General features: G+C 46.2%; 3 protein-coding genes across 11 annotated transcripts in view; 2 read left to right on the top strand and 1 right to left on the bottom strand.

The window, feature by feature from the left end:
* The first annotated feature begins 13,582 nt into the window (after positions 1-13,582).
* Positions 13,583-20,148, top strand: LOC108933545 (galectin-related protein-like). Of its 2 annotated transcripts, none has more exons than XM_018750699.2 (5): positions 13,583-13,670; positions 14,332-14,412; positions 14,517-14,605; positions 15,598-15,781; positions 17,096-20,148. In XM_018750699.2, exons 1-5 carry the CDS (start codon positions 13,635-13,637, stop codon positions 17,237-17,239), a joined length of 534 nt encoding a protein of 177 aa, XP_018606215.1. In that variant the 5' UTR covers positions 13,583-13,634; the 3' UTR covers positions 17,240-20,148. The 2 variants fall into 2 exon arrangements, with proteins under 2 accessions (XP_018606215.1, XP_018606214.1); XM_018750698.2 differs by lacking the exon at positions 13,583-13,670 and adding an exon at positions 13,923-14,153.
* A 5,717-nt stretch (positions 20,149-25,865) lies between these two features.
* On the top strand, positions 25,866-45,052 carry aftpha (aftiphilin a). Of its 2 annotated transcripts, XM_018751138.2 has the most exons (10): positions 25,866-26,150; positions 29,959-31,612; positions 38,851-39,008; positions 39,580-39,706; positions 39,878-39,934; positions 40,067-40,189; positions 40,702-40,762; positions 41,707-41,790; positions 42,398-42,521; positions 43,736-45,052. In XM_018751138.2, exons 2-10 carry the CDS (start codon positions 29,996-29,998, stop codon positions 43,899-43,901), a joined length of 2,517 nt encoding a protein of 838 aa, XP_018606654.2. In that variant the 5' UTR covers positions 25,866-26,150; positions 29,959-29,995; the 3' UTR covers positions 43,902-45,052. The 2 variants fall into 2 exon arrangements, with proteins under 2 accessions (XP_018606654.2, XP_018606655.2); XM_018751139.2 differs by lacking the exon at positions 41,707-41,790 and having other exon boundaries at positions 25,868-26,150; positions 43,736-43,987.
* Positions 45,053-52,849: 7,797 nt separating this feature from the next.
* The window catches only part of LOC108933609 (SERTA domain-containing protein 2-like), a 14,828-nt gene continuing 6,729 nt past the window's right edge, over positions 52,850-60,948 (bottom strand). For 6 of the 7 annotated variants that reach the window (XM_029259202.1, XM_029259203.1, XM_029259205.1 and 3 more), the window contains one exon: positions 52,850-55,026. In XM_029259202.1, the coding sequence (XP_029115035.1) occupies positions 54,057-55,022 (966 nt within the window). In that variant the 5' untranslated portion in view covers positions 55,023-55,026 and the 3' untranslated portion in view covers positions 52,850-54,056. Of the gene's footprint in view, positions 55,027-58,162; positions 58,397-60,948 lie in introns of those variants that run through there. The other variant, XM_029259204.1, reaches the window with a different exon arrangement.

Below are 60,948 nucleotides of genomic sequence, written 5' to 3'. Positions count from 1 at the left end.
TTCTGTGTGCTGCGGATCCTGCCGTTCCTACCCTTCCTCCAGCTGATGAATTCCAGCTGTGGGGTCTCACTGCAGGGTCTGCCGTTACCCATCTCCCCCAAGAGGCTTCAGTCAGGGACAGGCACCCACAGGAGTCAGACACCCGCAGCTGTGCGTGCAGGTCTGCTGGCTCAGAGCCTTGTTTTAGTGTGTTGGGGCAACCAGGGAGGTGAGGTATGAAGCAGTGCAGTTGATCTGGTTGACAACAGTGACGATGGACCGCTGCTGTCCATGCCCGATGGACATGATGGGTTTTGCTAGTTCTCAACAATTGTTTCAACTGCCATTTGATCTCCCTCCCTGCGTGGTGATGCATAATGAAAGCACTTGACCTGTTGGCATGTGACGTCCATGAGCAGACGCTGCCATCTAATAATGTTGGAAATTCCAAAACTGGGGTGAAGATAAGCGTGATGGTGACAAAGATATTCTCAAAAGAGACAATAAACGTACATGAACAGATCAACATGTAGTGTGGCTGTCGAGTCTGCACCACACTTTTTACCCTTGACCAGTATGCTTACCCCAAATAAGCTCAGCAGCAAATTATGAATATTCTTTAAATCAACAAATTTGCAAATGAACTCACTCAATGTCATTAACCACTTGTCCAGATCAGGGTCTTGGTGGTCCAGACCCTATCCCAGAAACCAGGGCACAAAGCCAAGTGGGGCAACCCCCCATATACACACTAGCAATTTGCCCGATCTACATGCTTTCGGATTGTGGGAGGAAAGCGGAGCACGGAGGGGGGACCCATGCAGCCACAGGGAGAACATGCAAACTCCAAATAGATTCTAACCCGCACCCAAAGCACGCAGGTGCTGTGCGGCACCAGTGCTACCCGCTGCACCACCATGCCTCAGTATGCAAATGAAGACTACGCAGCTCCATGACACCACCGTGTGAGGAATCGTTTCATGCGTTTCAGACGTCTGAAGACGTGCGCAGTGGACATGGGAGCAGATGAACTCCAGATGTTGCGCTTCCATTCTTGCGATACCTCCTGATTATTTTTGTCAGGGAACCAGAGCAGAGCCACGGCGGCTGGGTGGGAAGATCATTTGGATCAAGTGCACGCGGGCTTGGGCCCAACTTCTCATATGAACGGCATCCTGTCAGCGCCGTGGGCCCGGTGTCAGGGATTTAGCTGACCGGGAAGGCCGGGTAAAAATAGCCCTGATAACGGAGCTCTCCTCGTTGCTGGTTACTACAGCAATGCTCCGCTGCCATGGTGATCGCGTTCACTGTTTTGCAAGCTGTTAGGTAAAATGCTATCCAAATAATCTGCACACTAACAGTTCCTTAAAAAACCCTTTTATAGCTGCCGAGTTTTTTTCTCGTCAAGGAACTTTTATTTTAAGTGCAGTTATTTCCTATTTGCCAAAGTCATGCGCTTATTAATGTTTCTGCGGGATCTTGCGTATTCCCAAAATACTCGGAAGCCGTTCCTCTTCGATGCATTTCACAAGTGGAAAAGCAGCGTCCCGACGGCGACTGTTTTTCTTTCCATCGCACATTTGAAAGTACGCTTACCCACCTTATTTTCTGGAAAGGATACGGGGGCAATGTAAGACCGGCCAGCCCAGTTAGCCCAGCCAGCTGCTGTGTTCTCTGCTTTCCTCCATCCCCTTTACCCCCCCCCCAACCCCATGGACAGGTAGCAGTGTAGGCAGACAGGTAAAAAAAAAAAAAAACTGCCATTGTCTTCTCATCATGTGAAACAGACATCATGTCCCCACTCTGTCCACAACCCTGGTCCTTCGTGCCCGAGGCAGAAAAACTAAATAATGGATAAGCAATGGATCCCCAGGCTATGGAGAGTAAAGGAACAAATGGAAATATTATTTCCTCCCTGTCTGCTCAAAAGGGGGATGTTTGTGAGAGGAGGGGCTGCTGGGAAATTATGTGGGTTGGAAAGACGCTATCCTGGGGCAATAGACTCCTCTGTCCTCCTCCTTTTATTTTGTCTAATCCCAAATTTATTAGCTTTATGAGCACGTTTTACATTCTCTCCAGTGGCGAGACGAGCGTGACAAATTTTCTCGTTCATAATAGATTAAATATTCCTATTTGATTTGTTCTCTTCTCTCTCTGCCTTAACAGACCTCTTGTCAGGCAGGTGCTGGTGTAAGATGAGATCCTGCACCCCCCTCAGCCAACGTTGTCCTCTTTGCCCATATTTTGGCCATGGCTCAGCTGAATACCAACACTATATCAACATTACATCAACGCTCTTTTTCGGACACTTTTACTAGGTGCTTCGATGAATGACACAGAGAATTTCAAGCTTAGCTGGGTGCAGTTGAGTTCAGCTCAATGCAACTGAGTTCAGCTCGGTTCAGCTGAGTTCAGCTTGGTTCAGTTGAGTTCAGCTCGATTCACCTGAGTTCAGTTTGGGTCAGTTGAGTTCAGCTTGGCTCAGTGGCGTTCAGCTTGGTGCAATTGAGTTCAGCTCGGTTCAGTTGAGATCAGCTTGGTTCAGCTGAGTTCAGCTCGGTTCAGTTAAGCTCAGCTCAGCTCAATTAAGCTCAGCTCAGCACAACTGAGTTCAGCTCAGCGCAGTTGCGTTCAGCACGGTTCAGTTGAGTTCAGCTCGGCTCAGTTAAGCTCAACTCAGCGCAACTGAGTTCAGCTCAGTTCAGTTGAGTTCAGCTCAGGTTTAGTTGAGTTCAGCTCGGTTCAGTTAAACTCAGCTCAATTCAGCTGAGTTCAGCTTGGCTCAGTTAAGCTCATCTCGGCTCAGTTAAACTCAGCTCAGCACAACTGAGTTCAGCTCAGCGCAGTTGCGTTCAGCACGGTTCAGTTGAGTTCAGCTTGGCTCAGTTGAGTTCAGCTCGGCTCAGTTGCGTTCAGCTTGGTGCAATTGAGTTCAGCTCGATTCAGTTGAGTTCAGCTTGGTTCAGTTGAGTTCAGCTTGGTGCAACTGAGTTCAGCTCAGTTCAGCTCGGTTCAGTTAAGCTCAACTCAATTCAGCTGAGTTCAGCTCGGTTCAGCTGAGTTGAGCTCAGCGCAGTTGGGTTCAGCTCAGTTCAGTTAAGCTCAGCTGAATTCAACTGACTTCAGCTTGGCTCAGTTAAGCTCAGCTCAGTTAAGCTCAGCTCAGCGCAACTGAGTTCAGCTTGGTTCAGTTGAGGTCAGCTCGGTTCAGTTAAGCTCAGCTCAATTCAGCTGAGTTCAGCTCGGCTCAGTTAAGCTCATCTCAGCTCAGTTAAACTCAGCTCACCGCAACTGAGTTCAGCTCAGTTCAGTTGAGTTCATCTCGGCGCAGTTAAGTTCAGCTCGGCTCAGCTGAATTCAGCTTGGTGCAATTGAGTTCAGCTCAGCTCAGTTGAGATAAGCTCAGTTCAATTAAGCTCAGCTCAATACAGCTGAGTTCAGCTTGGCTCAGTTAAGCTCATCTCGGTTCAGTTAAACTCAACTCAGCGCAACTGAGTTCAGTTTGGTTCAGTTGAGTTCAGCTCAGTTCAGTTAAGCTCAGCTCAATTCCGCTGAGTTCAGCTCGGCTCAGTTAAGCTCAGTTCAGTTCAGCTCGGCGCAGTTGAGTTCCGCTCAGAGTAGTTGATTTCAGCTCGGCTCAGTTGCTTTCATCTTGGTGCAATTGAGTTCAGCTCGGTTCAGCTGAGTTCAGCTTGGCTCAGTTGAGGTCAGCTCGGTTCAATTAAGCTCAGCTCAATTCCGCTGAGTTCAGCTTGGCTCAGTTAAGCTCAGCTCGGTTAAGTTGAGTTCAGCTCAGCGCAGTTGAGTTCACCTCAGCACAATTGAGTTCAGCACGGTCCCGTTGACTTCAGCTCGGTTCAGCCGAGTTCAGCTTGGCTCAGTTGAGGTCAGCTCGGTTCAATTAAGCTCAGCTCAATTCCGCTGAGTTAAGCTTGGCTCAGTTAAGCTCAGCTCAGTGCAGTTAAGCTCAGCTCAGTGCAATGGAGTTCAGCTCGGCTCAGTTGAGTTCAGCTCGGCTCAGTTAAGCTCAGCTCGGTTAAGTTGAGGTCAGCTCAGCGCAACTGAGTTCAGCTCAGTTCAGTTGAGTTCAGCTTGGTGCATTTGAGTTCAGCTCAGCACAATTGAGTTCAGCACGGTTCAGTTGAGTTCAGCTCGGCTCAGTTGCATTCAGCTTGGTGCAATTGATTTCAGTTCGGTTCAGTTGAGTTCAGCTTGGCTCAGTTGAGTTCAGCACGGTTCAGTTGAGTTCAGCTAGGCTCAGTTGAGTTCAGCTAGGCTCAGTTGCATTCAGCTTGGTGCAATTGATTTCAGTTCGGTTCAGTTGAGTTCAGCTTGGCTCAGTTGAGGTCAGCTCGGTTCAATTAAGCTCAGCTCAATTCCGCTGAGTTCAGCTTGGCTCAGTTAAGCTCAGCTCGGTGCAGTTAAGCTCAGCTCAATGCAACTGAGTTCAGCTCGGTTCAGTTGAGTTCAGCTCAGCTCAGCTGAGTTCAGCTCGGCATAGTTGAGTTCAGCTCGGTTCAGTTGAGTTCAGCTTGAGTTCAGCTGGGTTCAGCTGAGTTCAGCTCGGCTCAGTTAAGCTCAGCTCAATTCAGCTGAGTTCAATTTGTCTCAGTTAAGCTCAGCTCGGTTAAGTTGAGTTCAGCTCAGCGCAACTGAGTTCAGCTCAGTTCAGTTGAGTTCAGCTTGCTGCATATGAGTTCAGCTCAGCACAATTGAGTTCAGCACGGTTCAATTGAGTTCAGCTCGGCTCAGTTGAGTTCAGCTTGGTGCAGTTGAGTTCAGCTCGGTTCACCTGAGTTCAGCTCGGTTCAGTTGAGTTCAGCTTGGCTCAGTTGAGGTCAGCTCGGTTCAATTAAGCTCAGCTCAATTCCACTGAGTTCAACTTGGCTCAGTTAAGCTCAGCTTGGTGCAGTTAAGCTCAGCTCAGCGCAACTGAGTTAAGGTCAGTTCAGTTGAGTTCAGCTTGGCGCAGTTGAGTTCAGCTTGGTGCATTTGAGTTCAGCTCAGCACAACTGAGTTCAGCTCGGTTCAGTTAAGCTCGGCTCAATTCAGCTGAGTTCAGTTTGGCTCAGTTAAGCTCAGCTCAGCACAACTGAGTTCAGCTCGGTTCAGTTGAGCTCAGCTCGGTTCAATTAAGCTCAGCTCAATTCCGCTGAGTTCAGCTTGGCTCAGTTAAGCTCAGCTCAGCACAACTGAGTTCAGTTCGGTTCAGTTGAGGTCAGCTCGGTTCAGTTAAGCTCAGCTCAATTCAGCTGAGCTCAGCTTGGCTCAGTTAAGCTCATCTCGGCTCAGTTAAGCTCAGCTCAGTGCAACTGAGTTCAGCTCAGTTCAGTTCAGCTCGGCGCAGTTGAGTTCCGCTCAGCGCAGTTGATTTCAGCTCAGCTCAGTTGCGTTCAGCTTGGTGCAACTGAGTTCAGCTCGGTTCAGTTGAGTTCAGCTCGGTTCAGTTGAGTTCAGCTTGGCTCAGTTGAGGTCAGCTCGGTTCAATTAAGCTCAGCTCAATTCCGCTGAGTTCAGCTTGGCTCAGTTAAGCTCAACTCTGTGCAGTAAAGCTCAGCTCAGCGCAACTGAGTTCAGCTCGGCTCAGTTAAGCTCAGCTCATTTCAGCTGAGTTCAGCTTGTCTCAGTTAAGCTCAGCTCGGTTAAGTTGAGTTCAGCTCAACGCAGTTGAGTTCACCTCAGCACAGTTGAGTTCAGCACGGTCCCGTTGACTTCAGCTCGGTTCAGCCGAGTTCAGCTCGGCTCAGTTAAGCTCAGCTCATTTCAGCTGAGTTCAGCTTGTCTCAATTAAGCTCAGCTCGGTTAAGTTGAGTTCAGCTCAGCGCAGTTGAGTTCACCTCAGCACAATTGAGTTCAGCACGGTCCCGTTGACTTCAGCTCGGTTCAGCCGAGTTCAGCTCGGTTCAGTTGAGTTCAGCTCGGCTCAGTTCAACCCTGTTCCACTGAATCTTTTGGCATTAGTTAAAATTCCTCACAGCATCTGTAAAGACACCAGCTACAGATTAGCAATGTGAATATGGTGCATTCAAAAATATTTCTGTACACGTCCTTCTCAAGCTTTTGGTAACAGCTGTGAGCAGTTGCAAGCATATTTTCCTACAACTGCGTCCCAGCCATGTGGGTCACGCGAAGTCAGATAACCTTGATACAAGCTCTTGTCCATAGCTGACTTACAGTGCTTGCGTTCTTCTCATAAGGGTTAAATCACATTGCACATGAGACGCTCGAGTCAGGGAGCAGTAGTGCGAAGATCAGCAATAAGAAGGAGGGGGAAAAACACGTGGGGCATTGTTTTGTCACTATTTCCGACATCCTGTTGCTCATTTGCCCTCAAGTGTTTGCTCCTCTGCGCCTTTGCAGATTTAGTTGGACCAGCTCTCAGCACCCATACAACCATACACGCACACACGTGCTCACATCATCAAGCATGTAATTAGCGTTCATGCGATAATTGCAGCATCCACCACAGCGATCGCTGTTATCTCAACCTGTGCAACTACCTGCATTTGTGCATCTGCGTGTCAGCAACACAGAGGAGCAAGAGCAAGCAAAGCGAGGGCCCATAGATCTAAATGGTAATAGAGAGGGATTTGTACAACAGCTTTTTCAGCCTGATCTCCCCAGAGCCAGAACACACACAAGTAAAGAACCTGAGCCAAACAGCACAGCAGAAGTACGTACTCACCAATGTGTTGTGCCCTCTGTCATCCGTAGCAGGGTTTTCTCTACTTGTAATTGCTTCTATACATATTTGTGTTTCTTTACCCATATAAAGTATATATATATGTGTGTGTGTGTGAGCACAAGCTATAAAAAAGTATTTAAAATTTGATGAGTCACTTTTTTCCAAAATATCCTAATATGTTTTTGAAATAAGAACAATTTTGGTGTACATTATATTGTAATGTACCCTGCACTGGCTTGGTATTCCATCCAGGGTATAACCCCATTCATACCTTATCCTTCCTGGGATAGACTCCAGACCACCGCGACCCTGCGCTGGACAAGTGGTTATTGATAATGAATGAATAAATGTATTTCATTCTGATGTTTGAAATTTAACAAGCTTAGTTGTGCATACAGCAGGATTCCTACTCTGACATTTACACACACACACACACACACACGCACAGATTTGCTGCAGCCGCTTGTCCCAAGTGGGGATGAGGCGAGCCAGAGCCTAACCCGGCAACACCGGCTGCAAGGCCGGAGGGGGAGGGGACACATCCAGGATGGGACGCCAGTCTGTCACATGGCACCCCAAGTGGGACTCGAACCCCAGACCTACCAGAGAGCAGGACCCAGCCAAACCCGCTGCGCCACCACACCCCCCTCTGGCATTTAGCCAAATATAATTAATTTGATGTAGTGCAGTACTTAATTCCACCCAGTTTTCTTTGTCCAAGTACATAAATGGATGTGACATGTACATACACTACGTCTTTCTGCGTGTGTACAATTGCACAGCACAGTCTGTACTGCTGGTTTGTCTTTCACAGTGAATTATCTGACCTGACCTCATGTGACTGTGGGTATAAACACATACTTGTCTCTTCTGCGAGAACATCGCGTCGCCATTTGATCCTGTGCTCCAGACTAATCTGCTCACGCCCGAGCACATTAATATCACCTGTAACGGTCACCACGTTTCCCACACCAGCCACAACATCACGGCTCCAGTGAATTTACTTTTCATCGAGGTCTCACGAATTCCAAGAAGTGCAGGGAAATTAAATCCAAAATGTCAAGGGCTAAGAGTAAATCAGAGCTTTCTTTTTTACCTTCAAGGAAGAGCATGGATAGAGAGTTCATGCTCTCCCATTTATTGTTGATCACTACTGTTTGGGTGGTCAGCAGGCATGCTGCGGACAGGTAAGTCCTTTTTTTACCTGCTACAGGTATATTTTTACAGGGTTTACATTTGTTCATTTTGCTGACACTTTTCTCCAAAGCAACTTAGAGTGATTACAGTTACAAGCTCATAGTTATTCACCTATTTATACAGTGGGGTCATTTTACTGGAGCAATTTAGGGTAAATACTTTGCTCAATGGTACTACACCTAGAGGTGGGGATCAAACCTACAGCCTTCAGGTCCAAAGGCAGGAGCTCTAACCATCTATGCTACCAGCTGTTCCCAGGTGGGTTGTGGTGTGATGGAAAGAAGCAGCTCACCTGAGACACTTAGTCATATGTCCAGCCTTGCAAAGGAGCGGTGTATAAAACGTACGGTTTATGTGTGGCCCTAGTCAAGTGTATAATGTTAAATAACCTCCTTCAAGGCTGTTGATCATGGTTATTGGTGTGAACAATCGAAGGATGAGCCACAGGCTCCCCCTGGTGGGAAACCTGCCGTTGTACCCTGAAAGAGCCGTGAACCGCAGAAGTTCCTCACATGAGCACATTAATAGCTCCTGGATGTCCACCGAAATCCCGCTGATTCGCTTAGAATACCAGATACGAACAAGAGGGACGGTGCTCTATTGCGTAATAGCCAGTGATGGGGTCATTTGTTGTACTGTTACCTTGGAACTGTCAGCAGCTTCCATCGCAGGGTGGCATCATGTTCTGTAGCCAAAGTACAAGAAAAAAGACCACAAGAATCTGCAGCGCTGCTTCACAAGGCAGACAGACCGCAAGTGAGGCGTAGAGAGGAGACCCTGTCTCTCCCCATGTGGGGCCCTTGGAGCTGAGGAAGGCATGTCATGCTTCTGGGTGGCTCATGGCGTCATAAAGGTTGGGGAGGTTACGAGCGCGTGACACTCGGAAGGAAAAGGAACGCGATACAGAAGTCGATCACAGATGACCTGTAGGGAGCAGGTATGTGGAGAGGAACGGAGCTCTTCTGTACATCTATAGTAGGTTCATTTAGATTCATCTGACACTTTTCTCCTAAACAACTTACAATCATTTACCCATTTATACAGTTGGGTCATTTTTACTCAATTGAGGGAAAGAACCTTGCTCAGGGGTACAACAGCCAAAGGTGGGAATCAAACCTGAGATCTTTGAACCCAAAGGCAGTAACACACACACAGACAGGCTGAAACTGCTCATCCCAAGCAGGGTCGTGGTGGACCGGAGCCTAACCCGGCAACACAGGGCACAGGGCTGGAGGGGGGACACACACCCAGGACGGGATGCCAGTCCGTCACAAGGCACCCAAAGCAGGACTCGAACCCCAGACCCACTCGAGAGTAGGACCCAGCCAAGCCCGTTGTGCCACCGTGCCACCACGCCCCCTAAAGGTGGTGGCTCTAACCACTATGTTACCAACTGTTTGGCTTCCTACACACTTTAATAACACTACAAACGATGTTTCACCCATGAATATCTATAATTAAATGGCAAATTTGTTCTGGACATATGCACGGTGGATTGGTGACTCTAAATTTCCCTTAGTGTGTGAATGAGTGAGTGTGTGTGGGTGTGTGGTTACAAAGAAAAGCCTTCCAAGCGCCACAGTGTTCTTCAGTGACACCTCGGCCGCTTTTTCAGCTGCAATAACTGAAACAGCGACCTTCTTCTCTCTCCTTCACCACGCCACCCAGTGCCATTTCACCGCTTACCTTCAGCGTCAGCCGTGCCTCTTTACTGCTCAGTCACATCATGTGTTCGCTCTTTTAAATAGACACATAATCTGGCTGACAGGTGTACTTGATTTAAAATGAGCCCAAACGGGAAATATTGAAAGCTTTTCTTCCGCGTGAGCAGTGATATCTGGAGAGCAGTATGAGATTCAGCAATTATGAATTTTGCTTGTTCAAATCTGTTTGAATATAAAACTGTCCAAATACTGAGACGGTTCTCTGCACTCTCGGAACATTCTAGACCGACTATGTGAACCCTCGGCGCCACCTGCAACTATGTGAACCCTCGTGTCCCTTAGATTTACTAGGGAATTGTTGTTTAATTTAAATGTCCAATTCCATATGTTGCTTCATAAGAAATCGTGTGTAGTAGAAACACACAAGTAGTGCAGGTGTAAAAATAAGCAAAGGCCAAGTTTTATTGGCTAAAACAAGTGAATAAATAGAATCAGGTTTAAATCACAAGCATTTATATATAAGCTTATTTTAACATTTAATACAAGAATAATGGCCATCCCTATAGGGTTCACATACTTTCAAGCAGTACTGGTTATAACCATATGATTAAAATAAAAGTATAATTCTGTTCTTGTTCAGTACACTTGTTCAGTAAATTTAGAATATAGTTAAGAGTAAATTCCCACTGTAGACATCTATTGTTTTGAAGGCAGACAGCGCTGTGATTTATACACTTCCTATCTGAGCCTTTGATTTTTCTGGTGAGCAAATCAGAGAAGAAAGAAAGTGAGGATGGGAGTTCTTATGTGACCCCAAAAATCTGGTAGCCTAGCAACAGCTCTGCATCTTACTCAGCATGGTGTCCTGCAGTTGGCAGACATCAGCTAGTACACCGTGGTATCTAGGTCATTTGTACCATAGCTTTTCATCCCTGCTTTCTGATTCTTTCCCTTTGAAATTCATTCCGTCAACCTGGAAACACAGACAATCCGTTGAATTAATCAGAATTAATAGAGCCGTTTTAATTTTCCACATGCAGTGAATGAACACTGGTAGTTGATGCTAAGACATATCACTGTATGAACACTGAGTATAAGTTTGTGACGGTGAAGTACTGCAATGGAGAGCAAGCGTCCCCACAGTGTCCTTCTGTGATTTTGGCCTATAATGAAACTCTCTTTCTCACCCAGAAACTCCTGAGAATCAATTACCAACATCAGATTCAGAGATATCAGGTTATTTTTCGTTCTGAATATGGAGGGATGCTCAAGATCATAATTACATTTACATTTATTTACTTAGCAGACACTTTTCTCCAACGCAGCTTCCAATGAACTCTATGTAGTGTTATCAGCCCACACACCTTATTCACCAAGGTGACTTACACTGCTAGATACACTACTTACACTGGGTCACTCATCCATACATCAGTGGAACACGCTCTCTCTCTCTGTCACTCACACATTATGGGGGAACCTGAACACCATGTCTTTGGAGTGTGGGAGGAAACCAGAGCACCCAAAGACTTACACTGCTAGATTCACTACTTACAATGGGTTACTCATTCATACATCAGTGGAACACACTCACTCTGTGTCACTCACACACAAAATAATTTATGCACATAATCATTTGATCCAAGTAACATTGCTGTACATGTGAACTAAATCAGGCTGGTTATGTAGGGGCAGGAGGTTTTGAAGAGTTCGTGGATACAGAGGCGCAAAGGTGACAGGTTCCCAAAAAAGGGCCTACCGGGAGCGCCAGCTACGTAACTCAGATTGTTCCGGAAAAAAAGAGCAAAGTTCACTAGGATTAATCCGTTTCAAGAGACGGTCAGATAAGGACTTCGAGTGCAAACTTTTAGTAGGAATAGAAAGCGCAGCTCTTTCCCTGCCTGCTGCACTGCTGCTTGAAAGGATGTGAGCCCTGTAGGGATGGTCATTATTCGTGGGTTAAATATCAAAATAAATGTATAAAATCTAAGGCTTAAAATAAGCATATAAAATGAATAAATGACTATGATTTACACACCTGATTCTATGTATCTACTTGGTTTAACCAATGAAACTTGGGCTTCACTTATTTTCACACCTGCACTACTTGTGTGTTTCTACTACATACATGATTTCCACTAAAGCAACATATGGAATTGGACATTACACACCTGTTATGCCACATGATTGACATCAAATAACCATTTTGTGGTAAACTATGGGACTCAAGGGTTCCACATACTTTCCAGCAGCGCTGTATGCGCACTGTGAGATCCTGCACCGTTCGGGCACATTTTGGACACAAGAGGGCAGCACTGAGCAGGGAGCCACAGGCAGAGCTAAGGTGGGAGTCTGGGGCCACAGCAAAGATGCAGGTGCAGATCAGGACACGTGTCCCCAAAGATCTGATGATGAGGAAATGTCCTTCGAGAGATCTGAAGACACGGTGCTGCAAAGGTCATCGTCGTGGCCCCCTTCTGGGTCTGGATCCAGCAACCTGTGGGTCACAATCTACTCTTCATGATCATGCAAGTGATAATAGTTTATATGGTACTTAAAAGCTTTAAAATGTATTATAGATGGGACGATTCCCGGCACAAAAAGGTGAATTCCTTCTTTTTAAATTACCTGTTTTACAAGTTTCCATGATTCCCACCGTGTGACGTTCATCCCGGGTTTGAGCCTCTCAGCTGGATGGTGCTGGACACCTAAGGGGATGAAAAGAGAAGGTACAGCTGTGTGAGAACCGCTCCCATTAGTGTGTGTGCTCTGAAAGGGAGCGGGTGCCTGTGATCAAGACCAGACTGGGTATCAGGAAGGGCACTGGGAGGGTACTAGGACTGTACTGGGCCCAAGGAGGAGGAGGGAACTGTGACTGAAGGGGCCACTGGGACTATACTAGGATTAAAGAGAGCACTGGGAGGGCACTTTGAGCATACTCAGGCTAAACTGGGTACTGAGAGGGCACTGGAACTATATTGGGCACTGGAGCTATGCACTGGGAGGGTATTGGGCACTGGAATTAAATTGGGTACTGGGAGGTTACTGGGAATGCACTTGGACTGTATTGGGCACTGGGAGGGCACTGGAGCTATTTTGGGTGCTGGTAGTGTATTGGGAATGCACTCAGACTGTATTGGGCACCGGAACTATACTGGGCACTGGAAATATCTTGGGAGATGGAGCTATATTAGGCACTGGGAGGGTATTCAGCACTGGAACTATATTGGGCACTGGGAGGGCACTGGAAATATTGGGCTGGGAGGGCACTGGAAATATTGGGCTGGGAGGGCACTGGAGCTATATTGGGAATTGGAGCTATATTGGACACTACAAGGTATTGGGCACTGGAATTATATTGGGTACTGGGAGGGCACTGGGACTGTATTGGGTACTAGAATTATATTGGGTACTGGGAGGGCATTGGGACTGTATTGGGCACTGGAATTATATTGGGTACCGGGACTGTATTGGGTACCGGGAGGGCACCGGGACTGTATTGGGCACCGGAATTATATTGGGTACTGGGACTGTATTGGGTACTGGGAGGGCATTGGGACTGTATTGGGCACTGGAATTATATTGGGTACTGGGACTGTATTGGGTACTGGGAGGGCATTGGGACTGTATTGGGCACTGGAATTATATTGGGTACTGGGACTGTATTGGGCACTGGGACTGTACTGGGCATTGGAATTATATTGGGTACTGGGAATGTATTGGGTACTGGGAGGGCACTGGGACTGTATTGGGTACTAGAATTATATTGGGTACTGGGAGGGCACTGGGACGGTACTAGAATTATATTGGGTACTGGGAGGGCATTGGGACTGTATTGGGCACTGGAATTATATTGGGTACCGGGACTGTATTGGGTACCGGGAGGGCACCGGGACTGTATTGGGCACCGGAATTATATTGGGTACTGGGACTGTATTGGGTACTGGGAGGGCACCGGGACTGTACTGGGTATTGGAATTATATTGGGTACTGGGACTGTATTGGGCACCGGAATTATATTGGGTACTGGGACTGTATTGGGTACCGGGAACGGACCGCCTCTGCTCTGCGCTCCGCTGACGGCGCTGCTCCGCACTACTGCCGTGCACAAGATGGCGGAGTCGGGCTCGGAGAGCGACGCGCCTGCTGTGAGTATAAACCCTACCAGCAGTGCGGGCCGTCTAATAAGAGGCAGAAAGGGGCGCGGGATTCCACGTTAGACGCGGGCATCGCGGCCTCCGGGAGCGTCTCCTCTTTCCATACTATATACATCACGCGGTCTTTCTCACGCGCTTTGTTCCCGGCCGCTCGAGCGTCACAATATTATATGTGTGTATGTGAGAGAGAGAGAGAGAGAGAGAGAGAGCGAGAGAGAGAGAGAGAGAGAGAGAATAGCCGAATAGGATAATAGTGTTGTGCGTGAGCCTTGTGCGTGAGTTCGGGCTTCGGTTGCAGACACGTTCGGGACCGCGCTTCGGTCCGGTTAACGTGACGCGCTCGCGCACCTCGGATGCTGCGATGCCGTGACGGTGACACGCGTGTAGAGCCGCGCAGCTCCGCGTGACACACGTTTGACAGCTCCCGTCATGCTCTCGCCCCGGGCCGTATCGAGGTACGGAGTCAGTCAGTCAGTCAGTCAGTAAGTGCGGCGCCGAAAAAGCATGTTTTTCCTGCACGTCGAGGACGTGAGAAAGGATGTATTAAATATGAATTGTGTGCACGAGACGAGTGCGAAGCGCGTGCGTCCACTTTCAGTTTGAGAACCCGTCTCCCTTTTTTGTGTGCATCTCCCTGCCTGCGTGCTGCAAGAAAACGGAAGATGGACCTTCGAGCAGTTCTTCAGTAACACCAGGACTGGCGTCCCCGGACAAGGAGGATGTGAAATTACTGGTAATACCCCAGTTTGTACCTCGGTTCCGGCGGCTGCGCCCGTCCCTTGCGCCGCGTTACCCTCCTTTGCCCCAAAAAAAGCCTTCTCGTGCTCTGCCCAACAGGCCGTCCCCTTCAGCGGTCGCATCAAAGGGGGGATGAGGCCGGGGAAGAAGATCGTCGTCATGGGCATCGTGGATCCCGAGCCGGAGAGGTGAACCTACAGCCATCCCCGAGGGCTGCCGTTCGAGTGTCGATCACGTTGTAAGGAAGATAGGGCTTAGCGAGGTATCCTCCCGCCGTAAAGATCCCGCCGGCTTCGAAGGGCAGGAAGGGAAAACGAAGTGCGCCCGTGCGACCGACCGGAGAGGCCGATCTCCCCTTCGGAAGCGTTCGCGGTCGCAGCGTCGCGAGTATCGTTCCCCAGGTGAAATATTTTGGCTTGGTGGTCCTGCGGTTAGATCCGCTGCCTTCGGAACCAGAGATCGCAGGTTCGACTCACACTTCCAGCTGTAGCACCCTTGAGCAAGGTGCTTACCCTAAATTGCTCCGGTAAAATTACCCAGCTGTATACACGGGTAAATAACTCTAACTAGAGTAACGCTACCGCAGCTGAATGCACACACACATTGACTGGGGTCGCGGCGAACCGGAGCCTAACCCGCCAACACAGGGCGCGAGGCTGGAGGGGGAGGAGACACACCCAGGGCGGGACGCCAGTCCACTGCAAGGCACCCCAAGCAGGGCTCAAACCCGAGACCCGCCGCGCCCCCCGCGTTTTTACGTGATGCCTGTTAAATAAGAGCTTGCATTCCTTAATAAAGTGGGTAAAAGCGGTAAATGGGTGGGCTTTCTAGTCGAGTTTACAGTAAGTCTCGGTTAAGCTCCCAATATCCTCTGCTGCCGTGGTCCGCTATGTCCCCACCGTCGCTAACGCTTCGGAACCAAGCGCAAAATACAGCGCACGTTCGAACTGATACCTTCCTGGAGCTGTCGTTTGTGCTCCTTACCGTTCTGTGAAACCGAGAAACCGGTCTAGTGGTGTCATGGCTGCTTTAACGTGCGACGATGTGTGATGTTCTGTGTTTCTTTGCTATTTCGAGCGTCGCGAAGCTGAACGCCACACGTGGGCGTCCTCTCGTATGTGAAGCCGCCCCCTCCGCTCTGCTTCTCCGGTGCTAACGGTGGCCTTTTGCCGTCAGCCAGCTTCGACATCAGCCTGACGTGCGGCTGTGGCACCGAGGAGGAGCCGCCCGGCGACGTGGCGCTCGAGCTGTGCGCCCGCTTCGTGGACCGCCAGTTCCTCCGCAAGGCGTGCGTCTCGGGCACGTGGGGCGAGCCGGAGAAGCCCATCCCCTACTTCCCCTTCATCGAAGACCAGCCCTTTAGGGTACCTGCCTGCGTGCTGTGCTTAGTGGCCCATTCAAACAGCCTTTTCCCATAATACCTTGCTGTTCTGAGGGCGGTGGTTTAGTTCTAGCTCATAACCCCCCGTACGAAAGGATGTGGCACGACATTATTTAAGATTTGCTTAACGTTATTATGTAGTCCTGTCGTGCAGTGGAAACGGATCACCAGAATCTCGCATCCTTTTTCAATCCGAATCGCTACCTTGTGGCTGCTCACGTTTTGATTATGGGAAGTAGGTTATCATAAATCAGGTCTGATATGATAATATATAAAGGACACAGAACTAAGATGGCGCACGCAAAGCTTCCTAAAGCAGGCTCTTCGACGCAGGCTAGACCGACTGACGCCACTTTAAATTGTGCGATTGACGACTGCGGTGTGAAGAATCAGAAATTGTTCTCTGACCATTTCTTACAGCAGACTACTCATTAACACACACACACACACACACACACAGTCTGAACCGCTTGCCCCATTCGGGGTCATATGGGGAGTCAAGAGTCTAACCCAGCAACACAGGGCGTAAGGCCGGAGGGGGAGGGGACACACCCAGGACGGGACGCCAGTCCATTGCAAGGCATCCCAAGCGGGACTCGAACCCCAGACCCGCTGGAGAGCAGGACGCGGCCAAACCCGCCACGCCGCTACACCCCCGCCTTTCGTTAACACTTTACTGGCCAAATACATTTGCACATGCGAGGACTTTGACATGATGGACACTCGTTCACACACACTTAATATAACAGAACAACATTAAAGTAACACAGTAAGTATAAAGTGACAAATTTGGAAGAAAACGCACCGGTAAATACTATACAAATAACAATGCTACACTGGAATACTGCGAACGTGTACGAAAGTAGACAAATAGCACTAATACTGTCGGCACAGTTGAAAGTGAAATTTTCAGGGAAAAGGAAGGGGGGGAGAAAAAATTGTGAGATAGAAATTTAATGCAACTACAGCTTTGAAATTACATTTGAGGGGGGAAAAAAAAAAAAAAACTCCAGAATTTCTGGGCGTTTCCTAAGAAAGTTTCTTCCCTGAGCTTCTCCGTCAGCGATGTGTATCGTGGGAGTCGGCATAATTCAGTCGGGGGTAGACGCATATTTTTGCACATTTCCGAGCGCCTGGGGACCTGCAAACACCCAAATCTGGAATATAAATAGCGCACCTTCATATAGTAATGTCACATAGTTGTGAGCACTGTCTTTGTGTTGATGATTCCCTCCATCCACCTCCTTTCTCTCTTTCTCTTTTTTTCTTTTATTTTTTTTTTAAATCCTTATTTCAGATTGAGATTCATTGCGAGCACCAGCGGTTCCGAATATTCGTAGATGGGCACCAGCTGTTTGACTTTTACCACCGAGTGGTGTCCCTGCCGGCCATCGACACGATTAGGATCAACGGGAGTCTACAGATCACCAAACTGGGGTAGCCGCTGCAATACCCGCGGTCCTGATGTGTATTTGTAAGATTTGGTCACTCGGAGCCTCTCTGTGCCCTTTCTAGATACAAACCTGTTGACATTTAGCGTAGTAAAATACAGTAAACCACACGGCAAAGCACCCTCCCAGTTCGCATGCAGATGACTGGTCACGGTGTGGCGTTTTTATCTTCCTCTTAGAAGGAGGAATCTTTTGTATAGTCTTTTTTTTTTTTTTTTTTCCGGTCAGGGATGTCACAATATAATGTACGAATGTTGGTAAAGCGCGCGCCGCGAGTGCGGCTGCGCAACCTTCGCTTGCGTAAGAACATCTAGCGGCGCGAAACCGTTCGGAAATAATCTCAAGCGGTTAATTTTTGTAAATCGATTTATGAAAATATCTGAATCCTCAGGAAAAAAAAAAAAAATATCGAAGGCATATTTATGTGAAATGTATTTAATAATTGACCGGAAAGATAACGGTGGTTATCGTAGGCGTGAGGTAACTTACGGGCTACGAATACGGGTTTCGCGTTTTGGGAATCGGTTGGGAAATTATTTTTCCTGGGCGAGTAACGCGGTGTTTCGCTCGATACGTTCGACGGGAAATCAACATTAAGATTATATTGTGAAGTCTCCTTTCAAAGTGTAGCGGCGTTCCGAGCGTTTTTAGATACGTCGCGAGCGTTCGTTAATCGTACAGCTTGACGTCCCATCGTGAATTTTCCCTAGTTTACTTCTTGCACTAATAGAGCTGTGCGTTACGAGTAGGATGGACTAACATACATGTGGGCTCAAGAAACACAACTGAGAGGACCTGGTTTATTTTGATCGTTTACTTCGCCATCTCACCGTGGTTCTTGGTTCGCACACCAGTTCTTAACTGGCATTTGCACTTTTTTTTTTTTCTCTCTTGTCTTATTTGGAGTAGGATGATAGCGAGAAAATGACTACAGAAAGCAGCCACCTGTGGCTGTTCGCAGCGCCTCGTGCGGCCCGGAAATGTCCAAGGGCTCCTCAAATCCACCGCTGTCCTTTCTCCAAGTACCCGCTCTTCCGCCATTTCTTGAACGTACCCCGATTGGTTCGCGGCAGAGTTGACAAGGTACTCCTTTGTAACTGCGCGGAATCCTACTTTTAAGCATTAGGTGGCGTGGCGGTTAGAGCCGCAGCCTTCGGACCTCGAGGTCGCAGGTTTGACTTCTCTCTCCTGCTGTAGTATCTTCAGTGAAGGTACCACCCCCGAATTGCCACACTAAAAATACCCAGCGGTATAAATGGGTAAATCACAGTAAGTAGCTTAACATTGATACGTCTCTTAGGAGAAAAGCGTCAGCTAAATGAATTAGGACAGAAGGGGGGGAAAAAAAGATTCCACGCACCTAGTTCCTCGGTGCCATATCTAGGCAGCGTTCGTCTTTAGGGCTGGTTGGAACCGCAGCGATGGTTCGTATTTGCATAAGGAGAACCGTAATATGTAAAATGTCAGAGATCACACCGCTCGCCTCATTCTGGCGGCACGAATGGTGAGACCGATGAAAATTTACATAAAAACCTTTCTCTCGTGCTTTACTCGCAACCTTTTTAACCCAAACCGGGAATGACGAGTCTTCCTTAAACGATGGGAAATGAGTTGCATCCCAACTTTGGCCGTTATACGTAGCTAAGTGAAATACCTCCGTTAAAAAAGCACTTAGAATAAGATGCGGTTTTGGTGCTCTTGGTGTGTGTGACAGGTGTGGGAGCTGCTGACTGGCTGCTGTCCTGGCACGGTGGCTCTTGAGATGCCCGTCTGCTCACGCGCCGAGCGGTAGCAGCTGCTCCTCGGAACACAGATGCTGCAGATGCCAGTCTCCCCAAATTGGATGTAGAGCTCTTCCTATTTCTCACATATAAGCTGTAAGCCTGCAGTACGGAGGCTTTATTTGCCTGCCCCATATCCTGGGTTGGTTTTGGTCCCAGGATCGGAGATCCCACACAGCGCTTTGCTCTGTTGACAGAACCGGGCAGAACAAAACGTTGCAAAGGAGAGTACGAAAGTCAAACGTGCTGCATTGTCTTGTCGTTCCCCCTCGAGCTTTTTTGGCAGGTCGCGCTGTGCCGACGCTCCGGCCTTCGAAGTTTCCTCTGCTCCGACGGGAAGGCCGTCAAAGGAAAAAACACGCCGAGGTGTTCCCGGGAAGTTTCGGGATCTGTGCCAATAAACGTTTCAGTCGCTGACGGCATTCCACGGTAGGAAGGATCGCTGTTCGCCGAGTGCTGGAGGACTCGTTCCATCCTCATGTCCGCAGTTTTTACCAGTGGCTTTCACTTGTTTTTCAAAATATAATTTCAGTGTGAAAAATCTGTTCAACCTGGGACCAAATGCTTATACTGATAGCGACGTAAACGCAACTGTGTTTAATAAGACTGATCATCACGTCTTTGGAAGCAAACTAAAGTCTTCATTATTAGCTACCATTCGCACACCATTCCGCTGAGAAGAGTATGGAAGTCATTTGCTCATGTTTAGGCTACTCGCATTTCCAACAGCTCTCACTTTAAAACGTATTATTATCATTATTATCTTAAATCACGAAAAAAATTTTCAGAAAAATCCACAAAACAATGCAGATGCATAAAGGCAATGATCGCGGTGCAAAATGGTACATAAGGTAACGCATAGATATAGTTACGCTTTAGAGGTGCAATAATATTAAAAACATTCAATGAGAAATAAAACCTAATAAGATGTTTTGGGAAAAAAAAAAAAAAAAACCATGTAAAATGTCTTAAACATTCTTCCTGCACTGTTTTTATGTAGTAGTGAGGAACAAATGAGTTTTCCTGCCCTATACATTGTCCAAACCGCTTGGCCCATGTGGGGTCACGGAGAGCCAGAGCCTAACCTGGCAACACAGGGCGTAAGGCTGGAGGGGGAGGGGACACACCCAGGACGGGATGCCACTCTATCACAAGGCACCCCAAGCAGGACTCGAACCCCAGACCCACGGGAGAGCAGGACCTGGGCCAACCCACTGCGCCACCACACCCCTTCTAGTTTTCCTGCCCTACATTCTAACTGATTTTTTTTTTTTTTTTGCCATGGTACATGACTGTAAAAATGTACTGGATAAGTGTAGTAATATCCATGATAGCAGGCACATGTTGGATTAATGCCGTGTAGTGACGTATACTGTATGTCTAGCTTTGTTAAAAATGACATGAGCGTATTGAAATAATGTAGCTGGCAAATAGGAGTTTTGTGTCGGATGTTAAATGAACGTTTAGGGTAAGGACTGAGCAAGTCCGCGCGCCTCCCTGCGTTTAGTGGTCTTGCTCTTCGGAAGCGCTGTGGAGAGTAAGCGAAAGCAATCACGAAGAACTCTAAGTCACCGTGCAATAAAACTAACGCGTTCGAATCGGGAGTCGTTCTTAAATTGTACGTTTGCACATGCCGTACGTGGTAAATGCATGTTTCGGTCACATTAATGATTTTGTGTATTTTAGAACGGTTTACAAATGCATTTTAATTTTACGGGGCATTATTCCGTCAACTTTAACAGCAAGGGAATGAATCGATTCACTTGCAAGTTGCAGTTAATTTGCTGTCTTTGCTTATTCCTTGGCGGCAGCTGCTAAGCAATAAGCCTTGAGGGGGACTAATGTCCTTTTTTTTAGTAAATGATGGAAGGGTCCTCCTAATTAAAAGGATGATTGATTTTGTGGCGGTGGTGGCAAGTGGCCTGCAGATGTTTCCGTGACATTCGAGGAGTTTATCTCAAGGGAAACTGCGAGGACAGACAGGCTGGTACGTCGGCGTCAGCGCGCCGTTTTGTGTTTCACGGAGGGGCACCGTGCGAGATGTAGAATTAGAACATGTTGTCGTCTTTGTGGTGATGTTTCGTGCTGGACTCGTGGAACCGTTTGTGCGTTTGGACGGGTGGGGCGGCTCAACTGGGCGAACGTTTAATCGTAAACGAAAATGCGCTTAAAGTGGATCTACTGGATTTGGCCCTGACACTTAGTCGTTATGCGTTACCGCCTGAGCCTAGTATTAGTATGGCAGGCGCTCGGCGTTTTGTGACATTTTAAACTGGAAAAGTTCTGGATTACCACATGCCTTCGAAAAACCAATATTGAATTTTTAAAGAAGATACCAAAAATGCATAATCAATATTCAACATTGCTCCTGATTTAAAGTCTTCTTTAGATATAAAGTGTCCTTGTCTTTATTTCGTATCTCCAGGCTGTGATTTCTCATGTTTTTGCTGTCCTGTAACGGGCTGCCTTGTGTCACTTATGTCACAAATAGGCTTAACTGTCACAACATTTGGTTATTTTTTCTAACGCTGTAAAACCTCTCATGCTTGTCCACTAAAAATGGAAAAATCTCAGAACTTTACTACTAATGTTACGTATGGATTTCACTTGGTTGTTTGCTGTAATAAACCATATTTCTTGCATAGTGGCCTACATTTTAAAAACACAATTCATAGAAAAAATACACGTTTTTTTTTAACCTCGCTAAAGTAACTAGCGTTCTTGATTCTTCCTCTGTATTATCTGGATATGAACATGTTATTTATGGCATTTTCCTGAAAGAAAACACTGCATTGATGTTAAAATTGCACTGAAAAGGGCTTTTAACGGCTGGATTCGTTCAATATGAATGTCACTGCTCCTGATTGTAACCTTTTGTGGACTTCTTCGGAACTGGATGTACATGTCGTTGACACAAGGTCCGTTTTTTCACAAGTTTAAGCAGCAGTCTTGAGTCAAGGATGAATGACGGCAATGATTCGAATAGTTCGACTCTTATTATACCTAGTTGTATCAGTATGCACTGCACTTCGAAAGGCTAATGAAGTGACGCAATTAAAAACCATTTGCAAAATGCAGAAATGGCTTCTTCCAATGAAACTGTATTTATTGTAGTATTTTGTACTGCTGAACAAACTTTTTAAAAAAAACAAAGCCTTAGTGTTGAACTTAGTTAATGATGTTTCTGAAAAAGAATGCCCCTTTATAGAAAGCATTCTTTAGATGAGTTGCATTGTGCAGTGTTAGTGTTTGTATGTAGAGTCATGATTTTCCCTATATTTTGGGGGTGCATTGTTATTTCAAAGGCTCTTACTGAGGATTTTCCTTCCTCCGGTTCATAATACGTGAGCAAGGACTGCGTAGGATTTCTGATGCATGACTGGCTGGAAGCCAATTAATTTATTGGAAATTAATCTCTTTCTAACAGGAAATGTTTAAACAACTTAATTTCAAGAGCAAAGAGTTAAAGCACCGCATAAGATAAAAATTTAAATGTTATTATTGTGTAAATTATATGACCAAACAGTAGAGCATAATTGTTTAAACAAGGAGTTCCTGAGCAGAATTTTTCATTTAATCGAATGTTTGTCAAATTTCTTGTGTTAAATGTAGTCCTAGTAATCTATTAACTTTTCAGATGATGTAATTAAAATAAAACAGCCATCTTTTCCTTACAGCAGGCTGGACGTCAGTAGGACATTTCCATTTGTATTCTGGAAGAGAAAACATACTACAGGTGCTATTTCCTTTTGTTCACTTAGTTTTTTTTGTTGTTGCTTTGTTTTAATCTCTCATATCTTAATAAAGTGCAAATTTGTATCCCCTTCCATTTGTGAGTGTTTGTTCAGATTTAATCCACTGTACAAGCCATAATATTTCACCCGAGTTCAGCCCTAATATTTTCCAGGTCAGAAAAATAGTTCCGATGTAAGCTTCCTGTGATAAGTGTTCTGATTTGTACTAGCAAGTATACATTATTCTTAGCCATTGTGATGTACACAAATATAATTTCCGTGTTTGTGCAAAACTGGCCTATTATTTTAAATGCATTAAGCAAGAGGAACATAATTAATGCAGAATTCAGCATAGATTAATTATGAGCATACAGAGCAAAATCTAAGATGGTATTTTATTTTCAAATTCCTTAATTCGTGAAGAAATTGTATAAATATTAAAGTATGTACTTTTGTGCTTTATTATCTACTACAGTTACCAGTTTGAAATGTATAACACCGAAAGTATAATAAATTATACCATATATTTTATCTGCCTCAGGTTTCAACTTCTATTGTTTCATTCTTGCAGATTTTGTTCCAAACCCACATTTTATACTGAAATTAGTACCAACACAAGCAAAAGTGATTCAGATCTATTCTCAATAAATAATACCGCGATCCATTGTTTGTATGTTTTTTTTTTTCTTTTTTGCTCGCTATACCTGCATACTTTTGCCTCCCTACAAATGAAGCAGATTTTTTATTGTTTCTTTCCCAGCTGCAAGCAGCATCTCTTCAACACACAAAACATTAAAGTGTTTAAAGCACGTAAGAGTTTCCAGTTTGAAGGCACCCAAACTAAATATTATTGAAGCTCTTCGACGTTTGTCCCAGTCCACAGGCTACGGTGTGTGTTATTGTGCTCTTGGTCAATAATGTAACAAGCGCGGTCCTGTCCGCTCTCGGATTCTGCATTGCGGCAGCACCCTGGGTTCACTGGGGTAAACAATGGCTCAAGGGTAGCTGGTGAGGAAACGCAATAAATGATCCCTTGACGCTGGGCTCCTCTATGTCGTGCGATCAGTTAAGAGCATCGCCCACCTAGCATACACTGCAGCACGCAGCACTTATGGCATTACTTCACTAGCGTGTTTTCAAAATGAGAATTTTGCAGGCTACCTTGGATATGGTTCCTGTGATTGTCCTTAAAATGACAGTTTATCTTGTTTAGAGTCTGTAATATTTAAATTGCTATATATGAATATAGGGTGTGCGGTGGCACGGTGGGTTTGGCCAGGGCCTGCTCTCCGGTGGGTCTGGGGTTCCAGTCCTGCTTGGGGTGCCTTGTGATGGACTGGCGTCCCATCCTGGGTGTGTCCCCTTGTGCCCTGTATTGCTGGGTTAGGCTCCGGCTTGCCGTGGCTTCAGACAGTGTGTGTGTGTGTGATTATAAACATAACTTTTCACAGGCATCATCTAACGAAGCTGCCAGTGAGACTGTACTTAAGCTGAAAGATGTTTTTTTGCATCTTTTATTATTGCTTCTTTTTTTTTTTTTTTTAACTGAAACACAGGATGGTTTTCCTGATTGCTTTTGGGTAACATGCTGCATTGTAACTGAAGAGCAGAGGGGAAGTCTGGGAAGCGTAACAAGCAAGTCCAGAAGTTGGAGCATAATGGATGGAAATGGCCCTACTAAGGAGAACTTTTAACCAAGCAGGATCAGCAGGTTTGTATGAGATGCAAGCATGAACAGATTGTCACATGGTTAGTGGCTAGCAAGTGTTTACTATGGAGCAACATTTCAGCCCCCTAAGGGAAAACTTTGCCTAAAACTGTGGCTATGACGAAAGGTCCGTGTTAAGAAATGGAACCGCCGTCCCCACTGAGACGAACAAATTCATTTTAAGATGGAAATGTTTATGTTGCAAGTGCACAGGTAGAAAGGCAAAAGGGTGCTGTTGGGCAACTCATTTGGGTTGATTTACAAAAAGCTAATAACATTATCTGAAACCACCCGTGGTAGCTGAGGATTGCATTTTGTGACTTCTAATGCCAACCAGCTTGAAGAAAGGGGAGGAGGGAATGAAATACCTTATGCTTTTGACTGAAACATCAAATGCAAAAATGCATAAGCTCATGGCGTTGCACTCAAAAGGAAATATACAGAATAAATTGCAAACGAACGTCATTAAGCGTTTACACAGGATACCGGTGAACACCATCTTTGAACATTATTTTACAAATGTCAGAATGAGCACCGCCAGCATTCACAAGCAAGCAAAGAGACTTTTGCTCTTGTTAGAAAAAAAAAAAAAAAAAAAAACCCATTCTCCACATTTTATTAATGCTGCTACAAGTGGGGGAACTTGCTGACGGGAATTTCTGGGCTTGTTTGTTTTGCAGCGGCCACCATTCTCCGCCACCTCTCAGGCCTGAATTAATTAGTCTACAGTTGGGCACTTCAGGCACTTCAGGCACTTCAGGTTCCAGCCCCAGGAACTGTGTGCCGTTGCATCAAAACTAGCCACATTCTGTCTCGGGACAAGTACGCTAATTGTGTATTTGTGTTTACTATGTAGTGTGTGAGTGACAGAGAGAGAGAGTGTGTTCCACTGATGTATGGATGAGTTACCCATTGTAAGTAGTAGCAGTGTAAGTCTTTGGCTGCTCTGGTTTCCTCCCACAGTCCAAAGACATGCCTGTTCAGATTGCCCCATAGTGTGTGAGTGACAGAGTGAGTGTGTTCCACTGATGTATGGATGAGTGACCCAGTGTATCTAGCAGTGTAAGTCACCGCGGTGAATAAGGTGTGTGGGCTCATAACACCACATACATAGAGCTGACCGGAAGTCGCTTTGGGGAAAAGTGTCTGCTATATGTAAATGTAAATGTAATGTTACTATAAATAAACCAATGCCATAATGTTGCTACTTAGTACATTACTTAGGTCTATCATAATGAAGGCATTTTTAAGACATTCCACACCGTGTTTATAAGTACTTTTAATAAGATACAACTGCAGTGCAGCGCCGAGCGACATGCTGAATACATGGCTCACATCAGTGACATAATTAGGCACGGCCCATTTGCTCTGTTGTCCTGGAGAAACGCATAAACAAGAAGCTCAAAGAGGCGGAAGTGGAGCCGGAAGTGATGACGAACGTGATGGCAAAAAGGGGCTTTCGTAGCGTCCCCGTGCATGCTGGGAAAAGTTGACTGCTGAGCTTCCCAGAGCGCTGAGGAGGAGCGCTGTGGCACCGCGAGCCGGCTGTTTTAACCTTCGTCTCCGCTGACCAGAAGTCCGGGAATTGTTTGTCCCACTTTCGTTTCTTCGCATCGACCTTCGGGGATGTGCCCGCCGCCTGCGAACCATGAGAATTAACCAGAAAAGAGACTTAAAGGTACGAGAAATGATGTCTTTGTGCACTCTCTTCTGTCTCAGTCAGTACAGGCAGGCAGGCGGCTGCCCGCCTAAGCTAGCGCGGCTAGCTAGCGCACAGCTAGCGCGAGCGGCAGACTGAGCCGCGCGCGAGCTCGTCGCACGGAGGGGAGTCACCGTCCCCGCCGCGTCGTCGTCCTCGGCGAAATGTGAGCCGGAGCCTCATAAAAAATGAACGCCGCGGCGCGCATCTTCGGGTTCCGTTCGGGTCAGGGTGTCAGTCGCGTAGAAGAGAATTTCAGCAGCCGTTCCGTTCGTTCTCATATGGAGAAGCAGGTGTAGGACGTCGCTGCTGCCGGGCGCCCGGGGCGGGAGGTCCGCCGGGTTCGGGCCTGTCCGGGGTCCCTGACGACGCGACGGAGCTGCTCATGCGATGGCGGGCTCGGCCGGAAAAACACGGCAGGCAGCAGGCACGGCTCGCTGTGCTCGTCCTCCGCTCGGCATATCTCTGTAGGCTCGCCTCGGAGTTCCGCCTCGACCGACGCGACACTTAGACTGTGTGGTTTGAGCGGAACTGAGGTGACTTGTCTGACAGCTGTCACCAGCAGGTACAGCCCAGCGCAGCGCGCCTAGCTAACTAGCTAGCTAACTAAACTAGCTCCTCCCGAAACTCTCCAACTTTTTCTTCTTCCCCAAACAAAACCGCATTTTTCGTGTCTTAACTGTCCAGCTCAGCTGCATCGCGAATGTAAATTAGTGGAACATGAGCCGGGTCCGTGCCGGGCTTCCTCTTCAGACATCGTTTTGTTTTCAATCAGTGTTTTTAAACTTGCAGCAGTGCATGATGGTGGTGGTGGTGTTGGAAGCGAAAGCGAACATCAGTTTGTTTCATTCATTGCTACGGGTAAATAGGAATGAATTTCTGCTGCTTTCTTCTCACATTTTCTGATATGTGGCTCCTTCTCAAACGACAGCGTTGTTGTTGTTGTTAACCCCTTATTTATATAATACTTTCATCCAGTGGCTTAGACTAGTGTGTGATTTACAACTTTACAGTAATTTACCCATTTATACAGTGTCATCTCACTGTTTTGGTTCAGTTAAGTACCTCAGTCGGTGTACTACAGTGTGTGAGCAGGATTTGAAGCAACACTTCGATTATGAGGTGACAGATCTAACCTCTTCAAAATATGCCATCTAACAAATTTATTTTTATCTCTGTAGGCCTTTTCCAAGTATGTTTAATAAGTGTTAAAATGATTCACTTTGTATTTTTTTTTTTTTTCTTTAAGGTTTGTTGCCCTTCTGAAACTGTTGGAACCTTGTTTGAGGTCAGCGCCCCGCTTTGTCCCTCAGATCAAATCTGTTTGTAGCCGAAAATAAGTTCAGCGCTTCAGTCTTGGTTGGAAGTTTTGTAGGCACTATGATCAAAAAGATGCAGTCGTGTGAAATGTATTTTTGCACGCTGGTGTCGTGCACGAGTCTGTGCCATTTAATGCAGTATGTTACATCAGTGCCCGATTTTTAATTTTTTTTTTTTTTTTGTTCTGTGTTTTCTGTCTCACCTGTTGCCTTCAGGGTGTAACTGAAGAGTCTAGCGAGAAAAGAAGTGTGGTACTGCTGCTCTGCCACTTCTAATTGTGGAATATGAAGTAATTGATGGTCTCTGCTTTGTTGTACAATTTAGAAGTGGTTATTTTTATTATAGATTGTAGAAGTTGTTGCTGTCGTGCACTTTAAAGTTACTGTTTATGTCTATCATTTTTCTATAATGTGCTACGCTAAACTTAAAATACGTGTTCCTTGACTTATGTCTGTCAGTGGTACGATTTTTACAGATCTGTGTAAATATTGCCTTACTGATGTGGTTGTTCTTGGTTTTGGGAATCTGTTTCGACATCAGAAAGCGTATAAGATTTATTTTTTGGCGATTAGGTCTATAGATTTTTGTGTACTTTCGTGAAATAAAGGTGTGAAGGCAAAGCTGTGCCAGTATGTGCAATTAACAAACAGTATCTTAATGTATTTTGGTTTTGTTGCCTCTCTCAGTATGCATGGTGCATCCTGTTAAACAGCTACTGTGCCGAGTACCCACGGCAAGCATTACTTGTCTTGAAAATGAGGAAAAACTTCAGTTCCTCCTATTCAAGATGTTTCATTCTGATATTGTGGATTTCGCAGATTGATGTCTCTTTACGCAGAACAAACATGTTTTACTGATTCTCCTCAGACCTTGTTCAGTGCTGACACCCTCTTTTCTGTTCCCAGAGCAGCCTCCACCACCACCGCTCCAGCACCTTTGTGCTTGTCTGCATCAGCGCATGACTACTCCATTATCACCTAATTGCTGTCTAAGAGTTCATCTCCTCTGTCTGGCTCTGGAAAAGCCACGCTGATTTAATTTGAGCACACAAAACGTGCTAGGACCCAGGACAAAATGCTATTTAGGACGCCTCTTGTCTTCAGCTTGATTCAAGTGGGCCACCGTGGTGAACTCATTGTCACTTGGTTCCACAGACTCTGTTTTCCCCATTCAGATGGACTATTTCCCAGAAGTTTTTGTGTAGAAATAAGAGCTGAACCGCAGTGTTTGGAGACATTCTGTCTTTACTACGATGAACAGTACCATAAGTGTGAAAGTACTTGGTGGCTGTCAAGTTCATCTGTTCTCTGCTTCTCAACAGAAACTCTATGAACTGGATTTAAAAAAAAAAAAAAAAGGGGGGGGGGTGGGATTCTAATGCAGCTAATCAGACAGCATTTCCGGTTATGTAATGTAATAATGATCGTAAGAATAATTCTTTATTTTCTTATGGCTACAGACATTTTGTCCCTTTCAGTTCTATTTTGTCCGACTTGCCTTATTCGCTTTGAAGGAGCGTTACGCTGCAGTGTATATTGCACATCGTAAGCATAAATCCACCTTGGTCGGGTTTTAACCAGCCCCCTGTGGACATTGTGTCCCTGACAACGCATCAGTTGGGCTGACCCAGCTTGACGGGCTGACTTTTCAGGGCACCCTTGCCATGGACACTATTAAGGGATTTGGAGAAAACTTTGCTCAAACTTTCAGACCTGTCTGAGTTTGACCTCTGAGTTGTTTCCAAGGCAGGGGTCATTCAGAACAGGAACTTTTTGTCTGATGGTTGCATATCCTTTTTTTTTTTTTTTTTTTTTGGAGTCTCCCTGATTACCTGCCTTAAAAGGCAGATTGTCACAGTGTTGTGTACTTCACCATAAGGGTCATTTGGGTCTTCACATTGTTTACTTCCCCACAAGCCTTCTTGTGTGGAATCGAAGATTCAGACTCTGTGTAATTGCTTGAGCGTTGAACAAAGGAAGTGAAATTCCTAATATAGTAGAAATGTGAATTACCTTTTTTTTCCTCAAAACCCACCAAATCTTAGTCTCATGCAACTTCCTGTATGTTTCACATCTAACATGAAAATAGAATTGAACCATTACATTGAAGACAACCAGTTATTAGATTTTTTTTAATTTTGTTTATGTAAATAAGATTTCTCCCTTTTAAGTCATAAAAATATTTCTTCCTGAAAATGTTTCCATCTTCAGATATCTTTCATAAAAATGGAATTTGCCTGAAAGAATAGCTGTAAATGAAAGTGATTTTAAAGTGATTTAAAATATAAAACAAGATGTTTAATATACCATTTCAAATTACGTGATGCGATGTTAGACCATGTAAACTTGATATCTAGTATATATATTATGTTACTGTATTTGTCTGGTCTTTTGACAACAGTTCTTTTGATATGAAAAATTAAGGTATTAAAACAGATGTTCTAAGTCTTTTTTTGTGTGTTCCACAGGTGTGAGTGAGAGGACTTAGAAGATCACTGTGGGACCATGGAGCCAGAAGTCGCCCGCATGTACTCTTCTTCTCCGCCCCCACTGGATGATGGGGCTGAGGATGACGATGATGAGTTTGGTGACTTTGGGGGCTTTTCTGGAGTGCCACCAAGTGTCAGCTTCACTGAGTTTGACACCCCTGCCACCTTTGGTCAACCTCAGTCTGCAGTTGACACCTCACCCCCCAGCTTGTTCAACAACATTAGTGGGGGCCCTGGACCCTTCGGTGGGCCCTCTGTGGAGGAGGATTCTGCATCATCTGATACTGACATCCCTGGTGCAGACTCCTGCAGCAGCCGGGATGGCACTGATGACTGGAAAAAGCTAGCAGACCAGACTAGACCGAGCCCTTTTTTGAACTCTGCTGACACTAAGATGGGTAGCAGTCGGACAGAGTTTGAGGTAGGCAGTTGCAATGGGGGCAGTCCAGTCACTGTGGTCCTCACAAATGGGTTTAGTGCATTTGATATGCAGGAAACTCCCTTCTGCTTGGATGTCACCCATCCACAAAAGAAAGGGTTTGCCTCAGGTCCAACACTGGAAGATCACCCTGCCAGCCCTGTGGACAAATTTGCAGACTTCTCTGCATTTTCTAACACTGTCACACCAATGGACATTTGCCAGGCCACAGACATAAGAGAACGCAGAGGCGATTCCAGCGACGGGAAACCACTATCAGACGTGCAGGATGATGAACTCTCCAGAGTAGGCCTGGCAGAAGCCAACTCTGAGAAGAGGGTCACAGGCATAGGATCTGACACCAACTCCTCCACTGAGGCAGTGCAATGGCTAAGCAATGGGGAGGGTAGTTTGCACATAGGGGACAACTTTGACCAAAGTGACACAGAACCGATTGTGACACACCAGGGCTGTGAGGAACCTGCTGTCCACAGTGACAGTGAGTTGACAGAGATGGACACTACTGAAGGCAGGGTGTCTCCTGAGCATGCTCAGGAAAGATCAGTAGACCAAGAAGAAGAGTCCTGTGATTCTCCCAGCAATGGTTTCTCAGAAGGTTGTTCCATGTCCCCAGCTGGATTGGATCACTGTGGGGACTTAAGCCAGACTAGTTTTGCTCCCTTACAGATGCAGTTCAAAGAGGATGCCACGACTAGCACTGACTTCGGCAAAGTTACCGTGGAGCCAGAGGATGAAGACTTTGGGGACTTTGGCGATGCCACTACCTGCAACCACCAGGGTTTTGCTGACTTTGACCAGGTGGATTCTGGTCTCTTGGCCACACCAGATGAGCAAAACGTTGTGTCTCGGGTTGCAAGGGAGCCTGAAAATGAGGAAGATTTTGGTGATTTTGACTCACCTAAAGGTTATAGTAGAGGGAAGGATGGGGATGACGGTGAGATGCAGTTTGCAGATTTCCCTGGCAGTGACAGCTTTGCAGACTTCAGCTCTGCACCCGTCGACTCCAGCTCTGATTTCAACACAGGATGGAATGCTTTCGGGGACCAGGAACAGGGTGGTGATGACTCCTGGGCAGCATTTGACCAGGAACAGAGAATTGCCTGTACAGAGGACACCGAAGAGCGGTGGCAGGCCAGCACTGCCACCTCTGCACCCCTTACTGGCACCCCCCAGACCAGCAGGAGAGAGAGCCTCGTAAGTGGAGCTTGGTAACTTTTGTATTTCAGTGTTTGTTCTTACCTCCTGTCCTTTTTCACACAAGTATGGTCTTTTTTTCCATAAGGTATAAGCAACTTATTTTTCCACTGATGTCCATTTTTCCCTGGTGCACTGTACTTTAATGTCCTACGTAAGATGACACCTACACAGAGGTGATTCTGATACAGCAGGTGGGTGGTCTGAAATGTTGAGTTCCAGCTGCAGCTGACACGCCTTAAAGTATGTGCACGTCGGTGTTCATATTTCAGGAATGTGCCCCAACCAGGCATTCCACGTTTTATTGGAACGATAAGGAAAGGGGTTTGTAGCGTAGTGTTTAAAGATGCTGTCTTCAGACCCAAATGTCACTGGTTAAAATCTCATCTTCAGCTGTAGTTCCCTTGAGCAGAGTACTTAACTTAAATTGTTCCAGTAAATATTATCCCAGTGTGTAAATGAGTAAATGGCTGTAGATTGCATAATGTGTGTTGCTTTGGTGGGAAGTATCAGCTAAATGAATAACTATAACTTTGGAAGGAAACATGCAAAGTGAATGCTTCAGCTTTGCTGTGATGAACAGAATTATATTTTTATACGAGCGTTTATGTCGTGAAGCAAGTAAATTTTACAGTTAAAAATTGCTCTAACAGCCTGAAGAAGATACAGTTCTTTTACAGAAACAGTTTTTGGTAACATTCAGCATGTACAAATAAGAGTGGAAAAACACTGTTGACTAGAAGCTATTTAACTTCATATGATAAACATTTGTAAGTAACCACAACTTTGAGATCACTCAAACTTCTGCTTGTTACCAGGTAGTTTACAAGCAAAGTGAGCTTAAATAACAAAAGTGATGTTCTCCTTTGATGCTAAAACATTCATTTTTGGTGATATTTCCTTCCCTATTACTATAGTTTATTTCGGTGGACATCTTTGTCCATGGCAACAATGTTATCCCTATCTTTTTCTGCAGACATTTTTCTTGTTACAATAACAAACTTCATTTGAATGTCTTGTAGCAGCTTGCGGATGCACTGTAGCTTGTGTATGGCTGTGGTTGTATGCTCTACTTACATTTACGTTTATTCACCTCCAAAGAGACTTATAATGAACGCTATGTAGTGTTATCAGCCTACACACCTTATTCACCAGGGTGACTTACACTGCTAGATACACTACTTGCAATGGTTCACTCATCCATACATCAGTGGAACACACTCTGGGTGAACCTGAACAGCATGTCTTTGGACTGTGGGAGGAAATGGAGCACCCAGTGGAAACATTGCACCCAGAGCAAACCCACACAGACATGAGGAGAACATGCAAACTCCACACAGACTGAGCAGGGATGGAACCCACGTCCTCTCGCACCACCCAGGCGCTGTGAGATGGCAGCGCTACTCACTGTGCTTCTGCGCTGCCCGATAATACATTCCAGAAGCCAAATTAGCATCAATTTCACATGTGTGATGTTCATTGTGCAACTTTAATCCCGTATATATGTGTTTCAGGAATATATCTTGCTGAATCACCATTTGTTGTTTGCCAGGTGACCGAGGGCAGAGCAAGTCTGAGCTGCAATAGCCCTGGCTGCTTTCTCTTTGTCACCACAGTTTACTTCCTGTTTCACGGTCATGGGTCATATTTCAAAAAGGGAGGTCACTGAGTTGTGTAGTTTTCCAGAGACCAGTCATAGGCCATGTGACAGAAGGGTTGTCCTTTTCTGTTTACTGGGTAATCCAGGTCAGATCTCACTGTTTGCGTGAGCCGTGACCAACCACTTTAGAGCCCAGGAAAAAAAAGGTATTCGTGTACAGCACACACTGAAGAAACCATAGAAGTTTAAATCATATAAACACCGGCGGCTGCACTTGCATGCCAGTCCATCTGCATGGTCTGCCTGACAACATCTGTTTGCGTATGAAAAAGCCTTTCAAATCTGGTGCTGCTAATCTACTGATACGGAGCAGAGTTAACCTTTGGGCATCACTACCACCTTCTGTACCATTGAGCTCTTCTGTCTTCATGTTACGCTCTCTTATTTTAAAGTTTTACTGGATTAAAATCAGTTCTTTTTAATCATTTTTCCTCTAATTTGTAGATGGGTTAACTTTTTTTTTTTGGTTCTGCTTTCCCTAGTCTCTTTAAACAAGTCATGTTTTTATTGCTCTGAGATGTCCCTTTTTTTAATTCATCTTTGAAGAGTTGTAATGAGCTCAAAATATTCCTGAAAGAGCAGTGTATATTAACTGACTGTGTCTCTACTCACTGTCCTCTCACCTCCCTGACGATATTTCGAGGAGCATAAAATACTAGTAATTTATTGCTACCTAATTTTCATTTTTAAAACCATATTGACAAATTGAATGGGTTTATTGCTTTCTGAAATGACAATGAACAAGGGGGGGGCATTAGAGACCTGTTTGAAAATTGTGATGGTGCGCTTGTGCAATTTGTAAAGGAAACTGACCCTTCAGACTCTGCTTCAGGTGTTGGTATGTGCTGTTGTCTCTTCTCTTTCTGGTAGTTGTGAATGAGAAATTTTTAAAAAAAAAAAAGAAAAAAATCTCTGGTAAAATTTGGCTACTAACCACAGTTGCACTTTATGGGAAAACAAATTGAAGTTAAATATTTAAATTTATCCATTCACTTTGTTGCAAGTGAACTGTAGGCACTGTCTTACAAACATTGATTAGAATCAAAACTTTTTTCCTTTTAATGGCTTATATAATAATATTCATGTTGTAGACTTAAGATTAAATGAGTCCAAATTAAATTGATTTTAAAAAAAGGATGTAAAAGCATTACCTAATACATAGTCCAAATAGGTTAGTCATACCATTGTTGCTTAGTATTGCGACTACTCTGAAACATTAACATAATATTGTGGAGCCCTCATTTAGATTTCATTTAGGATTAATATGTGTTACAAGTGATTGTTGTCCATACAGTAGTATATGAATTCCTGATCTTTATTCAGTCTGCTGCAAGTATTTAGATGCTCTGCTTATACTTCAGTTCATGGTGGCTTTACCCATTTATACAGCTGTGCAGTTTTCCCTTTCTGAAGAGTTCAGCAGCAGTGATCTTCCTGGGACCTGAACCAGTAGTTGCCAGGTTATAATCCTCAACCCTATGCTTCTGCCTTATCTCCCCTAGCCCAAAAGGATTTGTTGTGTATGAACACTAGTACCCCTCATAAAGACAAGGATCCTTTTCAGGGTTACAGGTTTTTTTTTTTTTTTTTTTTTTCCCTCCCCCCTCCCCCTCAACTCTCAGCACTGGGACACATGTGGCTGTTGTGATGGTGCCCAGTACTCTGCAGAGTCCAGTGTGGGTAAATGGGATGAGAAAGACCAGGTTTATGGCTTCTGTCCACCAGTCTGTGTTCTTGTACATAGTCTATTGTATATAGGACAAAAATAATTGTAAACCAGTAATTTGTATGTCTTTGAAAGCTCAGTCAGTGACACAAACAGGAAATGGAATAGGTGATCCCCCAGTAGCTGAATTGATTGCTTTGCTCTGAAATAGATTGACTTGTACTCAAGGCATCAGTGGCGAGTAGCATAGAGTGCTTTCAGTCATGTTTCTCTTTTGGTGTACGTGTCCCAACATAAAATTACTTTAAATTTTCTAAGATTAATCTTAAATGACACACATCTGGTTTGTCCTGTCTTTGCTGTGTTAAATTCACCTGTTCTTTATTGTATGAGTCAAATTCTGAACATTTATGCAAGTTGTGAATAATTAAGCTCTCACTATCGTGATATGAAAGCATGCAATATCAATATTTGCTTTTTGTGTGTGTAGTAAATGCATTTTCATGCAGCCACTCACAGCACTCCCTTAAGTGCAAATAAGTGATTGGTTAAAATATAAAATGAAAATAGTTTTGTGGGCCTCAAGTAAAAGCACTGGAAAACCGTCCCTCTGTCAGTGCGTCGGTGTCCAGAACTAAGAGGCCTCCGATTGGCCTTCCTGGCCTCGTGTTATTCCCTCAGTTCCTGCAACATCCACAGATGGCGCTATATCAACATTGTAGAGTTCTACAGCGCTTCTGGCTGCCTCCTAATGGACCTGCTGCTGTTTGCTCACCCGTGAAGTGCTCAATCGAGACAGAGGCACTAGTATTCATCACAACTGATAGTTGTATATAAAATCATTTTATAGGCTCTTCAACCCCTACCCTGGGTTTTTTTTTTTTTTTTGCACAGAAGCATTAGTGGATCCTTATTCATAATCTTGTTGAAATACACACACACACACACACACACACACACAATTAACTGAAACTGCTTGTCCCAAGCAGGGTCGCAGTGAGGGCTGGAGGGGGAGGGGACACACCCAGGACAGGACGCCAGTCTGTCCTAAGGCAACCCAAGAGGGACTTGAACCCCAGACCCACCAGAGAGCAGGCACAGGCCAACTCTGCTGCGCTACCACGCCCCCCTTTGTTGAAATATGTTTCAGGAAAAACTTGAAAATATTATTTGTTCATATATGCTCTCTGGGTGATGTGAACCATATGTGTGGAGGCGTTTCCTGGTTATCTGGACATTTTCCAGCATCCTAGGCCCTAGTCTGCTGGCAATATCTGTAAAGATGGGGGGGACTGGTGAGCCTGGTGTGAGCTAATGAGATGGTAGGGAGGTGTAATAAATGCTGATTCAATCTAATGTGTGGATGGAGGGCCAGTCTGTAGGCTGTGGAGGATTCCTAGGACTGTTAGGCCTGCTCTCCTTTAAGGTGTATCCATGATCCTTTCCCTTACCCTTTTAGTCAGGTGTTCTTCTGTGTTCCCCTGCTCCTCATTCACTAATCCCTCATTCATTAATGTTTCTTCCCAGTTCTATTGATTTTTCAGGCCATCCTGCACAGTAGGACTAGAGGAGTGGATTGCATTCTCTTTGTGCTGCCCCCCCCCCCCCCCCTTTTTTTTTTTTTTTTTGTGCGTGTGTCTGTATGGAGGAAGTGAGCTGTTGGCAGGTATGACTCACTGTCAGAACAGTTTTCCCACCCCCCTTGCTTCTGTAGATGCCTTTCCAGTCTGTTCAGAACAGTTTCATGTTATATTTGTCCATTTAAATTTCACCGGTTGTCTTAATCGAACTTTGTCATACTTGCACCGCATGGATTTTCTGGTCCTTCAGAGGAATTATTTGCAACAGCCATGCAGCCACTACATTAGAGAGGCTTTTTCTTTGTGGTGCTTGTTGTTCATTTTTGCTGCAAATGTTCAGCACCATAGCTAAGCTCTACCTATCTTTTTTACATGCTAGTAAAAGCAAAAACTTTGTAGCTCAAAATCTGAAATGGCTTTTATGGTTTCAAATCTAAGTCTCAAAGTGCACTGCTACAATATCTGTGACCACTGGATGTTAATCTCGGTTTTTGCAACCAACTGTTTTGGCCTACACTGATTTTTGTAAATTACTGTAGTCTTACTGTATTATGCTATTCAGTACATTAACTTCACTAATAGTGAGTTATTTTAGTTCTTATTTTTATTTCCAAGTTCTGTAGAATAGTCATTTTTCTTTCCAGGATGACTGGTGATTTTCAGATATACTGTATTGGGATGGGCAAAAAAAAAAAACAGAAGAAATACACAGCAGTGATGTGAATGCCAAATCGCCACAAAAATGACAGCAGCTTGGTTGGGAATGATGGTTAACGTGTTGAACTTATCTCTTGCTCTGTTCAGGATATTGGACACAGGCAACTTGGTTCCTGACTTTTTTTCTTCCTCCTACCCCCTTTCTTTTAATGTACCTCTGAAAGTTTGTAGGTAGATGACTTGCTCTATTTTTGCATTAGTCATTCAGTTTGTAATGGCAGTGTTACCCATACTGATTGTAGGTGCACCACTGATTCACAGTGAGCAAAAGTCAGAAGTAGTGATGATACATGGTTAGACTATAAAGTGTAAATGAAACACATTTTCAAGATGCATAAGATCAACCAACCATTCCTACTCAACAATATCATACTGAAATGCAGTAGTGGATGAGCAGCTGGTTACATGACCATTTTTCACTTATGCATTCTGAAGGTTCAGTAATCATATTGCTTGCTGCAGGGGATTTATGTCAACAATTCACCTTCTCTTACACTGGTGTTGCTATGCCAAATGTGTACGGAGATGGCAGTTCTATTGTCACAGGTGTTTTGCTATCCCTAGAGGTTTTTAAATTTTATTTTATTTAAATCTTTCTACAGAGGACATGCTTACAATGAGGAATCTAGTGCTTCTTTGTCAAGTTGCTTTCAACAATAATTCTATGTTTGAATGATCCTGTGGGGCAGTGACGCTCTCCTAATTTGAACTCATTTACATTTATTCATTTAGCTGATACCTTTCTTCAAAAACTTAGTGTTAGTTTACCTACAATTATTTACCCATTTAGACATCTGGTTAATGTTGTTTGAGCACTTATGAGTATGTACCTTGCTCAAGGGTACTACAACCAGAGGTAGGCATCGAACCTGTGACCTTTGGTCCAAATGCAGAAGCTGTAACCACTACAGTATCAGGTGTCCCCTGAACCGAGTGGATGAATGATGCACAACCACGTAATGAGAGCTTTAATTTCATTGTCTGTTTTAGTGATTGGTTTAAGGTTTGAAAATGTGGCCAGGAGAATCTCTTAAACATTTTGCTCATGAATGAAACATTAATAATTTCAAGTAATTAGATTACTTATAACAAAAAGCCCAAGTGTCGTCATTGAACAGGGAAGGGTTTGCCTCAATGCAGCCTTAGCAACTATAAGTAACATGTTTGCATCTGCAGGAAATTGTGAACCTGGAGCATGTTAGAGGGTTTTATTAACTGATTCAACTTTTTTTTTTTTTTATTATTATTTAAAATCAGCTCATGGGAATCTTTTTGTTCATGTGATTCATGCAAACTTTAAATTTTCAAGAACTCCAGCTGTGACATGTTCCCTCACATCAGTCCCAGTTCACTCTACTGTAGCTCATGTAAGAAAAACATTAATCACCCATTTTTTTGTCTCGCACAGTAAATTGTCTAGTGTCTTCAGCCTGTGCATTTAAAAAATTGCATCTCCAGTATGTTTGTAGGTTTTTGCTGTCATAGAAGCAAGTTGAAAACTATTCAGTTTAATATTATTTGAATTTTCCAATTCACACAATGCAGAGTCAAAAACTCGAGGGATGTCTCTTGTTAAAAGCCAGATGTCTGCTCTCCCCCCCCCCCCCTTTCCTAGACATTGCTAGCCAGCCGACTGGAGCGGCTCTTCCAGGCCAGTTTTCCGGAGGCTCCCATCCTACAGGCTGGTGAGGAGGTGCTCCCCTTGCAAGCACTCCTAGAACCCCTTGAGAAGCAGCAGGAGCAGAGTGATGAGCAAAGCACAGTGGCACAAGGGTGAGCGAGTCGTAATTTTCCTGTCTCCGCATAAATGACGTGTGATCTATTGCAAATTTGAATTTTTTTTTTTTTATTAAATTGTTGTACTGCTTGAGTGATATTAATGAGATTAGGAGCTTGGCAGTTACATTGATGTGTAAAGTCAATAAATTGGCAGCGTTATACTACGTAGATTTGTCACAATTATAGCTGTAATGCTACTAAGATTGTATGTTTTGTGCTCTATGACTTTAATGTGTTTTTCATGCTTTACTGTACTTGTTTAGTAAAACTGCAATCATTTAGCATTGTCATTACTGTCCCATTGTAATTACTTCATGAGGTGTGAGGTTCATGTTAACATGCACATTGTATCAGATATCTCATGTTTTTCTTTGAGTTAATTGCCAAAGGCTGAGGGTTAAAACTTTTATTGTCCTGCATTATATGTAACTTACTGACTACAGTGACTATTGCATTCGTACTGTCACACCGTAAAAGTGCTTGGTAGCAAGAAGCGGGAGGGGGAACATTCATATGTCACAGCACAGGTGTACTGCAGTTAGATGACATTGCTCTTGTGTGGCAGGTGGCCGCAAGACATGTGGCAGCAGTTGCGGGATATCCACAATGCCTTGGGCTTGCGACACCAGTGGGGTGGCTCCCACTGCAATAGGACCCTTCTCTGTTCCCTGGGCATTGACACTAGGAATATTGTGAGTCAAACCCTCCTGTCTCTTTATATCCTGCATAATGCACATCTGCTGTGTGCTAGAAAGCTGGGGTACTTTGTTAGACAAACTATCCAGCTGTTTAATAGTGTATCATGGACTTCACCAAAAATGTGTTTGACTGCTTTAAGCTGTGACATCTGTTTCTCCACTCAGCTGTTCACAGGTCAGAAGAAGCAGCCTGTGATCGTACCCATGTATGCTGCTAGCTTGGTTAGTACCACTTAATACATTAATTTACATCACAAGAGTTGTTTGCCTAAATTTTGTGTGGTATTTTGTCTCCTCCCAGTCCTTAAATATGTGAAAGATTATATATAGATTCTTTTCTATTGTTGTTCTCAGGGCATGCTAGAGCCAACCAAAGAACCTGTGAAACCGATTTCAGCGGCAGAGAAGATTGCATCTATAGCACAAGCATCTCCAGTCTCTCCAGAAATTAGTTCTTGCTCATCAGATCCAACACAAGTAAGGGAAGTTTCAGTGTTCTGGTTATTGATTATTGGCTATAGGTTTACTTACCAGATGTATGCTATTAGGGAGCTATTCAGATTTAATTTCAGTGGACACCAGTTTCACATGTCCTACAAATATTAGCACTTTCTAAATTTTGAGTCAAGACTGACACATAGTGTACGCAGAGACAGACGTCATTGATATCACCGTAAAAGCTAAATTAATAAATGTTAATCTTGCTCATCTCTGGCATGTTTTCATGCATTCCCATTGCACTTACAGCACATACAGATGACAGAGATGCAGTGATTCAGGCTTCCTCAGTTTTGTTTTGTCATTTGTGGAAACCAGCTTCATCTGTTACATTTATTTCCCCATTGCTTTCCCTTGGATCTCTTTTGCTTCTCCCTCTGAATTAGGGGATGCATCAATTTTCCAGGGCACATTTCTGGTAGATGGCATTAGTTCTGAATCCTTTTAAATTCAATTTCCTTGTTTTCACTGTTTGTTCCTCCCGCCACCAGGAGACGCTCCCACCTATTCAGTTTGACTGGAGTAGCAGTGGCCTTACTAATCCTCTGGATGGTATGTTTCTCCTGTGGCCCACCTACCTCTAATTTTGTCTTCCCCCTAATTTTCTTCATCTGATCCTAGCAGATCATAGAAATGGGCCCTATGGCATTCAGGCTAATGACCAAACCTATCTACTTTCCTAAACCTTGTAGATCTCGGGTTGGTTTTGTCTAAGACAATGAAAGGAAAAACCTAATTCAGATAAATTTCTTTCAGCCTCCTAACACACACTAGTGTAAGATTCAAGTGCTTTAATTCCAATGAAATTGATTAGATCATATTAGATTTGGCCAAATTAGAGCCTTTCAATCTTAAATGAAATCTTTAAAATTCAACAATAAGGATGAGCTTACATGTAATTGGTAAACAATCATGCCAAAAAAGTGTTTTATATCTGCAGTGATTAATGAAGAGGTTCACACAGAAAGCATATAATTTTATAATTGGAGAAATATTGCATATCAGCAGGGACACAAGTGGTTATGTTCCATATTTGTTTAAATGCTGACTTGTTTTGAGCAGGTTGATGGTCTATACTTGCCTTTTAATGAAATGAAGACAATATGTTAAATATTTGAACAGGTACTTCTATAATCATTAGATCTTTGCTCATTTTTTTATTACAGCTGCTAACAAAGTACAGTTTCAGATGGAAAGTAATCCTTAAGTTTTACTCCCATTTGCCTTTCACCTAAATCTAATATTCATGTATGTGTAATCTTCTGTAACTTTACATTCTCACTCTCTTTTTCACTTGGTACAAAATACTACTTTTTATGTTGGAGCTCTTTTGCGGATATCTTCATTAACAAGACCAGCCTGTGCGTGTCGTTGAATGTTGTATGTGCTAATGCTGTGCTGCACGTGTGAACTGCGTCTCTCTCCATTCCGCCATATGCTAACCCTGCCTCGCCCTCTTGGGGCCTCCTCACCGTCTGCGTGGCTCACTCTTGAAGCCAGCGGAGGCTCCTCTCTGCTCAACCTCGATTTCTTTGGGCCCGTGGAGGACTCTGGCTCTAGCAGCGCCACGTCTATCCCAGGTCAGCACGCGTAGGCGTTTTCCATTAACTGCTAACAGAGTCTCTAACATGGCTGTCTCCATATGAACTGTGCAGTATTTCAGAAACCCTCCTGTCTCTGATATTCCATTACTCCTTCCCATGGGAATTATTGCAGCTTTAGATATCCACATACAGGGATTTATAAAAAAAAAAAAAAAAAAAAAAAACCTGTTATAATGCTTATTCGGGAGCTCTGTCTGTTGTATAATATACCAAGAAAGGGATCATTCAGGTTTGGTAGTGTTTGTAAGAATGTGGGCTCAAGTCCCAAGAGGGGTTCAGCTGGTGTAAGGTTTGCCTTTACGTATCTCGGGTGTCATTCTTGATAAAAGCGTCTGTTTGGCAACTGTGTAGTGGTGCAGCAAAAATATTTTCAAAAAAATTGAATTACTTCAGTTCAAGTTCTTGGAAATGCATGCATGGACCATTCTAGACTTTACAGGTATCTTTTTGAAAGTGTTTTAAGCGTTCTTCTGTAGTCTGGGGTGTGAACGAGTAAGGATGCTGCTTTGTGCTGGTACTATACTGGTGGTAGTGCATTGTGAGGGGCGTCTGCTAACACGGTGCATCTCCTCCCCGATGAAAGGCGTGGACCCTGAGCTGTATGAGCTCACCACTGCCAAACTGGACACCAGTGGTGCCACCAGCCGTGTAGCTGATGCCTTTGCCCGCCTCATGTCTACCATGGAGAAAACCAGCACCTCAACCAGGTCAGGCCCCACCTCCTTGCTGTGCTCCTCTTGTGCATATAGGGCATTCCTTTAATTTTACTCTTCAGTTTCCATTTAACTGTTTACAGATTCTATACTTGTGAATGTCTTCTGATGTCCTACTCACATCAGGGCTCAGTGATGGGATAAAAAGTAATTGTCATGATAAATATTTGTTTTACAGCAAATAATACCTTTATGTGCAATTAAACAAGCTCTTACACTTCAAGAGACCCAGTTTAGAACACAAAACTTTTCAGAGGTCTACATTTTTGTGCAGATGAATGTATTTATACTACTCATAATTAGCCTCTGGTTTGATATAAAAGTACTCAATCTTAAGGAGTCAGATTTTTGGTGTGTTTACAAATTCTTTCCAGTTTTCTTTTTAAAAGTACTATTTCTTATGATGCTTAGCTGTCATTGTCCAAACTTAATTCTCAGTGTTCTAACTACATACCGTTTTTTTTTTTTTTTTTAAATAATCACAATCTGACCTTCATATGTACAAAAATAAATCCATGGTTCAGTCAAAATGTATACATTGCATATTTTGTGCTTGACCTTGTTAGAATTTCACTGCGCTGCAAACACCTGAATCTCAAGAGATCCTTGTTACGAAGAAAAAAGTAGCTGTATTTATACTGTTGATCTTAGTGGTAAATTCATATATTTTCCAGCATGCTGGCTACTATTAATTTTGCAAGATTGCAGTACAAGTTGCCAACTTTTAGCAGACTTGGACTCATTTTAAGTCTAAGGCAAGTGAAGCAAAATCTTCAGGTTGTATTAATACAACCTGTTAAATGTTTTTATTGAATCTAAACATCAGGCTCTGTTGTTGGTGACCTGTAGTGTTGTTCATGGATCTTTGCTGCTCTATTGTGTCTTTGGCAGCAAACCACAAGATGGAGACAGATACCATCTGGCTCCTCACTATACAGGACTTCCTTTTTTGAGCTTCCGTTAGAGAGAAGTGTTGCTTTTTATATTATTCAGAGGAGGACAGATTAGAAGTGGAAGTCCCAGTGAGATAAAGGAATGATGATACAGAATTGTCATCCCCTCACTGGAAGGTGTGGGAGGGAATGATGGCAGATGGTACCCAGGGGCCTGCTGGTGCAGGAATCCGCTCAGCGTGGGCAGTCCGCAAGGCACTGTTGGAGTAACCCTTCTCCTCCATCTCCTTTCGCTCTTACTGTGTTGACCAACAGGAAGCCCCGCAAGGAGGAGAACTTGAGCGAGGAAGCAGCGAAGGTGATTGCAGGGCTGCCGGACCTCTCCTTCATGCAGGCAAAGGTGCTGATGTTCCCCGCCACGCTGACCCCTCTGGGTTCCTGTTCCTCATCTGCTTCATCCACTGCCACCACGGGTGACTGAGGGTCTCCTCTCTGGCGCTCATGATCTCATTCAACCAGTCAGCTTTCTTTCTTCTGCGTCCCACTTTGGGATTTTTTATTTTTTTTCCCCCTCTTTCCTTTCCTGTTACTCTCCTCCTCATGTTGTGCTGCTACCTGGTTTCCTCTGTCTAAAAAAAGGGCAAAGCTGAGACACGAAGGGGCCCATGTCTACCAAGAAGCTCAGCGGGTGGTGTTGACAACAATGATGATCACGAAAAGTAAAAGCATATATTTATTTATCAACAAATACTATGGAAGAAGTCTTGTTTATATTATGAGAATCAATCTGTAAATAATCAGGGATGAACTTTAGTTATTTTTCGAAGATTATTTTTTTTTCCCCCCCTCTCAGTACTGGGAGTGCGTCGTTTGTCTTAGTGAGAACACTGGCTGAAGCCCTTCTTATGAGGCACAAGTAAAGCGAATGAGAAATCTATATTATGTACATAACTTGAAACCACACTGCCTGCAAAATCCAGCTGAATGTTTTCCTGTTGTGTTCATTGCCTTAGTTTTTATTTTTGTTTGTTTTTACCTTAAGTAGATTTTATCCTCAACTTTCTTAAATTAAGCTGTCTTTATTGTGCTTTTGTTTTTTGTTTGGTTTGTGTAATTTTGTCCGATTTTTGTCAGCGTCTCCCTGCAAAACACATCAATCTGTGGGCTGAGGGTTCATGTCTTGTTGGAAAAGACGTCTTTGCTTTTTGGCAGCGGGAGGGGTGTGTCATTTTTATGATTGAAACCACTGGCATAAAGTACTTTCGAATAGATTAAGTGTAAGTTAACTGATGTGATAATCAACTTAAAATTGAGGAATGAGGGACCAATATTTACTTCCATGTTTCTGTTACTTACAATATTAAGTGCTTTCATTAGCTGTTTTTGTTTTGGCATTTCTCATGTTTTACCACTGTAAATCTATTTTTAGAAGGATTTTGCACATTGTAAAGATGAAATGGATGTAATCATAGTTCGCTGTGGCTTTAGACTGTGTACAGTAAAACTATGGACTGTAAAATGTATGGGAAAATTCCTATGGAAAAAGACAATACACTTGAAGAGCCTGTAAAAAGGTTAACATGCATGCCGGGTTCTTTTCAGACTTAAGTGTGTAAATTTACTTTTAGTGTACACAAGAAATTAAAATAATTTAAGAGAAAATAATTGATCTCCTGCCCTGTGTGTGTGTGTGGGGGGGGGGGTTTTTTGGGTGCTTTGCCACAGAAAACTGGTTGAGCCTTTTGGACTGCAATTGCAGTCCAGATGCATTTTTCAGGTCTGCATGCAGAGCTTCTCCTCGACTGTCGGTTCCAAAGTTTACGCTCGATGAAACTTGATGCAGTGTAAGCTGCGGAAAGACACGAGACCTCTTTACTTATTCATGCGCCGGCTGAGGGCTTTGGTTCCGGCTGCCCAGGAACTGGGTTAGTGCTAGAGGAGCTCTGTGGTGCAGCCTTTGGGAGTGTGAAATACTGAAGTTTCTGAACACTGAACTTTCTTCTTCACCTTCTCTTGGCACGAACCCAAGTCTATATTGGATTTCCGCTCACATGTGGTCTGTGACACCGAGGAAACTTTCACTGTGATATTAGACAGTTTTATCTTGTTTTGAGTGTATTGGCGTGAATGTGGTGTATGTTGACTGACACTGACTGGTGTGCAGTAAGAATATCGATGGTGTCCCTCCTCTCATCAGCCGGAAAGTCAACACTGGGCAGGCACTACATATACATGTTCTTGGTGACCTAGAAACAAGCTGATGCCAACATTTTAGAGAATTGGTATCAAATTTCAGGCCAAGATTTGCATTTCCCTCCCCCCTCCCCCCCAATCATCAGTCTGTTTTATTTCACGCACCTTTGGCTGTGCTGGACGGTGGAGCCGGAATAGAGGGTTAGGAGCACTGCTGATAATCTGCGGCCAAAATGGGAGGGTGGAAACAACTGTAAAATAACTACTGGCTGTCTCCTAAAATACACCTTGGCCTGGTGCTCCAATGAAAAGAGCACATCTAATACACGAGTATATTAAACTCCCTCTTCGAGGTTTGGCTTTATAACAATAAAGTGCACTCTTTGCGCTCCATCTCTTAACGCGTTTGCCAAACGCTCTCCTCCAAAGCTACGTAGAGCTCCGAGTAAACAAAAGTGCATTTTGCCAACAGATGAGGAAATAAGTACTGAAGTACACCTTGTTTTTCTTTGTGTCCTGCATATTCCTAACCTGCTGAAGTGGCACACAAAGGGAAGAATTTTAGGATCGGGTAGCACGTGGTGAGGGACTGACTAACAAACATTTCGGATGTGCAGAGATGGATGTGAATTTTGAGACCCTTGGTTGCTGCAAGGGATTCAGCATCTCTGAGGGGCTCTCTGTATAGCGTATAATTATGAGCGCGGAGGTTTTACAGGGCGGATGACATCAGTGTTCGTGCACCTCTGCAGTGACCCTTCTGGGAGTGGGGCTCGGCTCAGCTCTGCTACACCTCGTGGCCGTGGGGGGGAGGATCTCGCCGCTCCCCTCGGTTTCCCGAACGGGACACACAGCTGGGGGTTCAGTGCCTGTCAGTGTAAACATGTGCGGTGCGAGGCTGGTCCGACCGCTGGTGTCTCCCAGGCTCCGAGTTCCTTTGAATGATTAACTCTGGCGTGACCTTTATCCCGGGTCTGAACAAAGAGCACCGTTGAGTTAAAGTTGTCCTTCCCTAAGGCACCGGGATTCGGTTTTCCGTTACAGCAGAGCACATCTGTACCTCCTCTAGTGCTACAGCACACGCGGTAGCTGCTTGTATAACGTGTCTGCAGTCAAAGCCGTGACCGCATTGCTGCATGCTGACGCTTTCCCCCAGTACCTTAACTGCATTATTTCGTTTTAATGTGAGCGGCAAGGTTTCACCTGCAATACCGGTTACCACGGTATAAAAGCCATCTAATCATTTTGATGTTCGCATCAAGAAAGCAGTGGTTACACAAGGTTCGTAAGGAATTGCTTCAGTAAACATCTCGCCTTGTGATAAATGTTGCTACAGGAGCCACGCTGCCTGTGTGCTGAGCACGTGTACCGCATGTACATGTATGGGCCATGTGTGGGCCACGTATGGCGTATTGGGAATTGTCCTCCAAAGAAGTTCTTCCGTGCTCTGGATGTGGGTGCAGGCAACGGTGCAGCGGTTCGAGCCGCCGCCTTCGGACTTGAAGGGCCCGGGTTTGAATCCCGTGTCCTGCTGTACGAGTGGGTAAATTGCTGCGAATCCCTTTGGGGAAAATTGTCAGCTGAATGAAAGGTTATAGTGTAAAAAGCCAGTAATTTCATTCGATGACACTTGGTGTATTTCACCACACAGGTATAGTGTATTTCATCAGAGATGTTACAGAATAAAATGTTAGTAGTCGATTTGCCCATAGGTTTCCGTTTAAAAGTCTTTGCGCTTCAGCGTTAAGAAACGGGGAAATTTCTGAGCCCTTCTTACCGAGGATTTATGCTTTTAATACAATTTTAAATCGCTGCCCACTTGCAGCTGAAAAGGATGTAGGATGGAAATGGAGAGTTATTGCAAACGGAAAGCGGCGCTCAAAACTTTCTGATGCTTTGGGGAATTCGGCCCAGCAGCGAGGCGCGACACGACCCCTCTGTGGTCCCGCTTCTGCTCTTTCGGGGTAGCTGCGGCTGTGGCGCACGGTGGCCTGCGGGGGCAGCAGCGAGTCAGCGGCGCCGTTACGTAAAGCTGAGTCTCCCGATCGGAAAGGCATCCGGCTGATGGGCGCTGGGGCTGGGGGTGGGCGGGAGCATCTGCTGCCCTCACATCGGTGCGGCACGGCGGACCCGATAGCCACTCCTGGATGGGGGGGGTCCGGTCGGCATGATGGGAAACGCACAGGAAGCTCTTACTGCAAAGATGGAGCAAGTCTGCTTCCGCATGTTCATCTCATGGCCTGTTTCACTGAAGAAAACACACTGAGGATCCAACCACACCCACACACACACACACACACACGCGATCAACTTGTGTTCATCAACCCAATGTGAGACGAAAGGGGGTGGTGGGGCAGGGGTTTATGGGAGCGGGGGGGCTCTCAAGGTCAATGAGGTCAGTTTGAGAGCAGCGGCACGTCCCAAAATTTCCATTAATTATTCACCGGTTATCACCGTGTTTTTCGGCAGGACCATTCGTGCGATTTCGTGACGTTTCATGATACCTCACACCGTTCCGCTGGCTGCCGAAGAAAACTTCACAGCACCTCTAAAAATAGCTTGATGTGTGTGTGTGTGTCCATTAAGGTCCTGACTGACCCTGCACAATCCACATATTTGATTACATTTCTCTCTACTCTCTAATAAAGGTAGCAATTTAATCTCCTCCTCTGAATGGCACTCGGTGCTGTTCATTAATACCTCAAATCCCATCAACAAAAACGAAAGTATTTTTGCTTTTTTGAAACAAACACTGTATCCAGGCCTCCAGCCCCCCCCATTAATATTTTAAAGAGCAGCACGGGGAGATCTAGCCTCGCTGGAATTTATCCCTTTCGGCAGGGGGGGAACACGTCTCCGCGGTGCTCCGGATCGAAGCACAGGTGCGCGGGCGCTCGAACCTCAGTCCCGCGTGAGCCCGGCTACGGCGAGCGCTCGCGTGTTCTGACACGTGTCTGATCGTAACGCGCACGTTTTGCGCAACACGCAGCCTGGTCGGCGGCCTTCTCCGGCTCGCCGAGTCGCGTTGCGTCGACCCTCCGCAGGCGTTCGAGAACGGGTTCGAATCCGGTGCGCGCGCCGAATAGAAGTCATTTATAAACGGCTCCGTAAGCGATGCATTTGACAGAATTTCCATTTTCATGCAGCACCTCCTGGCCACCATGCAGGCTTCACTGAAATTGATGGTGACAAGCTGAGCACGCCGGCCTCCTGCGTCCTCCCGGGGGGGGGGGCCTCCTCCAAGACGGACAGAATTTGTCTCCAGGCCGAGGAGGCCGGTCCAGCGGAGGGGGATTAGAATACAGCAGGGAAGGACCAGCCTCCCGCATAGTGGTTAGAGATGCTGCCTTGCCTTCAAAGGAGCTAGGTTCGAATCCCACCTCCTGCTGTAGTGCCCCTGATCAAGGCTCTTAGCCTGAACCGACACAGTAAAAAGGACCCAACCGTATAAATGAATAAATCACTGTGATACGTCCCTTTGGAGAGATAAATAAATGTAAAAACAGTGGAATCATCCGGGTGGACAGGCGCTTTCGAATGTTCCCGGTGTAAAATATTCAACGGAGCGTACAGTGTCACGTTCCGGCACAAGGTCCAAACACACCTGGAAGAAACGGAGACTAGAAAACAATCCCCTCATGTGCGGGGAAGTTAATGAGATCAATAAAACTGTGTGACGCGTGCCTCTTTATGGTGCGATAAGTGTTTTATGACCGCTTTTCAAATTGACTGAATTGTTTAAACATTTCCATAGACACATATATATATTTCATATCTTAAATGAAATGCTTTTACTTGGTTAGCTGACACTTTTCTCTAAAGTGACATAATGTTAATCTGCTTATAGTGATTTACCCTTTTTTTAATCAGCTGAGTAATTTTGACTATTAGTTCAGGGTAAGTACCTTGATCATGGGAACTACAGTAGGAGGTGGGATCGGAACCTGGCTCCTTTGAAGGCAAGGCAGCAACTCCAGCCACTACGCTACCCGCTCCTCTATAGTGTTACATTACGTACTATTTACACACATTATGTAATGTGTAAGCAACTACGGTATAAATGTGGTGTATTTGTGGACGTGCTGGAATTGTTTAGTGACTTCACGACAATTTGGCAAAACTCAAGAGGGCATCCGCAGAGCGTTTCTGGGTCAGCGCTTCCCGTGTGCGTGTGCCGTCCCGAACGGGACAGTGACGTCGGCGTCCACGGCGCAGAGCTCGCACCCGGGGCAATGAGGTCACACGAGGATGACTCTACCCCTCCTCCTCCTCCTCCTCACTCCAGCAGCGCCCAGACGCTCTAAAAATGTTCCGATCGCCGTCCTGATGGTGTGGCCCCCGTGCCGAAAATAGACACCAGCAAGCAGTGAGTCACGGGTGTAAAAGGGTAGCAACTGCTGGCACCGGTTCGACTGCTGGAAGAGAGGGCAGCTGGCGAAGGCAACACACACACACACACACACACACACTAGATGTGTTGCAAGAGCCACCGAGGTGTCAAAACTATTTTTGTGGTTAATAACTGAATTTTTGACGGATGGGCCCAGAACACCCGGAGCAGCGAGTACCTCGGCAAGGAAAAATAATAGCCGATATCCCACAATCTGCAGAGGAAAAAAAAGCACAGAAAGTAATTCACGTTCTTCAGTTTATTGAATAATATAAAACTACAAAAGTTAAGACCGCTGCTACCTAATGCACCTCTCATACGTACAGATACACGCATATGCACGCGCACACGCACACACGTGTATAAATGCGTCTGTGTGGTGTGCGCACACACCCTCACGCAGCTGTCTCACTCGCAGACACACTCTCACACACATACACACACACACACTACAGTCCATACCTGGTGTGAATACAGTGATGAGTTTTGATGTTTTTATTAAATTTTCCTTCCTTTCGGATGAATATGCTCGTAATATTGCATAGAAAAAGGCACAGCTCAAAAGGTCTGTGGGAAACATACAGCCATCTTTCCTTTCTCAACAGAAGAGGAACCCCTCGCACCCCGAACCCTAGCACACCCAGAGGCCTATTCCAGCGGCCACACACCCCAGAGCATTCAGCCCACCGTCAGCCACAGCATCTCTCTCTCTCTCTCACACTCACACACACGTCGCGCGCGCGCGCGCACACACACACACGCGCACACACACACACACACACACACACACGGTTACTGCTCCATAGTGGGTGGTACACAAACATTAAGCAGTTTGGCATTGCCAACAACATTCTCTACGAGATAAGCGTTGAGATTCCAAAATGAGCATTTGGGACGAGCTGCGTGCTGTGTCGATTCCTTAATGCCACCTGCACAGACACACACGCACATGCAGAACGTCTGGGGTGAGCCACAGTCTGGCACAAACCTCCTCCTCCCCACCCTGAAAAATAAAATAAAATACACAAAATAAAACAGAAGTAGCACTGTCATGAACATGGCTTCCACCCCATTTCCATACACTTTACATTCCTAGAGAGAGTACATTCCTACCTTACATTCTGTACACATTACAATCTGGAAGTTAGAGTCACATTAAAATAAATATATTTACACAAGAAATGAAGAATAAATAACTTAAAACAAGAAAAAAAAAAAAAAAAAAAATCACCTCAAATTGAAGATATCAGAAAATCATGACCGATTATATTAATTTATTTCTGACTGTGTGCTTCTCTCCTGGTCACTCGGGGAAACGCCGAGATGGACGATGTTCTGCAGCCCCCCCACCCCCGAATCGCTGCCTTCCAGAAAGTATCGTGCCCCCCCCCTCCCCTCGTTTCTCGAAGACAATCATTATTCGCCAGTCTTTACTTTTTGGTGAGATTTTTTTTTTAAAAAAAAGGTGTGTATTCGCACAGATTTGCATGATTTTTTTTTTTTTTTTTGAAATATTGCTTTTTCTTGACAATGTCAAGAAAGTGGTCTTCAGAACCTCTTCCTTTACAAAAAATAAAATTTCCATTAAGCAGGAGATGTGTTTCCAAGTGTGGAATGGATGCCAACGCTGAGTATAAAGCTTAAAGAAATTGGGGGGAAATGGTCCCTGGATGTTGTTCGGTGAAGCGGCACTGGGTGGATTCGCCTCATCGGCCCCTCGCTACCGGTACGGTGGCATTGGTACTTTAGCTCACTTTTGACATGACCGCTACATCTAATGGTTGCACCTCTTTGTGCCCCAACACTAGTAAATACTGTACTTGACATGAACGATTATTACAAATCTTCTCGGTCTTTCTCCGACACCTTCGTCTAAGGTGACGTACGTTAGACAAAAAAAAAAAAAAAAACTATAAAAAAGCCTGATGTTCTTCAGAGTAAATAATGTTAAAGCGATTCATGATGACTTGGAAAGACAAGTGATTCCTACGGGAGTAATTCAGGGAAGTACTGCGCTTTTGTCACGGCACTTAGGAGCTGGGATTCAAACCTGCAACCGCCAGCTGCGGAGGTACAGCTCCGACGAGTCTGCCACGCGTAGTAAAAGTTACTCTGACTGTACCAATTCAGGCTAAGTTGTAGTAAGTGGTACTACATTTACATTTATTTTTATATTTATTCATTTAGCACACTGGAGGGGGGGATGAAAAGCACTGGTCCACACAATACTGACAGGCCGAAGTGACTCTCAAAATGACCGCGCTGTATAAAGCAGGCAAATGCGTCTGTGTTTTAGTGAACAAGGGTAACGTTGCAAGTCGTTCTGAGGAAAAGTGTTCCACACAAATGAGTGAATGATGCGAGTGAGGCGACGACGCTGCTCGTCACTACGCCATCTGCTGCCCCTGAGGCGAACGAGTCACTCCGCTCGCAGGGGCGCGAGGCAGCGGGAGCGCGCGAGCCGCCCTCCAACCCGGGGGAGCGCAGCAGGGCTGCGCGCGAGCGCCGACGCACAGGCGGTGACGAGGAGAGAGAGCACAGCGCGAGCGAACGCCTTCCGACAGGAAGTGCCTCCGCAGACAGGAACAGGAGCCGCGTTCCAGCTCCACCTTATAATCGCCCGTTTTCCCGCACGCTACATGTGCCGGACGCTTCTGTACCACAAAAAGAAAGACGTTTTTTCAAAAAAAGAAAAAAAAAATATAAAACAAAAAAACTGCAACAAAACGCCAGAACATCACTTTGGCAAACAAGCTCAATACATTGCAAACAACGTTTCCAGAGATTAAAATGTACAACATTTGATCGTTAAAAAGACAAGTTTAAAAAGCCGTTTTGGTGCAGCTGGGGAGGGAGGGGGGGGTACATGCATAGAGAGGTGATAACTGCGTGCGTGTGCGCGCGGACGCAGGGAAACACCCCCGGCCCCGCCCAGACACACACGCACACAAACACACGAACACGCAGACATACTCTGCAGCTTTGATAGGACGAGCGGATTAATTTCCCGAACCAAAAAGAGAAATTTAAATTGCGAAATCAAATCAATTAAGAACTTTTTTTTTTCCTTTTAGGGAGATCCATCGCATGTTAACATGCATTTCTGAGCTGCTGCCGATGTACATGTACTCGTCATCGCGTGTCCTCACAGTGACCGGTTCTTTTTAGTACTTATTGCCAAGGGACACCAACACGAACCGCCTTCCCGCCCTTTTCGCTCGTTCTTCCAACTGCCAGACGCGCGTTCACGGCCGTCGGTAGGTCCCGAGCCCAGCTGGTCGCGCAACGTCTCGCGACACGACGCGCTTACGCGCGAGCCAAGGCTGAACATCTGAGAGATGAGAAAAGCTAATACGGGCAACATTAAAACACTTTCCGCGTGACTGCTCACTTCTTTCCATTCAGACACGCAAAAAAAAAAAAAATGAGTTGGACGTTGTAAAACATGTTAAACCTCGGCGAAACTTTGAAGGAAATAAGTACGTAGTTATGAAAGTGCCGGCGTTCACAGAAGCGACACGCTGAGACAACATGGAAATAAAGACTTAGTAACACTTGTCCAACATGGGTGGAAGTACATTAAGGTGACAAAGAAAGAACCGTCAATTTAACAGTAGCTTTTTTCGTGTGTAATCTCTGTGCTTAAAAACAGGTTTTAAAAAAAGCCCATTCTCTGAAGCGAGAGGAAAAAGTGCACGTGGGAGAGGGTCACGTGATTCGCCGGTCATGGAGACACCAACAGTGGGACACGGGGACAGAGGGACAGAAGGACAGACTGCGCCTCACGGGGGGGGTCGCACACGGATGAAGGCACTGGGATCCGCTAAAAGCCGTGTGCAGCTCTCGTTCTCGTCATCTTTTTGGAAATGCAAGCAAAACCGCATGCACAGTGGTGGGAAGAAGTCCTGGGCGACATCATCATCATCTTTTTTTTTTTTTCCTTTTCTTTTTCTTTTTTACAATTGCTCGACGTACAAAACTGTACAAAAGACAAACGTTGCAAAGGTTGAAATTTCTTGTTCTCATAAAATAATTCTCTGTTAAATATGGGAGTCAGGAGCCCACCAGCACTTCCATGATGTGGTCCAGTTCGGCCAGGTCCATTTTGAAAGGCTGGCTCGGCCCCGACGACGGGCTGCCGCCGCTGTAAGGGGACAGAGTCTTGACCAGGTCGTCGGCCGTGACCACGGGGGCCACCTTGGGGGGCCCGGCCCCCGCGCCGGAGGTGCAGGGGTCAAAGTCATACATGGAGGTGTCGATGTCGGCGAACAGGATGTCGTCCAGGGCCAGGTCCGTGAGGAAGCCCGAGGAAGAGGAGGGCGAAGAGGAGGGGGGCGCCGACGGGCTCATGTCCAGGCCGTTGGGGGGCGCGGGGTCGGCCGCGGACGTCCGCTCCTCCGCCGGCGACGCCGAACCCCCCGGCCTTTGGCTGCCGTTCTTGTCCTTCGACTGCGCCTCCGTGGAGAGTGGAGCGGAGGGCGTCCCATCCGAGGGGGAGGTAGTCGCGGTGGCGGGGCACAGCTCCTCGATTTCGTCCAGGGCCGAGGAGAAGCTATCTTTGGCGGCCTGGGGGGCCGGCCTAGGCGGGCCGTGCGGGGGAGGGGAGGTGCAGAACAGGGAGGTGTCGTCCTCCAGCAGGGAGGCCGGGGTGAGGCAGGAGTCGGGCGCCGCCGGGACGGCGAAGGCGGGCTGCGCCTCGCGGAAGCCCTCGTCGGCCGGGTCCTCGGGGGGCGAGGAGGCGGGCAGAAGCAGCGGCCGCAGAGCGCCCTCCTGCTTCAGCTCGTCCTGGATGCGGCGCAGCATGTTGTTGATGAGCACGCGGCGCTCCAGGCTGGCGTCGGCCGGCGCGCGCTGGCTGTACAGCTTCATCAGCGACATGTTGAAGATGGTCTGCCGCTGCAGTGTGTAGGAGGCCTTGGAAGGGCCGTCGGCCGGCTCCCCCGATGCCGGCGCCGGCGCCGCGCCTTCCAGCTCGTCTTCATTCTCCTCGTGTTTCCGCTTTGCCCCTTTACCCAACATATATCTGCGGGGGGAACAGAGAGCGGTGTCAGAGACCTGCAACGCGGCACACAATTGCACAAAGCATCCGTTTTGCGCCGTAACAGGTTTTAGATGATCTTTTTCATATTATGTGAAGCCGGCGGCACGGACGCGCCGCTGCCACGCAGCTCCTGAGCTTTGTTTTGCGATGTGAGTTCTGTGCGGAGTCTGCGTGTTCTCCCCATGTTTGCGTGGGTTTCCTGCCACAGTCCGCAGACACGTGTTGCAGGTGAACTGGTGACTCCGGAACGCTTTTGTGGCGTGCGTGCGTGATGGACCGGTGTCCTGTCCAGGATGCACCCTGCCTCACATGCTAGGCTTCTAGAATAGGCTCCGGACCACCGTGACCACTGTTACCGGCAGCGGAGCTACAGAGCTACTGTACATCACGACAGGTTTAAAAAAAATGAACATATAATATGAAGCTGCACAATGTCACGTTTTATTGAACTGTTTAAACCTTACTTTTAATGTTTTGCGATTGCTACAAAAGGATGTGTTAAAGCTCGACCTGTTTTCATCTGTACAGTACTCCTGTAAATCACATGATCCACCCCGAACACACGTGATCGCGTCGGAAACAGTAGGGGGCACTGTGGCTGGGTATGGTGTAACAACACGCTGCGCCATGTGACAAGTGCGCTTCCAGGAAACAACCCATGTTCCTTACAGAACTGTGACTCTCTTACAGACCTACATGTCACTGCATACCCACACACACACACACACACACACACACACACACACACACACACACACACACGTGTGAAAGGTAGAGATCAGCTGACTCCCAGCTGATGGGCAAGTCACGGAGTGGAAGGCAGTTCTTCCTGTCTGTCGCCTCGCACAGACACACACGCACGTCACGCACGTGCGGGCTGACAGCGGTGCGGGAGCGGCGGCGGCGCGGGACGGCCATCGTGATCCAGGCTCTCTTTGAAGTGAGCCACCAATGAGTCAGAGTCGGGGCCACAGACGTCCGGCCAGGCCCAACCACAGAAACGGTGCTGCTTTCACCGCGGTCACATGTCTCAAAGGACGGCTTCCTGGAACGGCACTATTTTCCAGCTAAACATCTGACCGGGTCGGCCGGGGGGTGTCACGTACGACGCCAGCGCCGATGGACGCGATGCGCGGTCATCCCGGCGAGCCACGCCACTCCGAGGAGCGAACCGCGCCGAGCCGATGGTGTGTTTGTACGCTCCGGCTCTCAGAAGTTCTTCTCTCGCACAGGAAGCTGGCTGCTGTGAGGAGGCGTGCCGCTGCCGTCTCCATCGCAAGCGCCGCATGAGCAGCCCCGTGAGGATAATGCGGGCTGACAGACCCCCCCCAACCCACCCCCACCGCACCACGATCACTGTGCTCTCTGTGAGTCCGCTCCGCTTTCTCAGAAACTGCGGGGGGGTCGGGGGGGGGCCGGTCGTATCGTTGCCATGGCGAAGCCAGTCAGCTGGGAATCCACCCAGAGATGGCGAGAAGGAGGAGGAGAAGGTGCTGCTGGTCGATGCGAGATGAAGAAAGGGCTGCTGTTGCGTCACACGGCGGCACTGCCGGCGATGGGAACAAAAACAAAATGTTTCGGAGCCCAGGCTTTAGGTTTCACCGTGGCAACCTGTAGGTCCACAGGTCCAACGCACATGGTGCGATCGGACCGAACGCTGGGTGGAGCGTGCCGTCGCTGGCCGACTGTAGACCGCAGGGGCCCCAGATTTCGGCTCATGCGAACCACGTTAAGCGCTCCATCCTTCCACGCAGAGGAGCGCAGTGCTGCGTCTGCTCCAGAGGACTTGGGGGGGGCAACCAGACTGACCCTACTCCATCCATTCTGTGTTTTGTGCTTCTGTGCTCGTTCACATAGCTCACACTTTTCTGCTGCCTGACTGAGTTGCACTTACAGTGATTTACCGTGCTGTACTCGGAGAGCGCACGCGCGAAGCCGGGGGAGATGAACTGGCAGCGCCACGGTTGAGGGGCACCTGTACGGCCCCGGCGGAGGCCAAGGAGCAAGGAGTCACATAAAATACGCAGACATGGAAAGAAATCATGCTTTCCGCAAAATGAGGAGAACTATTTTTAGACGCACGTTAATGCACCAAAGAGTATTACGAAACACCTGGCAGGCGCCCAGTTCACGGCGCAGTATAAGCAGAGATAAGCCGCTTGTTTCCCGGACACAATACATGACGCCGGCACACGCTGAAATACGGCGTTCCGCACCGACTGCATTAACGTGTCACATCTACGACGGCCGCGAGTCGCGCCGCGTCGCCGGCTCAAGCGAACCGAAACTGCACGCCGCCTTCGACACGGGCGCCCGGTGTGCAGTTTGCAGCCGGCAAGCGGAGGGTTCGCGCGCCCAAATACCGACCTCCTGACATCACGGCAGCGCGGACGTCAAGACTTTTGCTGCAGTGAAGTACCAGTAATGACATGAGTTACAGTGTTGAGCTGCTTACAGTGATTTACTCATTTATACAGCTGGGTAACTTTTACCATATCAATTTAGGCTAAGTACCTCGCTCAAGGGTACTACAACTGGAGGTGGGATTCAAACCTCTGACCTCTGAGTGGCCCTGGACACTACGCTACCAACTGCCCACTGATATTAAAGACATATCGCAGCCCCCAGTAAAGAGATGGACTGGTAAACACACACCTCCTGCAATGTGTCTGTGCACCGCCAGCTTTTCTACTGCAGGATCTGAGGTCTGCATGTGCAATGGTCAAAACACACACACACACACACCTCAACTTCCAGGGAGGGGCATCACACTCGGGCGTAGGGAGAGCACGCAGGCTCCTGTCACACAAAGCCGAGTCCAAACGCACACGGGGCTCCTTCAATGCACAACACAGCACTGCACTCCTGTGTGCCTAGGACGAGCGACACGGTAGTTACATTATTCCCAGGAAAAGTGCGCTGGTGCCACTTTGCCAATTATGTTGGTGCCCTTTAATCTGGCAGTGACCTGACAGGAAGCAGCACGATGGACGGGGACGTACGTTGCGGGGGGTTGTGCGCTTCATTCACTATGATGGGATTCATTCAGCGAGGGTATCTGCAACTGATAGGCACATACACAGAAGCTCAGGACAAGCACTTCGGTCCTGTAGGTTACCAGTTTCAATCCAACTCCTAGTGCTGCTCTGGTCCCTGCGGGAATCTTTGAGAAAGGCGCTACAGCAGGACGAGGGATCGTGTCCGCCAAGCGGTTGAACTCATTCCAACCACACTGAGCTGTATGAAAAAGGTAACAGTGGTAGAGAAGAAAATTAATAATAGTAATATCCATAATATCCAGCCACATCCACAACTGTCAATAACCACTCGTCCACTGCAAGGCTGCAGTAGTCCAGAGTCTATCCAGGACGTATAGGGTTAAAGTTACAATACACCCTTGACAGTCTGTGGCAGGGTATGTCATCATCATCATCATCATCAATAATAATAATAATAACAGGTGTGGTGGTGGAGTGGATTTGGCTGGTGCCTGCTGCGTGGCGGGTTTGGGGTACGAGCCCTGCTTGGGGTGCATTTGCGGTGGACTGGCATCCCGTCCTGGGTGTGCCCCCTCCCCCTTTGGCCCCGCGCCCTGCGTCGCCGGGTTCGGCTCCGGCTCATCGCGACCCCAGTTGGGACAAGCGGTGGTTGACAATGGATGGATAATAATAATGTGTGTAAAGCGATGGGCAGATGAACAAGCAGTATTACTTGTGAATGCAGGTGTCTTAGTGGGTTGAGCTGCTCTCTTTGGACTCGGAGGTTCAAATCCCACCTCCTGTTGCAGTAGCCTTGATCAAGGTATTTACCCTGATTACCTGGCTGTGCAAATGGGTAAATCACTAAGCGGCTGAGATAAAGGAAAGCCGCGAACGCACACGAATGTGTGAACAGCGTGAAACGGGAGAGGCTCTTTCGGCACGGTGCCCCTCCCTGTCCCGTGCTCGTTCGGGCCCAGTTTCTCGAGTTCACATACTCTTGGCACGGTTAGGTTACAAAAGCCTGCTCCCGCCGCAGTGCCGCGTGGGACGAGAGACACTTTTACGCCACGCTGACGCGCACGCTTTCCGGAAACAAACCTGTAAAACAGGGGAAACGTGTAATAATAAGGAAAGCGAATGTAAAATGTCTTAGTGGTCACCGGGAGATTTGACCCCACAACCTAAGACACGGATCAGCGAGAAGTGGGAAGCAGTGACTGGGAGACTGATACCGGAGTGTACGAGGGACACGTCCTCATTGTGCAGGCAACCGAATGTGTCCCCGAGCATTTGTGTATATTTACATTTATCCACTTGGCCGACACTTTTCTCCAAAGGCACTCACAATCATTTACCCACTTGCACAGCCGGACGATTTTACCGGAGCAATTTAGGGTAAGTACCGTGTTCCGGGGATGCTGCGACGGGGAGGTGGGGCACGAACCCGCCACCTTCGGATCCAAAGGCGGCAGCTCCGCCAGCGCACGTGTGACTGCGTACTATGTTGATACTTTCGGGTGTCCCAACTCCTGACGTGTGCCATGCCCTGCCGTTGAGAGACTCTTTTCATCCGATAGTGATTTCCGAAGGCAAAGCAAGAGCGCTTGTGGATGACAGAGAAAAAGGGCACAAAAAAAAAAAAAAAAAAAAGCACCGGATATACGGAATGTACCACAAAATACCACGCACACCTCGCAAAGCGGCGAATCCAAAGCTGTATTAACAGAGGAGAGGCGAACGGAGTTTTCCGGAGAAAAGTGACACCATGTAACTGCTGCCACATAAATGGTAAACGGTGACAAAAGCGTGATTCACGTCTTTACGTTTCGCTCATCGTCCGTCCGCTTATTGCTCAGAGACAGGAGCAGCACTGCAAACGAGAGAGACACACAAGACACACACAGAGAGACGCACGCACCCTGCCACTTTCATTGCCGTACCCTTTATGTGCAGTAGGTGGTGCAGTGGTTAGAGCTGCTACCTTTTGGACCCAAAGGACCTGGGTTTGAATCCCACCGCCCACGGACGCACCCTTGAGAAAAGTACTGAACTGATACAGTAAAAATTACCCATCTGTATAAATGCGTAAATCACTGAGTTGCTTTGGAGAAAAGTCGCTACTAAATAAAGAAATGCAAGTGTTTCAGCAGCTCAGGGGGGCCTTATGGGATTCGAACCTGCCCCATTCTGAAAATCCTTGAAAGCAGTAGAGGGGGTCACCCCTCCTACCACAGTGACTGACACCACAAGATGTGGCGGGGGGGGGTTTAAAAACCAGTCAGACAGGACAGGCAGCATTTGCCGTGACGCTCACCCGCCTGCTCCGCACACAACACGAAGAGACACTTCTCTTACCGCGTTTACCCTTGGAGTTCAGATGAAGCCTCCTGGCTGACGAGACCCATCTATGCATTTTAAAGCACAAATACCTGCGAAGCGTGAGCTGTATGACAACAGCAAATGTGCGCTGTGAGCAACTGGGGCTGACGCTCCCTCAACACACCATTGAGCTCCTACGGGAAGCACACATTTACTCTATTTTACTTAACCTTCGTTTACATTTATCTGACACTTTTCTCCAGAGCGACTTACAATATTAAGTCACGTTCAATTACTAACCCATTTATACTATAGGAATTTTAGGATAAATGTGTGCTCAATGTACTACAGCCAGAGGTGGGATTTGAACCTGCAACCTTTGGGTCCAAATGCATCGGCTCGAACCGCTACGCAGTGCTAGCAGCTGTCTATTATTTAATCAGCCAATTTTTTAATTATATATTTATTATTTATCGTGGGGCATACATTACGCTTCCAATTCTTATTATATATGTTTATTAAAGCACTTATTGATTTAGTCCGCCAATCAGCAACTGTCGTTCGTAAAGATGTCCTGGTCACGGGGCGGAAAGAACAGTTTGGG

The sequence above is a fragment of the Scleropages formosus genome, chromosome 16, assembly GCF_900964775.1.
Source record: "Scleropages formosus chromosome 16, fSclFor1.1, whole genome shotgun sequence".
NCBI classification, from domain to species: Eukaryota; Metazoa; Chordata; class Actinopteri; order Osteoglossiformes; family Osteoglossidae; genus Scleropages; species Scleropages formosus.
Note: the sequence above shows the minus strand (reverse complement) of the source record. Positions and strands in the feature narration are given on the sequence as shown.

Bases quoted from the DNA above. Each gene is read 5' to 3' on its own strand.
- LOC108933545 (XM_018750698.2), top strand. From the start codon at position 14,109: ATGCTCTCGCCCCGGGCCGTATCGAGGTACGGAGTCAGTCAGTCA. The intron at 14,413-14,516 runs GTAATACCCCAG...TCTGCCCAACAG, and splicing joins AGGAGGATGTGAAATTACTG to GCCGTCCCCTTCAGCGGTCG. The intron at 15,782-17,095 runs GTACCTGCCTGC...TCCTTATTTCAG, and splicing joins TCGAAGACCAGCCCTTTAGG to ATTGAGATTCATTGCGAGCA.
- aftpha (XM_018751138.2), top strand. From the start codon at position 29,996: ATGGAGCCAGAAGTCGCCCGCATGTACTCTTCTTCTCCGCCCCCACTG. The intron at 39,009-39,579 runs GTGAGCGAGTCG...CTTGTGTGGCAG, and splicing joins CAAAGCACAGTGGCACAAGG to GTGGCCGCAAGACATGTGGC. The intron at 40,763-41,706 runs GTATGTTTCTCC...TCACTCTTGAAG, and splicing joins CCTTACTAATCCTCTGGATG to CCAGCGGAGGCTCCTCTCTG.